This window comes from Lactuca saligna, chromosome 4 (genome assembly GCF_052625555.1).
Source record: "Lactuca saligna cultivar CGN05327 chromosome 4, ASM5262555v1, whole genome shotgun sequence".
NCBI classification, from domain to species: Eukaryota; Viridiplantae; Streptophyta; class Magnoliopsida; order Asterales; family Asteraceae; genus Lactuca; species Lactuca saligna.
Window position 1 is genome coordinate 142585268 of NC_136420.1, and position 72089 is coordinate 142657356.

A 72089-nucleotide genomic window follows, 5' to 3' on the forward strand; every position below is an offset into this window, starting at 1 on the left:
GTATGTTCGCGAAGGTTTGACCTACATCCCTATGATGCAGTCCTAGTACGGAATGGGAGTATGTTCGTAGAATGGTCGCAAGACGTTTGTTGTTCGAGCTGAGGTATCATGGGTTGGTGAATAACAAGATCCAACCACGGAAAGAGACTTCGAAGTGTCTCCAGAGATAAATCGCTATAGTCCAATGACTTGACTAAAGCATGTTTCATATAGACTCCAATGAAAGTATGATAAGAGCACTTGAATGATGAATGACATAGAAGTTAGCCGGCTGTCAATATCTTTGACATTCACGATGTAAAGATTCTGGAAAATGACCTTGTAAAGGTCTTACATCATATCCACAGGAGATAGTTCCTGACAGCATAAAGACCTAACTAAAGTACTTACGGTACAAGATAATTTCATATAAAATGCCACATCAGGCATAGACAGAAAAATACGATTCCTCCTTATAAGGAAATAAAGTAAATCATCTACTACTGGCGACGGTCCTCCCTCTGGTGAATGCTTAGTTCAGCCAATTGACGTTCCACGTCACGTAGGTGTCTTTCGCACACCATCTGGCGTACTCGAGCCCTATGACTTCGGCTCGTGATTCAGTCAGTGCTTGCAGTAGGGTTTCATGGTTTCTCTCTGATCTCTCGTGAGCATCTTCTAGATGAATGGTGTGGAGGGTATGCATTCTAGCATAGGCGACTACTTCTACAATCTGATGTAGGGTTGTCCTGTCTTGAATCTCATTTCAGGACATTCTGCGGACCAAGATTGGCAAGACTCTATCTGCTGAGCCCCCATTGCTCAAGTCGGAAAAGCTTCGGTCGCCATCAAATAGCATAGATTGATCTTGTCCTTGGCTCCATATTTCCAAGCATTCCACTCACTCAGGGTCGGGCCATGAAAAAGCCGGACGAGGGTTAGGAATTGGAAAAGGAGCTGCTCGGGATAGGTTTTCAACTTCTGGTTCGGAGTTAGCATCATACGAAAAGTCTTCATCATGGTGATCATCCAAGGGGATAGGATGATCATTCACTGGTTCTTCTTCAAACCAACCAGCTATCACTTCATTCGGAAGATACTGGTTGCTGAGGGGATGGAGTCCAGCTATGATTTCTAAGCGAGAATTTAGGGTAAGAGGATAATTATTTGATGAACTATCTAGATAATTATTTAGAAAACCTTCATTAGTTACATCGCTATTTGTGAAGTGCATACCAGCTATGTGTAATCTAAACAGGATAGACCTTCGAATAAGTGACCTTAATTCCAAATTCACACAGAATAGGGGCAAGGCAAAATTATCACAGATTCTAAGTCTATAACATCCTAATTACATATAGCCTCAGTGTATCCACTTAGCAACTATCAACTTAATAATGAAGATCACGTTTTAGTTCTCAAGTATAAAGTACTTATAGTAACACCAAATACTCTTATAGTATTTTAAATTTTTAATGTTATGTTCTATTGTTCTCATTGTGGTAGGGTTGGTAAGATTTTAGCATTGTTGCAACCACAAAATTAAACTTAGGCACATGCTAGTCAACCCTCGGATAATATAGGTGATCAGGCTATACCTTCCCAGTTTTGACCATATGTCTCTAAGCCCACTTGTGTTGCCCGACAATCGTAATTCTTTTGTACTATCCTAGTGACACTGATTTTAGTATGAATGCAGGCACGTATACTTACTTAAATATTTTATTATTTAAAGTATAAACTCTAAATCAGAGTATTTTTAATCCCATTGTATTTACAGTTAGTATATCTTTTATGGGTTCATATACTCAGTTCACTATAAACAATGCTCTGATACCAATCTGTCACACCCCAAAACCCAGAACGACGGAAACGTTCTGGAGCGGAGGACGTCATGTATAATATCAACAACAATGTAAAGTAGTAAACAAGAAACAACATCATCCATTGCATTAATAAAATAATTATTATACAATTGTATTCTGTCAAATTTTGATAAACACTAAAGCATAAATCAAAATGAAAGATAAGTCTTGAACAAGCTCCGTCTTCCTTTCTCCTTGCATCGGTACCTGTCTATGCTGACCTGAGGATACAAGTAATTTTGAAAGCGAGTATCAGCTTTGAAGCTGGTGAGATCATAAGTATTTAGTGTCTTAATTTGTATGTAAGAATTTGTAAGTCTATGTATTGTACGAATTTGAAAAAGTTTGAATCTCTCAAAAAAAACCTATATTTTCTATTAAAGTAGCCTTCTACCAAGGCTTAACTGTTTTGTATGCTCGGTTGATGTAAAAGTGTGTAATTTCCCAAGTGTAACTATCTTTTAACAAAATATAGTTTGTACATTAAAGTTTAAGTGAGGTTATCGCTAAAAATGTAATGGGTAAATCATTGTAGTACTGTAGTTTTGTATTATAGGAACTACTGCTGTACTAACTACCGTGAACCGGGTTTATATTAAGGTATCATGTGATAAATTGCACCATACTATCGACTGGTAACAACGACAACGTATAGTCGAAAAATAAGGTATGACGTTTGGCACCCGCAGACCTGTCGGTCCCGCTGTAGCTAGCAGCGAGGTGTAGGATAGTCAATCCAGTATAGATCTATACGCAAACTCACGCTCTCCCTCCAAGAGACTCTGGCTACAACTCGGGTCATGACAATTAAGACATGCTCCCATAAAGTGGATCACAATTGTTAACGTATTAATGTAAGGGTAATGTTTCTCGTTCTAGTATAGTTGTATATGTTCTCTCCCTAGTATAGTTGTATATGTTCTCGTCCTAGTATAGTTGTATATGTTCTCGTCCTAGTATAGTTGTATATGTTCTCGTCCTAGTATAGTTGTATATGTGATGTTCTAGAAAGTATTGACTAATGAATGAACTGACTCATTGTATGATATCGCGTTCTAGTAACGGTTCTAGTATCTTCCTAAACTACCCATATGGTAGTTTACTAGCAGTCTAACTGGTACGTATGGTCATGGATGTATACCCTTACTAACTAAGGGCATGGGATGAACTAGAAAGACCTTTTATGACTATATATGTACACATGATATATAACTAATATTTAAACGACTTTCGGGCGAATACCCAATATCCCACCAGACCACATCTCAAGGTGCGAAAAGGAAATAGGGTGGATAGCCTTCCTAAGTCTTTTAAACATTTCTTATATAACTATACATATAGAGGCATGCAATTTATAATATAAAAGCATAAATAAATTTTGTAAGACATTTGAAACATAAATATTATTTTAAGAAAAGATCAACTTGATGTCGATCTATAAAACAATTTGAAGGCATAAGTATGATAAAACAGTTTTGAGTATAAGGAAACATTTGATTGAAACACAGTTGTAAATAAGTTTGAAAGGTAATGTACCGAGTAAGATGTACAGTGTATTAAGTAGTTTAAAACATATAAAATGTTTATAAAAATCATTTGAAGGAAACTGTTTGGTAAAACGGCTAATGAGTAGCCAAATCTTTTGAATGCTGTATATTAATCACATGTGATTGATGTAATAACTAGCGTAATTCTACTTATTAATCGCATGTGATTGATATAATACTAGCATGATTCTACTTGTATTCCCTCCCCCCATTAAACATTTAAAAGTAGTTTAAAACATTAGTTAAGGGGTATGAACTCACTTGATTGAAGTGGTTGATTTGAAGTAGTCGAGAGAGGAATCGAGGAGAACTTCGACAGGAAAAGTTGAAAACGCGGGAAATCTCAGGATTCTCGGGAATCTCAGGAATCTCGGGAACACAAAACCTTCCTTCGGGACTTGAAGGTGAAAACCGGGGCTTTGGGAGGGTCTCGGGGGCTTAAACGCAGAGTTTCGGCGCGAGAAAGAAGGGAATTGAGCAATGGAACTCGGAGCCCTTGAAATCTATTTATAGGGGCATTTCTGGGGTGTGCCACATCGTGGCAAGGTATGGCCACATCGTGGGAAGTCAAACTTACCCTCTTCCATTGATTGGATGCCCTCAGTCACTTGTCGGGTCGCAGCAAGCTTGTGCCACGTCGTGGGGGCCTGACAGCCTCGGATTTTGGACCCCGAACTTGTAAAATCCATAACATTCGCGTACGACCTCCGTTTTCGATGTTCTTTATATGAACGCGTAGCTAAAAACATGATCTACAACTCTAGTTTAGACTTCATTGGCTAATTTTGATTTTATTTTTAATTATTTATTTTTAACGGGCCGGGACACGAAAATTCCGTTAAAAATCTATAACTTCTTCATCCGATATCCGTTTTCGTCAGACTTTTCGCCGTTGCGCTACTAATGTTGAGACCTTAGATTCTCATTTAGGTTGTTTTGGTCAAAAGTATCTCGAGCTCTATTTCGAGTTTTTAGCTGTCTACTGCTATACCCGAATCTTGGAAAAATCATAACTTTCTCATACGAAGTCAGATTTGGATGTTCTTTTTATGTACGCTCACGGTTTGAGGTTATCTATAACTTTCATTTAGATACTTAAGGCTAAAAACTATTGTATTGAAACTTCACGTTTTTCGTTTAATCGGTGTTGTCGGTTTTGCCGAGAATCTTCGGTTGGTCATAACTTCTTCGTTATAACTCGGATTTTAGGGTTCTTTATATGTACGAAAACATTGATACGATTCCTACTACTTTATTTAACCCAAATAAGATTTTAGGAAAGTTATATTTTGACCTAAATTTGATTGGTTTTACATTACATTGTCTCGAAATATCGGGTTGTCACACCATGAGACATTAGTGATCTACGGCGACAAATCAAGTACAAACCTTCGCATCATTTCGTGCATCCAAGCTCGAAAGTGTTTGCGGAAGGATTATCAGGAATTTCTTGCTCACATCGTCGATACAAGTCGGGAGGTAAAGGATATAAACAGCATCCCAAAGGTACGGGATTTCCCCGATATCTTCCCAGAAGAACTACCGGGATTACCACCACAACGCCAAGTCGAGTTCAGAATCGACTTAATTTCAGGGGCTACCCCTGTAGCAAAATCGCCTTATCATCTGGCACCAGCAGAGATGCAAGAACTTTCCACTCAGCTTAACGAACTTCACCAAAAAGGATTCATCAGACCAAGTTTCTCACCTTGGGGAGCACCGGTCTTGTTTGTAAAGAAGAAAGACGGATCGTTCCGGATGTGCATCGACTACCGAGAGCTGGACAAACTCACCGTCAAGAATCGTTACCCTCTACACCGCATTGACAACCTATTTGATCAACTTGAAGGAGCGAGCTACTTCTCAAAGATAGATCTACGATCCGGATATCACCAATTACGAGTGCTAGAGGAAGACGTTCCCAAGACAGCCTTCTGAACCCGTTATGGACACTACGAATTTGTAGTGATGTCGTTCGGATTAACCAACGCACCAGTAGTATTCATCGACCTAATGAACAGAGTGTGCCGTCCTTACTTGGTTCAATTCGTCATCGTATTCATCGATGATATACTTATCTACTCCGGAAGTAAGGAAGAACATAGTCAACACCAACGGAGGGTCTTAGAAACACTACGATTAGAGAAGCGCTATGCGAAGTTCTCTAAATGTGAATTTTGGATTCGAAGAGTCGAATTTTTGGGCCACGTTGTTAGCGAAAAAGGGATACACGTGGACCCCTCCAAAATTAAGGCCATTAAGAACTGGTCGGCACCAAAGACACCTACTGAGATTCGTCAATTTCTAGGTCTAGCTGGCTACTATCGCAAATTCATAAAGAACTTCTCTAGCATCGCGAAACCTCTTACTACATTAACCCAGAAAGGCTTGGTTTTTGACTGGGAAGCAAAACAAGAGAAGGCGTTCCAAACTTTGAAACAATCCTTATGCAACGCACCAATACTATCCCTCCCCAAAGGGATAGAAGATTTTATAGTGTATTGCGATGCATCGAATCAAGGGCTTGGTTGTGTTCTTATGCAACGAGGGAAGGTTATTGCTTATGCCTCCTGTCAGCTTAAGACACACGAAGTAAACTATATGATGCACGATCTCGAGTTGGGAGCAGTGGTATTTGCTTTAAAGATCTGGAGACACTACCTGTACAGAACAAAGAGTACTATTTACACCGACCACAAGAGCCTTCAACACATTTTCGATCAGAAGGAGATCAACATGCGACAACGACGATGGGTCGAATTACTCAATGATTACGAATGCGAGATTCGTTATCATCATGGCAAGGCCAATGTGGTAGCTGATGCCCTCAGTCCAAAAGAATACATTGGTCGGAGATTCAAATCTCTGAATATGACCATCCATTCCCACTTATCCACACAAATTAAAGAGGCTCAACTGGAAGCTTTACGACCCGAGCATGTCACGGGTGAATCCCTAAGAGGAATGGAAAAGAATCTAGAAATCAAGGGTAGTGGAGCCTATTATCTCATGGACCGTATCTAGACACCTAGACATGGTGGTTTCAGAGATGTGGTCATGACGGAAGCGCACAACAATAGGTATTCCATTCACCCAGGTTCAGCTAAAATGTATTTGGCTCTTAAGAAACTGTACTGGTGGCCTAACATGAAAAAAGAGATTGCTACCTTTGTAAGTAAATGTCTTACTTGCCCTAAGGTTAAGGTTGATGTCACACCCCGAAAATCGAAGGCGGAAACATTTCCGGGGTTGACTCCACATTGAGTATCAAATCCAATGCACATAGTAAGTAAAGTAAAACAACCAATACATTACATAAAGAAAAGCTTTACAATTGTTTCAAAAGTAAAGTTTGTACAGTTGTGTTGCATAGCATATATATATGAACAAAATGAAATGGGTCTTCTGAGATCTCTATCTTCTAACAAAAAGGATCTTCGGGTACCTGTTCTAACGCTGACCTGAGAACACAAGCGGTTTGAAAATCAGCATAACGCTGGTGAGTTCATAAGTAGTTTTTGTTTGTGAAATGTTCAAGTTTCCTTTCTATTTCTTAAATGTTACGCACACCAAGAAAATCCCATATTTACTTAAAAAGGTTGGTTATCGTTTGTCAACATGTAAAGTAAAGTTGTACACTGAAAAACATGTTTTCTCTTGCAAAGATGTATAGTTAGGTTATCTGGAGTGACATACTGTTCTGGTTATGTACCAATGTATTCCCAGGAATGTCCCATACTTTCCTGATTGTTTTACCAATTGTGAAAGATGTAAAGTAAGGTTATCTGGTTTGTTACTCTTTCCGGTTATGTAAATGTTTCCCTAGGAAAGTCCCATACTTTCCTGAATGTTGGTTACATTATGTAAAAGATGTATTCATGTTAGACCTGTTTATGTACTAGGTTTCCCAGGAACGTCCCATACTTTCCTAATTGTTGGTTACCGATGTGAAAGATGTATACCGAATCCTGGTTATCTTTGTGAATTGTATGAACTTGTTTATTATTACCATAAGTAAATCTCTGTTATCCTAATTACGAGTTCCACAACCATACGATGGACTAAACCTATGGCAATAAGTAGTCCACATACTTATGACTTTCGTCACCCTTGAACCATTTCGGTTCGGCTGTAGCTAGCAGCCAGGTGTAGGGTAGTCAGCCCCGTATAGATCTATACACTCAAGTCACGCTCTCTAAATCCCAGAGATTCTAGTTACGGGTGTAGTCCTCCACTCGCGTATCTCTGTGGAGTGTTCGTCGAGAACGTGTCTCCAATCATACAGGATTAACAAATTTACTAGTAATAATATGATAGTCCTCCACTCGCATATATATGTGGAGTGTTACCGAGGACAAAACAGTGTACAGGTATTATGTTCAAATGGTCTAATGTCATGCTTTTAACTAATAAAATGTGGAAATCCATTTGTGAAATATATGTAAAACATAACAGTTTAAAACCCATTTCACAAATATATGTTTACGTAATCTGCATGTTCAAACGGTTATCAGTTGTAGTAATCAGTGTTAAAAGCATATAAAATGTGAAACACACATTTGAAAACATGTTTTGAGTACAAGTAATCCCTTGTACTTTGCTTGTGTTACCCCCCTAAAAACAGTGAAAACAGTGAAAAAGGGTAGGGGTATGAACTCACCGGACCCGGAAATGCGACGGTTTCGGACACTAGACGTTGGTTCGAGGCTTGATTACTCACGATGTCCCTATGTAAAATGTAATAATGCCCATATATATCTAATTAGATTTATAATAACTAATTATATGGAACATTACACTCCAACGAGGTTAAACACCTCAAAATGAGCGTTTGGAGTGACCCGGGTGACATCTTCGGACGTGTAATGGCACTAGGGACTTGGGATTTGAGTTTACTCCCCAAGAGTAAACATTTAAGGGAGTTTACAGCCACAAAACACACACATACATGAGTTTACGGCCGTAAACTCATGTTGGTGTGATTTTGAGTGTTTAATGGCTTGTTTGGACATGGGGATTGTTGGAATGGATTTCTAAAATGCCTTGGAATTGATTAAATGAATTTATACCACTTAGAAGGGAGTTTACGGCCCTAAACTTGGAGTTTACAGCCGTAAACTCTACTATGGTCAAGAATAATTGATTTGAGGTATAAGGGACAATCACATGTGATGCTAGTTAATTTTCCAAGCCTTGTTGTGAATTTAGGGCACCATTTAACACACTTATAGGAGTTTACGGCCCAGGAGATGTTCTATGGCCATAAACTCTCATATGTAGGGTATTTTATGTGTTTAAGGTCCCCAAACAATTTTTAGATGGTTCTAGGATTTACCACAAGGCTATTGGTTAAGTTTCAAGGCATTCTAACATGTAAAAATGAGTTTATCCCCCATGTTTGAGGAGTTTATGGCCCAAGCACATGCCTTGGCCGTAAACTATTGTTTGTCCCTCAAAATGCATGTTTAAGGTGTTCCAAGTCCAGGTTTGCAAGCCTCAAGGTCGTATCTATGTCCCAACTATGATTTGGAAGGGTTAAATGGCTCAAAAACCCCATTATTGTGTGTTTACGGCCCAAGATTATTCCTTGGCCGTAAACACATGTTCCAGGTCCTAAATCTCATTTTGAACTCGGATTTGAAGGCCTAAGAGGTTGAATTACAAGCTAGGAAGGTTACCTCTATGATTTGGAGCCATAAATCTTTGATTTTGGACCTTAATTTAGAGTGAGGGGAGAGGTTAGAGAAAGAGTAGTGAGATGAAGCTAAAAGCTTCAAATGAAGGCTTAGAACACTTTATATAATGTCTAAGTTTTGGACACGGTGAAATTCTACCCGATACTGGCGTTAGGCGAGGCTTTTGGTCGTACCCGACTAAGTTGTCGTAACCCGGTATGGTCGATTTTAGAAATATTCCGATCACTAATATGGGGTGTTAAAATGATTTCTAAATGTATTAAGACATCTATTAAGTCATTTTAGATACATACAAGTTAATGACTTAATTAAACAAGAAAATCGGAATCGAATTTGGAAACGACGATTGGTTGCTTGAATTGAACTACGAAAGAGTTACAAGAAGTGCTACGGAAATTTCGGGTTGTTACATTATCCCCCCGTTAGAGGGAATTTCGTCCCGAAATTCAAAGTTAAAACACAAGACAAGATACAAATCATGGATCTGGAAAGAGTTGTGGATACTTCTGTTTCATTGAGTCTTCCCGCTCCCAAGTGAATTCCGGTCCCCGCTTGGCATTCCAGCGAACCTTCACTAATGGGATGCGACTTTGCTTTGTACGTTTGACTTCTTGATCCATGATTTTGATCGGTTCCTCCACAAAATTGAGGTTTTCATTGATCTCGATCTCGTCTATAGGAATCGTTAGGGTTTCATCGGATAGGCACTTTTTGAGATTTGAAACATGGAAGACAGGATGAATGTTACTGAGTTCGTGAAGTAAACAAAGTTTATAGGCAACCGGACCGATCCTGGAGAGGATCTTGAAGGGTCCAATGTATCTAGGGTTAAGTTTTCCATGTTTACCAAAACGTACAGTGCCTTTCCAGTGCGAGACTTTCAACAGGACATGGTCTCCAACCTGGAATTCTAGAGGTTTTGCGACGGTTATCAGCGTAACTCTTTTGGCGATCTCGTGAAGCTTTCAATCAGTCTCGGATTTGAATGATCTTTTCGGTGGTTTCGCGGATGATTTCAGGACCAGTGAGAGCACTGTTGGTGACTCGACTCCTGGCTAACTGTGTATCCCCCACCTCGGCCCAGCACAGAGGGGATTTGCACTTACGACCGTATAGGGCTTCAAACGGAGCAGCCCTAATGCTGGTGTGGTAACTGTTGTTGTATGAGAATTCGATCAAGGATAGATGTGTGTCCCACGACTTTCCAAAGTCAATGACACATGCCCTAAGCATGTCCTCCAGGGTTTGGATTGTTCTCTCACTTTGTCCATCGGTCTGAGGATGATATGTCGTGCTCATATCTAGTTTGGTTCCAAGGGCTTTCTGAAGGGACTGCCAGAATCTGGAGGTAAACCTGCTATCTCGATCAGATATAATGGATACAGGTACACCGTGTAGTCGAACTACCTTCTGGATGTAGATTCGCGCGAGTCTTTCCATCTTGTATGATTCTTTGATTGGAATGAAGTGAGCAGATTTTGTTAAACGATCGACAATTACCCAAATGGCATCGTACCCACTAGGACACTTGGGTAGTTTGGTGATGAAATCCATGGTAATCATCTCCCATTTCCATTCGGGGATCTCGGGCTGTTGTAGCAGACCCGAGGGTTTCTGGTGCTCAACTTTAACCTTGGCGCAAGTTAGACACTTGCCCACGAATGTAGCTATCTCAGCTTTCATGTTTGGCCACCAGTATTGTTTCTTGAGATCCAGGTACATCTTGTCAGAACCCGAGTGAACAGAGTATTTGGTTTTGTGTGCTTCCCCCATGACAATTTCCCTGAATCCTACGGACGTTGGAATCCAGATCCGATCCATGAAACAATAGACTCCGTCACCTCTGATCTCAAGTTTCTTTTCCATTCCTCTCAAGGTTTCGATCAACACGTTCTCGGGTTTGAAGGCTTCTAACTGGGCTTCTCGGATTTGCATGGGTAAGTTGGAATGGATAGTCATCCTCTGGTTCTTCACTTTGTGGCCTGCACTTTCCTTTCGGCTAGGGGCATCTGCTACCACATTGTCCTTGTCGGGGTGGTAACGGATTTCACACTCATAATCACTGAGTAGTTCTACCCATCGTCGTTGCGTCATGTTCAAGTCTTTCTGATCAAAGATGTGCTGCAGGCTCTTGTGATCAGTGAAGATTGTTCACCTGGTTCCGTAGAGATAATGTCTCCAAATTTTCAATGCAAAGACTACGGCTCCTAGTTCCAAGTCATGTGTGGTATAGTTGACCTCGTGTGCTTTCAGCTGTCTTGAGGCATAAGCAATCACCTTTCCTCTTTGCATATGCACACAGCATAAACCTTGATTAGACGCATCGCAATAGACAGCAAAGTCCTCTGTCCCTTTGGGCAGAGACAGAACAGGCGCGCTGCATAAGGCTCTCTTCAACGTTTGGAACACAGTTTCGTGTTTATCACTCCAACAAAAGGGTACACCTTTCCGTATTAGAGTGGTTAAGGGTTTGGCGATTTTGGAAAAAGTCTGGATGAACCTCCGATAATAGCCGGCGAGACCCAAGAATTGACGAATTTCTGTGGGTATTTTTTGTGTCGACCAATTCTCTATCGCTTTAATCTTGGAAGGATCCACGTGAATACCCTCCTCGCTTACCACGTGACCGAGGAAAGTTACCTTCCGTATCCAGAATTCACACTTGGAGAATTTCGCGTATAGCTTCTCGGATCTAAGGGTCTCCAACACTAACCTTAAGTGTTGCTTGTGATCTTCTTCGCTCCTGGAGTAGACGAGGATGTCGTCAATGAACACGATGATGAAATTGTATAAGAAGGGACGGCACACCCGGTTCATCGGGTCCATGAACACAGCCGGTGTGTTGGTTAGACCGAAGGGCATCACTATGAACTCGTAGTGTCCATATCAAGTTCTAAAAGCTGTTTTGGAAACATCACTCTCCTGAACTCATAACTGATGGTACCCTGACCGAAGGTCTATCTTTGAGAAATAGTTGGCTCCCTGGAGTTGATCGAAGAGGTCATCTATTCGCGAAAGAAGATATCGGTTCTTAACGGTCAACTTGTTCAGCTCACGGTAGTCGATACACATCTGAAAGGATCCATCTTTCTTCTTGACAAACAATATCGGAGCTCCCCAAGGTGAGGAACTCGGTCTAATGAATCCTTTACTGAGCAACTCATTGAGTTGACTGGATAACTCCTACATTTCTGCTGGAGCTAAGCGATACGGAGACTTCGCTACGGGGGTAGCTCCAGGAATTAGGTCGATATGCAACTCGATCTGACGCTCGGGAGGAATTCCTGGAAGCTCTTCGGGAAACAGATCAGGAAAGTTACAGACTTCGGGGATGCTCACGAGGTCTTTAACTTCCTGTTTTTCGTTGATCACATGGGCTAAGAATGCAATGCACTCCTTTCGTAGGAGCTTTCGAGCTTTGATGCAGGAAATGATACGAAGATTGGAACTGGGTTTATCGCCATAGATCACGAGAGTCTGTTCCGAAGGAAGATTGAGACGGATGGCTTTTTCGTAACAAAGGATATCAGCATGATTGGGACTCAACCAATCCATGCCAATGATAACATCAAAGCTCTTAATGGAAACTGGCATGAGATCTATAGGAAATGAATGGTCATTCAGGGTAAGCCTACAACCTATGAATACATCGTTAGCGCTTTCTTTCCCACCGTTAGCCATCTCGACAGTAAACGTGTCAGTTAGTGGTTGAGGATTATGTTTTAGGTTATGTTTGAATGCATGACTAACAAAACTCCTTTCTGCACCCGAATCGAAAAGAATACTAGCATATGAGTTGTCGAGAAGGAACGTACCCGAAACAACAGTGGGATCGGCGACTGTCACACCCCGCTAAAGCGGAAACACGAGGCGTGGCAGTACAAAGGGTTTCATAGCAAAAGTTTAAAGACAACACCAACCATAGTATTAAAAACCATTACAAATTTACAATGGGTTTGAACAACTTTTAAAAGAAATTACAATGAGAATAGAAATACAACACATGCGAATGCTCCTAAAATTGAAGTGTCCCTAAGTGCCACTTACTCGATGATTCCTGAAAAAGCATGTAAAACGAGCGTCAACTATAAAAATAGTTGGTGAATACTCACTAGTTTAACAAAATAATATTGGTTCATGAGTTGAAATCAAAGTTTTGATAAAAGTTTCCAATAATAAAAGTATATTGCTAGGAGTAAATAAGTTTGTAAACACAGTTCGTTGTTATCATGAGAAATAAAGTATATTGCCCGAATAAGATGCAACATTCATATTTTCATGGAAGATAAAGTTCGTTACTCAAACGAGTAAACAAGTTTCATTGCTAAAATGAGCTGTCAATTTCGTTGCTACAAGGAGCAAACAATTTCATTGCTAAAACATGTATATAAGTTTCCAGTAGTAAAAGTTCGTTGTTGTAGTGAGAAATAGAGTCCATTGCTATAATGAGAAGCAAAGTTCATTGCTATAATGAGAAACAAAGTTTATTGCTATAATGAGAAACAAGTTTCGTTGCTAAAATAAGTATTCAAGTTTCATTGCTAAAATAAGTATACAAGTGTCGTTGCTAACATGGGAATACAAGTTTCGTATGTGTATAAAGAATAGTACGTGCATCAAGTTTCCATTCATGAGTTCACAACCCAAGCCTAATGACCGAATCGTGCCCTATTGACTATTATGTGTATCGCAAACATAGTGTATAAAATGGTAAAATCCACTCAAGCGAATCGTGCGAGTGAGGAGTTGTCTACCTCCTGATAGCGCTATCCATAATAACCATAGGCTCAAAAGAGTTAATGAGTTGTGTCTAGAGATTCCAGGGACTTAACCGCGATACAGTCCTCATGAATTAAAGTAACATACACATACATACGAAATATAGCAACCAAGTTTCATACAAGTCAAAATAAATACAACAAACATAAAAATAGTTTAGGACATGCTTTTCCACCCCAAAACATTTAAAAACATAAAATAGGGGACTGCGTGAATACTCACAATGTGCATTGAGATGATGCAAATGGTGCCTTGACTATGCTCCACTCGTATCACTATCGATTCCTACAATAATGGTATTCGCTAGTGAGTCTCTAATCGAAATCTAACACTAGTATACATGGTACTACAATAGAATTATGCCAATATTGTGTCAAAATTTAATATCGATAAGTTACAAACATTTTCTGTGGAAATTAAGTTTCAAAGAATCAATTCTTATATAACAATGTAAGTGGAAAATTTCCATTATTGAAATGTTAATGTTTAACATTTTAGAGGTGTTCCAATGATTAAATATTCAAAACTAAATCAATTTAATTCTAAAATATCCCAAACTTTGCATTTCATTTTTAATTGAAGTCAAAGACCTCAAGATAAATTTTCTTGAATTTTTGATTTGTCTAACTATTTTTCACCATTTTAGTTTCTTGAATAACCATAAATTCATGAAAAATAGCAATGAGTTAAGAAAATTCCCCAAACTTTTTATATTATTGTTATTAAACATTACTAAGCTGGGAAAAATATAAAAATGGATTTCCAAACTGTTTAATTATATTTTATGATTTTTGAGCATTTATTCCAATAAAAATTGAAATAAATAGAAAATAGTTTCCAAAATTACCCAAACTTTTTATTTAACTGTTATTATACATAATTAGGCTGGGAAAAATTTAAAAGATATTTTTCAGTGGGTATTTCTATTTTTCCTTGTTTTATTCCTTTAATTAATCATTAATTGAAGAAATAATATTAAACAGTTAAAATAAATTACCAAAAATTTTTGTAACATCATTCACAGTATAGATAACCTGGGAAAAATATCAAAAGTGGTTTTCATAATGTATAATCTGGTTTTAGGTATTTATGTGTATTTAAGTGTATTTAAGTGTAATTAACTTTATAAAATAAGAGAAAAATAGTTTACAGTGGAGAAAAATCCTCAAAATTTTTATGTAACCTCCTAATGTACAATATGATGTTCTGGTAAATGTTCATGAATTTTGGATAATCAGAACTATTTTTCCTATTTTTAGACCATTATAATTACCAAAAATTGAGAAAAATAGTAAGACATGATGAAAAATCTTGAAATTATTTTCTTGAGTCACCCATCACAGGTAAGGTATGCGAAAATTGTTAGATATAATTTTCACACTCTCTAAAGTGGTTTTGTGATTTATTATACCCTAACAAAAGAAAAATCGGAAATCATATCAAACAGCAACAAAAATTGATGAAATTTGGTGAGGGGTCATTATTCAGCCTAAGGATCATCCATGAATTTATTCCGGATTTATTGACCTCTAGAAGTATTTTATGTGATTTATGCCCATCGTTTTAGCAATAATTTTAATAAATCAAAGAAACAATAAAAGCTCTTGAAATTTTCCAGATTATCACATGCGTGTGAGGGCTTTCAAAAGGAAAAATGTTCAAAATTTATTCAGAAGGGAAATGGGGGTACTGAATCCAAACAAGTTAAGAAATGTTGCATGCAATGGTGCATGAGATGTAAATGTGGCTGAAGTTCATGAATTTGTGTAGCCCATTCAGTGAGGTTTTACGCCACGAAATTTTCAGCCATCATTTACTAGATATGTTAAGTTTCTAAAGTATTTTTCCTCAGATTTATGGTTGGGTTTAAGGCCATTGATCATGCAAGGAAAAAATGGTGATCACAGAAAAAGAGCTGTTTGTGCAACCATTTTGTAAAAATTGCCAAAACTCGGATATTTAATATTTTACAGTGAGACCATTCGTGCTTCAAATTTAACTCAAAATATTATATTTCAGAACAAGAATCACGAAATTCTGTTAAGAAATGAGTGAGATATGGCAGTTTAAAGTCAAGTAAAGAAATCTGGCAGATTGCATGCATGATGATTGGTTAGAAAAGTGAGTTTTCATCATTTCCTTGAGTAAATCTTTTGAAATATTTTAAAAGATATCATGATAAACTTATATTCTAGTTATTTTTCCAGAGATCAAAAGATTAAAACTTATCAAAATGTATACATTCATTTATGAACAAAAATTTGTTTCTCAAAAACTCTTAACTTGAGTTTGATGTTTTAATCCTTAAAATCGATTTTTGCACTAAGATCATGAACATGCAACCTTGTTTATCATACATGCATGGTGTTAAAACACATCCATGATGTTCTAAAAACCATTTTAACACAAAGAAAACAAGTTTGAAGAAGATGAAGAAGGAGAAAGTGTAAGAAAAAGAGCAAAATTTGAAGGAAAAGTGAAGTAGAAATCGATTTTACCTTCAAGAATACCACAAGATGATGAAGATTTCGAGTTTGAGGAGTGTTCTTGGGCATGTTTTCTGGAAAATTTCTTGGTTCTTAGAGGGAGGAAGAGAGAATGGAGTGGTGTTTGGAGAGAAAAAGTAGAGAGAAGGTAGAGAGAGTTTTCTAGAGAGAGAAAGGAGAGAGATGTGTGTGTGTGTTGGAGAATGAGAGTGTGAGAGAGAGATATGGGGAGGGGGGATCCGATTTTAAGGGAGGAGAGGCTCCCTCTCTCTTGTTTATTTTATAAAAATTCAAATCGTTTATAAAAATATCCAACTTTTTATAAAATGTGCACCTTAACCTAGTTTTTATGCATAAAACTCTTGATTTTTGACTTATAAATCAAGGGTAAATGAAAATAAATAAATCTTTATTTTTCATTGAATTGTATTTCATAATAATTATTATGATAAGATAATATTATAAGGTTCATAATTATTTTTATAGGACTTTTAAGGTTAAAGTTTATAAATATGAGTTTTTAGGACTTTTAGGGTTTTGGAGTTTAATAAACTTTGAATATCAAAATAAATTGAATATTTGAGACTTCAAATTATCTTATGGTTTATAACTCTTTTATAGTTATAAATAATGTTTATAATTTATTTTTATCGGTTTATTGGCATTCTATGTAGTGATTCTGAGATTCAAGCGAAATTGAGGAATCAAGTATACTAGTCCTAGTCTTCAACTTTGACTTAAGTTTCTATGAGACTTTGAACTCACTTCTACTTCTAGGTCAAGTGCATGATGTGTGTATATGATTCATGAAATGTTGTTTGAGTCAAAGAGTAACCCGAATATGGATAGTCACTACAGTTAAGTAGTCGTAGAATTCACATACCAATGTGAAATCCAAGCACATTATCCATTATCTCTTATCTGTTTCCAAGATTCCACTAGGTTATAACTTAGCTTCTAGTTACTAAGTCTAATATGTGCAGTACCTATATGTGTAACTAAGTTTATTCAAATCTAGAACTAACTCGAATTTTGACAGTTGTCACAGCGACTGCTTCCTCCCGTCCCATGGTTAGAACGCTTCCAGTGTTATCAGCAGTTGACTTCTTGGGACAGTTCCTTTTAAAGTGCCCAACCTCTCCACAGTTGTATCAAGCTTTACTAACGCCTGTTCCAGATGATTGGTTGGCTGATTGGGTTGGAGTTTTGCAGAATCGAACTGTGTGCCCTTTCTTACCACAGTTGGTACAAGATAGTTCTCGGCAGGGGCCAGGATTGTGATGGTATTTGCACTTGTCACACAAAGGAAGATTACCAGCATATTTACTGGTAGGAGTTGGAGTTGTGGATCCCACAACAGAAGCAGCAGCAACGGGGGTAGTAGCAGCATGGATCGCTACAGTCTGTTGTTTCTTGGAAGATCCTTCGGAAGATTGACCCTTCTTCTTCTTCCAGAATTTTCTCTTTTCACCACTCCTTTGAGTCGGCTCAGAAGTGGTAGTGATTTCCTTAACATCATCGCTATGATCAATCAGGGTTTGGGCTAAAGTCTTGGCACTATCATAGGTATCCAGACGGGTAGCCAAGACATGACTCTTTGTCGGTTGGGATAACCCCCAAATGAACCTTTCGATCTTTTTGCTTTCAGGAGTGACTAATCCCGGGCAGAGAAGTACGAGATCATCGAATCGGGAAGTGTATGCAGTAATGTCGGAACCTTTCATCTTCAGGTTCCAGAGCTCGTGCTAGAGTTTCTGCATTTCACCACGGGGACAGTACTCGGCTATGAGGAGTTCTTTCATGACTTCCCAGCCCATGGCATTGGCTACAGGTAGGGTCAGAGATTTGACTCGGCCATTCCACCAAGTCAAGGCTTTATCAACGAAGGTACAGGCTGCGAATTTGACTTTATCAGACTCCGCACAGGCACAGATTTCAAAAATGGATTCGATTTTCTCAAACCATCGGGACAAGGAAATGATACCTCTAGCGCCATTGAAGGATGTTAGTTTCGCATTCATGAAATCCTTATAGGAACCCTCCTTTCGGTGCCCCTGACTATCTTTGGGGTTCTGGGACTGGGGACCACCTCCTGAACCACCAGGGTTCATTTGTGACATGGCTGCCACCATTGCAGCAGTCAGGACTGTCTGGAGTTAAGCAAGGTCAAATTGAGGAGGAGGTGGTGGTGAAGAAGGATTGTTGTTGTTCTTTGAGCTGGGTCTCTTTTTGGGAGGCATCTTGATCTAATAAGATCAAGAAAGGGAGAGGATGGTAAGTCCTCTACATTGAATCGATAGATATGACAGTTATATGTTCCGAATAAGCGATAAAGCAGGAAAGAGTTATCAAAACAGATAATTTATCGCTAAGAATGATCACAAAATGCCACGCGAATGAGGATTTCTACAGAGGATTGGGTCGAGAAATACTCCCATAGTATTTCATGATTAAATTTCGACAGTTGTGTTGCATACCATATATATATGAACAAAATGAAACGGGTCTTCTGAGATCTCCGTCTTCTAACAAAAAGGATCTTCGGGTACTTGTTGTAACGCTGACCTGAGAACACAAGCGGTTTGAAAATCAGCATAACGCTGGTGAGTTCATAAGTAGTTTTTGTTTGTGAAATGTTCAAGTTTCCTTTCTGTTTCTTAAATGTTACGCACACCAAGAAAATCCCATATTTTCTTAAAAAGGTTGGTTATCGTTTGTCAACATGTAAAGTAAAGTTGTACACCGAAAAACATGTTTTGTCTTGCAAAGATGTATAGTTAGGTTATCTGGATTAACATATTGTTTTGGTTATGTACCAATGTATTCCCAGGAAAGTCCCATACTTTCCTGATTGTTTTACCAATTGTGAAAGATGTAAAGTAAGGTTATCTGGTTTGTTACTCTTTCTGGTTATGTAAATGTTTCCCCAGGAAAGTCCCATACTTTCCTGAATGTTGGTTACATTATGTAAAAGATGTATTCATGTTAGACCTGTTTATGTACTAGGTTTCCCAGGAACGTCCCATACTTTCCTAATTGTTGGTTACCGATGTGAAAGATGTATACCGAATCCTGGTTATCTTTGTGAATTGTATGAACTTGTTTATTATTACCATAAGTAAATCTCTGTTATCCTAATTACGAGTTCCACAACCATACGATGGACTAAACCTATGCCAATAAGTAGTCCACATACTTATGACTTTCGTCACCCTTGAACCATTTCGGTTCGGCTGTAGCTAGCAGCCAGGTGTAGGGTAGTCAGCCCCGTATAGATCTATACACTCAAGTCACGCTCTCTAAATCCCAGAGATTCTAGTTACGGGTGTAGTCCTCCACTCGCGTATCTCTGTGGAGTGTTCGTCGAGGACGTGTCTCCAATCATACAGGATTAACAAATTTACTAGTAATAATATGATAGTCCTCCACTCGCGTATATATGTGGAGTGTTACCGAGGACAAAACAGTGTGCAGGTATTATGTTCAAATGTTCTAATGTTATGCTTTTAACTGATAAAATGTGGAAATCCATTTGTGAAATATATGTAAAACATAACAGTTTAAAACTCATTTCACAAATATATGTTTACGTAATCTGCATGTTCAAACGGTTATCAGTTGTAGTAATCAGTGTTAAAAGCATATAAAATGTGAAACACACATTTGAAAACATGTTTTGAGTACAAGTAATCCCTTGTACTTTGCTTGTGTTACCCCCCTGAAAACAGTGAAAACAGTGAAAAAGGGTAGGGGTATGAACTCACCGGACCCGGAAATGCGACGGTTTCGGACACTAGACGTTGGTTCGAGGCTTGATTACTCACGATGTCCCTATGTAAAATGTAATAATGCCCATATATATCTAATTAGATTTATAATAACTAATTATATGGAACATTACACTCCAACGAGGTTAAACACCTCAAAATGAGCGTTTGGAGTGACCCGGGTGACATCTTCGGACGTGTAATGGCACTAGGGACTTGGGATTTGAGTTTACTCCCCAAGAGTAAACATTTAAGGGAGTTTACAGCCACAAAACACACACATACATGAGTTTACGGCCGTAAACTCATGTTGGTGTGATTTTGAGTGTTTAATGGCTTGTTTGGACATGGGGATTGTTGGAATGGATTTCTAAAATGCCTTGGAATTGATTAAATGAATTTATACCACTTAGAAGGGAGTTTACGGCCCTAAACTTGGAGTTTACATCCGTAAACTCTACTATGGTCAAGAATAATTGATTTGAGGTATAAGGGACAATCACATGTGATGCTAGTTAATTTTCCAAGCCTTGTTGTGAATTTAGGGCACCATTTAACACACTTATAGGAGTTTACGGCCCAGGAGATGTTCTATGGCCATAAACTCTCATTTGTAGGGTATTTGATGTGTTTAAGGTCCCCAAACAATTTTTAGATGGTTCTAGGATTTACCACAAGGCTATTGGTTAAGTTTCAAGGCATTCTAACATGTAAAAATGAGTTTATCCCCCATGTTTGAGGAGTTTATGGCCCAAGCACATGCCTTGGCCGTAAACTATTGTTTGTCCCTCAAAATGCATGTTTAAGGTGTTCCAAGTCCAGGTTTGCAAGCCTCAAGGTCGTATCTAAGTCCCAACTATGATTTGGAAGGGTTAAATGGCTCAAAAACCCCATTATTGTGTGTTTACGGCCCAAGCTTATTCCTTGGCCGTAAACACATGTTCCAGGTCGTAAATCTCATTTTGAACTCGGATTTGAAGGCCTAAGAGGTTGAATTACAAGCTAGGAAGGTTACCTTTATGATTTGGAGCCTTAAATCTTTGATTTTGGACCTTAATTTAGAGTGAGGAGAGAGGTTAGAGAGAGAGTAGTGAGATGAAGCCAAAAGCTTCAAATGAAGGCTTAGAACACTTTATATAGTGTCTAAGTTTTGGACACGGTGAAATTCTACCCGATACCGGCGTTAGGCGAGGCTTTTGGTCGTACCCGACTAAGTTGTCGTAACCCGGTATGGTCGATTTTAGAAATATTCCGATCACTAATATGGGGTGTTAAAATTATTTCTAAATGTATTAAGACACCCATTAAGTCATTTTAGATACATACAAGTTAATGACTTAATTAAACAAGAAAATCAGAATCGAATTTGGAAACGACGATTGGTTGCTTGAATTTAACTACGAAAGAGTTACAAGAAGTGGTACGGAAATTTCGGGTTGTTACAGTCGAGTACCAGAAACCTTCAAGATTACTACAACAACCAGAGATACCGGAATGGAAATGGAAACGGATCACTATGGATTTCATAACCAAGTTGCCCAAGACAACGGGTGGACTTGATACCATATGGGTCATCGTCGACAGATTAACCAAATTCGCGCATTTTCTACCAATCAAGGAGACTGACAAGATGGAAAGGCTTACAAGAACTTACATAAGGGAAATAGTACGGTTGCATGGGGTTCCGATGTCCATTATCTCCGATAGAGATAGTAGATTTACATCAAGGTTCTGGCAGTCACTACAAAGTTCCCTAGGGACTAGATTAGACATGAGTACAGCCTACCATCCACAAACATACGGGCAAAGTGAGAGAAGGATACAAACTTTGGAGGATATGCTGAGAGCCTGTGTGATTGACTTTGGAAAGGCATGGGATATCCACTTACCTCTTGTCGAATTTTCATACAACAATAGTTATCATACGAGCATACAAGCTGCTCCATTCGAAGCCCTCTATGGCCGCAAGTGCAGATCCCCTCTGTGCTGGACCGAAGTTGGCGACACACAACTAGCTAAAGGACGAGATACTAAAAGCACTCTCACCGGTCCGGAAATCATACAAGAAACGACAGAGAAGATTGTTCAGATTCGTGAACGGTTGAAAGCATCCAGAGACCGACAGAAAAGCTACGCTGACCAACGGAGAAAACCTTTGGAATTCCAAGTAGGAGACCGTGTTCTATTGAAAGTCTTGCCATGAAAAGGCTTAATACACTTTGGAAAGCATGGAAAGCTAAATCCAAGGTACATAGTGCCTTTCAAGATTTTCGCCAAAATCGGCCACTTAATCTACCACGTGAACTTAGTAACATACACCCAACCTTCCACGTATCGAATTTGAAAAAGTGTATGTCCGATGAGACTCTTGTTATCCCACTCGACGAGATCGAGATCAATGAGAGCCTCAACTTCATAGAAGAACCAGTAGAAGTCATGGACCGAGAGGTCAAACAAACGAAACAAAGTCGCATACCCATCGTGAAAGTCCGCTGGAACGCCAAGCGAGGACCTGAATTCACATGGGAACGCGAAGATCAGATGAAACAAAAGTACCTGCATCTTTTTCTCTTATTCACTTGTATCTTTCTTGCTTTAAATTTTTAGACGAAATTCCCTCTAACGGGGGGATGATGTGACAACCCGATATTTTACCTACATGTAAACGACCTAAAAAGCCAAGTATTGTAATCACGTTAGTTGTAATAAAATTAACTTCGAAAATAAAATATCCAAAAATCACTAATTAAGTTACCTATTATGTTAGATGTCATTAAACCGTGATCATACGTAAAAAGAACGCCTAAATCCGACATCAAATTTTCAAGTTCGTCTTAACGGTAGACGGCTAAAAACTCGAATCAGAGATCGAGCGAATTTTGACCAAAATTACCTAAACGAGAATCGAAGGTCTCAATAATGGTATTCCAGCGGTAAAAAGTATGGCAAAAACCGACGTCAGATAAAGAAGTTATGAATTTCTAAAGAAATTTTCTTACCGCGACCTTTTAAAAATAAATAATAAAAATAATTTCGGAATTTGCCGACGGGATCTAAACGAAAGATGTAGAGTATGGTCTCACCTTCACGTGGATATAAAGAACGTCGAACACGGAGTTCGTATGAAGAAGATATGAATTTTTGAAGTTTATTAAATAATTTATATATAAATTTAAATATAAACTCTTGGTATTATCCGAAGGGGAGTCACCAGATAGAGCCGAGTTACGCCCAACGTAACCCCCGTACGCCCAGCGTACGCGAGGCCTTGGCCTCGGATCGTCCACATCGCGCCTGTGCGAGGCTATGCCCCGTCCCATCCGAGCTCCGAGGCAGTCGAGGACTCGGTCACGCATGACGCACGCGTACGCCCCGTGTACACGCGTACGCCCATCGTACGAGGTCGGTTCCCAGCCCCTATAAAGGGATGCGAGGGTTCCGGGAAAATCACGCCATTTCTCTCATTTCTCTTACGTTCTTGCCTCGTTTTCCGTGCCCGTGCTACCCCGAAGCCCCGATCACTTTGCTCGAGTCCCAAAGGTTGTTTGTGCTCCCGATATTCCCGAGAATCCCGAGGAAATCCACTTTCTCGAGCCGAAATTCTGTCCCGTTTTCATCCCGCAACCTTCGATCTTACAAGTGAGTTTATACCCCTATAATTCACACTTTTAAAGGTTTTATGAGTACTTTTACATGTTTTTTTTTTTTTTTTTTTGGGGGGGGGGGGGGGGGGGGGATACAAGTAAAACACTCGATTATTATCGTGTGTTATATAAACTTTCACTATACGCGTTTTATCAAAGGAATCATATGTGATTTAAAACTATTATACGGAAACTTTCATATGCAAATTATACCACGATAACATTTTATCTTTTGAAATGAGAAACGATTTATGCATTTATATAAATCAGATACTTTGCTTATACTACATTTCTATGTGTCGGTTTGGCACTACAAAAACTACACCTTTCATAACAAGTGAACATTTTCACTGAGAGTTTATTTTAAAAACGAAACACACTTTTACGAAACTATAATAGGTATAGTTTTATGAGAATACTACGAAATTTTACATACATGGAAATACTATTTCAAGAAGCTACTTTTATATACAATAACAAACGAACATTTTTACACGTAAATCTGTTTTATACTAAGTTTTGTGAGACATTAACTTCAAGTACGTTCGAGTACACATTTCAAGTCCTGTATTATATACCAGAATCCCTTGGAGGCGGATCATGGTGTTTGTGTATAGATCTATACGGGCTTGACAACCTGCACCCTGACTGTTAGCTACAGTCCACCATTTGGGGTGACAAACGTCAGAACATTCCAAGGCCTGAAGAACGTTGTGTATAGGCATTCCTTGTCAATAGTATGGTTATAAAACTCACATAGAGTATTACAAACACAATGATTTACAGGGTTTTTCAGACGTATTGGAAATTTTATACGTACATACATTTACTAGAAACAAACATTTGTCTTGAAAGAAGGCTACATTTATACTAGTAGAAAATATAGGATTTTCTAGGAACAAGCAAACAAAGAACAAAAACATTTCATTTCATACAAACATTTCCATTAAATACTTATGAAACTCACCAGCTTAAATGCTGACCTACTCTTTCAAAACTACTTGTATGTCCTAGGGATTTAGTAATTACAGGTAACAAACAGGTATTGGAGAAGGGACGCTGCGGCGCCAGTTTAATTTCATATTTTGACATCATATTTGAAATTGGTTTTGAACGTGTACTCTTTTAAACAATGTAAACTTTCAATTATATATATGATGGTTGTATTGCTTTCTTTACTATGTATTCATTTGTTACATTACCACATGAAGTCATCCGCCCCCGAACGTTTCCGCCATTCCGGTTTGGGGGTGTGACACAGTCCTTTTGGTATATAGAGTTTAGTGTTTGGAAGTCTCACTTTAAACACCTCACTAAATCCAGCCTAGACATCATCCCATAAGTAAATGAATTAATATAATAACTTGGAATTATTGATAAATCTTATTTATAGGTCCGTAATAACGATTATGACTATAGATATAAGTTACATTGAAAGCAATATAATTGCAACTTAACTTACATATATTTTCCTGAAAAAAGTCCGAAAATTATGTTGGCAAAACTTGACCTGAAAGCTACTAGATGTCGGGCTCTTAGGGAGCTCAGGAATTTGCCAAATACTTAAAACTAAGGGAAAATGGGGGTTAAGATTGAGAGAAACTCGAGTGAGGATGTTTGGGTTGGTGTGGAAATCAAATGAGAGGGATGAAGTATTTATAGGCTGGTTTTTCGCTGTGTGTGTCACGCCCTGGCCTGGTCGGCCCTCTCAGACGCTGCTACATGGCATACGATGGTTGGAACAGCGTGGCAGGCGGTAGCTATGAGTTGGAACTTGAAAAATTCATATAACGGCCATACGAACCCTATTTTCAACATTATATGTATCCACGCATAAGTATTTTCGAATATTACAACTTTCATTTAGACTCTGTCGGCTAATTCTCAGTCGGTCTTAAATCTAATAGTCTAGAAAGATTACATTGTTAACGATCGTGTAAAATTCATAAATTTTACATACGGACTCCGTTTTTTGGGATATCTTTATATCGTTGGATTCTTTATTAAGAGATCTTAAATTCTTGTTTAGATTAATTCGACTAAAAAACGATCGATCCAAAATTCGATTTATTTGTTAACACAGCTGTGTTGAAACATCGAAAATCATAACTTCCTCATATGAAGTCAAATTTGGGCGTTCTCTATATGCACACTCTAGGTTTTATGATTAGTACGACTTTCATTTAGATCACTTAGGCTAAAAAGTAATTTTTCAAAATTTCACTTTTTATGATACACAGAGCCATGTCAGTTTAATAGTGAAACATCGAAGAAGCATAACTTCTTCATATAAAGTCAGATTTCAGAATTCTTTATATGTATGGAATCCTTTTTCATATATACTATAACTTTAGTTAAGATTATTTATCCTAAATAATCTTCTATTAAAAAGTCATTTTATCGCTTATTTGTCTAGCCCGAATCTGCGGGCATTATAGCATAGTAACGAACGATCAGAAGAGGGTGTGATAGGTCATCCCATTGAAGGAGATTATTTGAAAAAAAAAATATTGATGAAGATTACCCTGACTTTTTGAGTGAACCTTGAAACGTACGCCTAGGTATTACAGTTGATGTGGTGCTCACCACATACAATCTACCACCATGGCTTTGTATAAAAGAGTCATCATTCATGTTGGCCTTGTTGATTCACGACCCTAAATCACCTAAAAAGGACATGGATTTTTTCCTTAGGATGTTAGTAGAATATATTAAGTTTTGTGGCATTCTGGCGTACGTATTAAAGACAAAAACAACAAACACATTCTTCACGATGAAAGTTATGTTGTAATGAACAATAAACGACTTTCCAACTTGTAGTAGTTTATCGGGTTGGAGTCGGTAAGGGTACAAAGGATTCCCAACATGCAATGAAGAAACATCCTCATACCATGTAACAAATAAAATCATTTATGTCAGTCATCATCAGTTCTTAGATGCCAACGATCCATTAAGGATGAGTTTGGAATTTAACGAGCAACACAATACAAGACCCACTCCGATACACTTTACTAATGAAGACATATGAGAGAAACTAGGTCGTCTACTACTTCATCCATCAGGTAAACATCCTAGAATTGTCAGTGAAACGATGGGCCAAAAAGGATTCGAGTTGAACTAGTCGAAATGTAGCATATTTTTCGAACTAGAGTGTTGGTCCTCTCTATAGATGAAGCACAACATAGATGTGATGTATGTCGAGAAAAATGTAGGTGAGAGTGTTTTGGGTACCTCTATGATGAATGATAAGAGTAAAGCCACATCAAATACACAAGATTACTTGAGAAAATTGAATATCCGGTGTAATGATTAGTTGCAAAAAAGGTGTAACAAGTTAATAATCCACCGACAAGATACTCATTCAAGAAACCTGACCGCGAAATCTTTTGTCAATTTATAAGAGACGTTAAACTGCCATATGGGTTTGGATCTAACATCAGTAAGAAAATGGTAGATAATGATACTAACTTTATTGGGTTGAAATCTCATGACTATCACATTCTTATGCGGTGTGTGATACCGATTGGAGTTAAAGTGTTATTGGACAAAGATACTTCATCTTTGTATATTTTTCAAGTAAATTTGCTGCAGAACACTAAAGGTGGAAGATATAAGGAAAGAAAATGAAGACATAATTAGAATCTTGTGCATGTTAGACTTGATTTATCCTCCAACATTTTTTGACATTATGATTCATTTAGTTTTGCATTTACCTGATGAAGCGATTGTCGGAGGCATGGTATGTATGAGATGGATGTATCTGTTCGAAAGGTATATGAAAATTTTTTAAAATATATCATAAATAAGGTGAGGTCGGATGGTTGTATATCTGAAGCTAATGTTGTTGAATAAGCTTTATCATTTTTTCGACGTACCTTTGATATGTGCAGACTTAATCCAATCGCCTTGAAAGAAACGAGGATGTTGTCGTTGAAAAAACAAAGTTTTGGATGTTTGAGTCTAAGTGTCAACCGCCTAATGCAACGCAAATCAAACATCTTGATCTAAGGGAAAAACATAATACAAAATGGTTTATAGTGAATAGTTGTGAAGAAGTCAAACAATACATCAAGTAAGTGTTATTATCTCTATCTTTCATTATCTAATGTTACTTTTTTCATTTATTAATTATATATATATATATATATATATATATATATATATATATATATATATATATATATATATTGTCATAAACATAGAAAATTCAAATTTGAACATCTTGAAAGTGATGAAAAGACCGAATTTCCTAACTGGTTTCTTCAAAAAGGTAATACTAATTAACAAACAAATATGATTGATCAATATAACAAATCATGAATACATAACACGTTAATTTATATTTAATAACTTTTTTAGATGGAAACAGATAACTCTCCAAAATTCCACAAAGAGTTGTCAGCCCTTTCAATGGGTTCAAAAATGAATGATTATAATTACACCGTGATCATAGTCAACGGTGTTAGGTTTATGGTACTTAGTCGTGATTCACAATGCACAATACAAAATTTTAGGCTTCTAGTGGTGGGTAAGAATGGAGAGAAATATTATGGATAGTTAAAAGAGATTCTAGATGTGCAATATCCGTATGATTATTAGAATATAATATTTCAGTGCAAGTGGTTTGACACAGGAGATATTCCTGATGACAATTTCACCAGTATCAACATAGAACACAAAGTGTACCAAGATGATCAACTCATATATGCTTCGCAACACAAACAAGTGTTCTACATCTGCAAGCCTTCTCGAAGAAACCAAAACAATGTGTCGTCGAGCATGTTAATCATCAATGTATATGGGATCAACCATCCAACAATGCTCATGTCCAAATTGCTTATAGTGACTCTCCAAAATATCGGAAATGTGGAGGTCGGAAATGTTGACAATGTGGATGTAGTTCAAAACAACTCTTCATCCAGTGCTAGACTTTTTGTCAAATTCTCACAATACATTCAAGACATTGTTGATGTAACTCAAAACACTGTTGATTATGATGATAAGGACGAGACTGAAATACCTCCACTAACAGGTAGAGTCGCTAATGTTTTAGAGGAAGAGACTAATTATTATGGTGACGATTCTGATTATAATACAGAAGAAGACATTGAAGTATATGAGGAAGAGTCTGATTAAACGAATCCTATGTAACAAAAAACTTTATATGTGTATGTTTTTTTTTGTTGTAGAACTTTATTTAAATTCCAAATTCAAATTTTAACTTTTATTTATATTGTGTTTCTATATTGTACATCTTATAATTTTGCAGGTTATATATAGGTTTAAGTTGGGTGATACTTTTTACATGATGGACGATGTGATGGGCTTAGTACATGGAGGTGATGGAGTCGGGGATCCACCACCTCTAATAGGCTTTGGTTGTGAACAGCACGAAGAGGATGGTAAGTCTTATTATGATATATTTGTTAGATATTTTTATTCAATTATTACAAACTGTAATGACTAATATTTTTTATTATTTTTCAACTAAGCTACCAAAAAAAAAAGAATAGGGTTATCCATAAACATCAAACTCTCAAAGTTGTTACAAAAAAACAAGGGAAAACCTGTGGATTTGGATTTCAACAAAGAGCTCACATTTTCCCCTATCGAGACACTTGGCGATATGTTTACCCATGAGATTGGGTAATATATGTGGAAAAACATCCCTTTTAACGTATCTATTCATTTATTACAAACTATCATGATTAATTTTTAATTATATTTTTCAATTAGCTAACAAAAAAAGAATAGGATTATCCAAAAACATCCAACTCTCAAAGTTGTTACGAAAAAATAAGGGAAAGCACATGGATTTGGATTTCGACAAAGAGCTCACATTTTCCCCTATTGGTACGTGTGGCGATATGTTTACCCATTAGATTGGGCAATATCATGGTTGCAAAAATCAATCTAGGCGGCCGATTAATTAGCATCTAAACGCTTGGTGGCCTCCAACCACCTATAATAGATGTTAGAGGGTTAGGCTAGGCAGCCTTGGTCAATATCAGTCAAAACTGCCCCAACTCAGACCAAATCGGACTAAAGGGCCCACCAGCTCAAAGGAGACAGGTTGCCTATAACATAAGTGCATTTGGTTTGATATTGATCCCCTTTTATAAAGTATCGTTTCCGTGATAGAATGTTCCCAGCTTCGATGTGGGATGTTCAAAGTTTTACTCTTCCATATATCTCCTTTGCTTTATGTTCTTCCCCCATTAACTCCCCTCTTGCTATTGTTAGCCATCGAAGAAAGATGAGGTCGAATCGAAGGTATTTGCTTGGCAAATGTGATGACGCGATCGGCGGTGAAGGAGAAAGATCAGAGAAGTTTTTCTAGATTGAAGTGTCGAAACCCCTGAATTGAAAATATTTATTCTTCCATTCATTTCCCATTATCCTTCCATTGCTGCTCCATTGTCGCATAGTTCTTCAATCGTGCTCAACCATCATTCCTACATCATCGTTTTCCTTCCACTACTGCTCCATTGTCGATTCAACCATCGTTCTCCATTGCAGGCTAGTTCTTCAATCTCGATGCTTGTTCTTCAATTTGTATGTTTGTTCCGCAAATCCTTAGGCATTGTAATGTGGTAGTGTAATTGAATCGATGTTTGTGTTGTGATTGAATTCATCACAACAGGTGCACACTAGCTGTTTGATATTTTGTCTCAGTGAAATTTGATTCTCCGTTTTTCCTTATTTAATTGATTGATTAGTGATTATAGAGACAATTAGAATGAACAATCAGCGACTTGTTTAATTCTCTACTTTTGCTTGTTTAATTTTGCAATTTTGAGTTATCCTCTGACCACTTCTCCTTGTTTAACTAACTATTAAGTTTTTTTATATAATTTGAGTTGTCCTCACTGTTTAACAGGTTAACTGTTAAGCACATATGCATAAGTTGTTAACTGTTAAAAATATGTTAAACATTTGTAAGTTAGGTTGACTGATGTTTTTTATTCAAGCATAACATGTTAACTGTTAAGTTGAGTGATTACAAAACTCACTGCTCAAATATGCTCATGTTAACTGTTAATTTGATTGAATGACCATTAAAATCAAGAATTTGAATTACATACCATGTGCTCGTGTACGTTGAATGCATCTTATTTATATTTTTAATGAAAATGCATTCTAGTTCATCGAAGTCTTGAAAGTTAAAGCAAAAAGGAATGGAGAAACAAATATTGAAACGAATCAACCAAAAAAGCCAAGAGGGAGACAAAGAAAGAAAGCTTTTGAAACGGTTCCTATTTCCTCAAGATTCAAAATATAGTAGTTGGTTATTTAGATATGATGTATTAAGGATCAAAGCGGTTTTTTGTAATCATAGTTTCATGTTATAATGTTATATTTATTAATTTTTAATAATTTTTTTTTATTTATAATGTTATATTTATTAATGTTATATTCTTAGGATTAATGTTATATTTATTAATTTTTTAATAATTAATAGTTTCTGATTAATCCCCACCTAGTCGATTAATCCATTGACGTCAGTCCACCGCCGAGCCTACGTTGAGCGATTTCTGTAACCTTGGGCAATCTATGTGGCAAAACATCCCTTTTAGCGTATCTGGTTCGGATAATGTTTCCTTCGCTTTAAGGAATGTAAAAGTCGTGCATCTCAAAGTAAATTATTTATATGATAATATTTTAAGTTTATTTTTTGATTAATATTTAATTAACTAAATTTTTTGTATTTGTAGAGAAATTTTGATTTGGATAGGGTTAACTTAGATCCCCAACGTGCTCAGTTGTCACGGAGCATTGATGCGTCTCTACAAAAACATCATAGACACCATAAAATAAAGTGCATAGTTATTTTGAGAGTGTCTGAGGGCTTGCATGTATCCCATGGGCATTAGCCCACCCCGAGGGTATATCATGTGAAAACTAGGCGCAAGCAGTTGAACATTTCCAAACGCCGAAATTTATAAAGCATTCGACAACAAACAAAGGAGTCCGTGCACAACAAAATATTGTTAGTTTGGTAATAGTTCATATGTTGGTAATTTTTAGTTTGGTAATAGTTTTATATGTTGGTAATTGTTAGTTTGGTAATAGTTTCAAATGTTCGTAATTGTTAGTTTCGTAATAGTTCATATGTTTGTAATTGTTAGTTTGATTATAGTTTGATATATTGGTATTTCGTAGTTTAGTTATAGTTTGATATGTTGGTATTTTGTAGTTTGGTAATTGTTAGTCTAGTATATTACAATGCTATGATGGAACATGAAAAAAAAAAAAAGTATAATACTATAACGTATAAATATGTGTAAAATGTATGTTTAAGTGTATTTGGAAAATACATTGCTATAATGGAAAAATGAAAGAAATAAATAAATAAAAAGTAAGATGCTATAATCATCATGACCTTAATTTGTAAAGTATAATGCTATAATGATATGTTAGTAATATATTTTGTACTTTTCTTATATATTCATATGTTTAGTTATAGTACAATGTTAGAATGAAATAATGAAAAAAAGTACAATGTTATAATGTAAATCCAATATGTGTAGGATATATGTTTAAGTGTATTTGGAAAGTATAATGTTATATTGAAAAAAAAAAAAGGTAGAATGATGTAATCATCATGATTTTAATTTTTAAAGTAGAATGTTATAATGATATATTGTAATATACTTTGTATTGTGCTTATATTTTCGCAAGTTGTTGGTTTAACTTAAAAGACTATGATCTTTTCTTTATAGTTGGTCATTCTTCAAACAATGCTAAAAGACCCGAAAAGTAGTACGATACTTGAAGAATGGTTTCGATTGTTGCCACCATGAAATGAAACCGAAGGAAACAATGGAAGTGATGATGAAGAGTAGCTACTTTTATGATTTGAGTATTTTGTTTGGGTTAGTAGTTTAGCCTAGTACTTTGGATCTCTTCCACTATGTTTAGACAGGTATTTTGGAACAGATGTTATATAGCATTTTTTATACTTTCTATACTGTTTCTTTTTCTAATTTAATGTTAAATACTAAAAATAATAGAAAATACAATTACTGACGACGCCTTTAGTGACAATGCTAACAATCCTTTAGCGGTAGTGACGATAGAGAACAATAGTGGAGACAACTACAATTGTCGCCACTAATACATATTATTCTTATTCTTGTAGTGTTTAACGTTGGATAAAGCACAAGCCAACACGTAAACATTTGGCATAATGTGTTTTTTTCCGAAAAATTGTTGTCACGTGATCAAAAACTTATTCCCAACCAATGAGCCTTTACAACAACTCTTCAAGCATGTTTAAACTAAATGTTATATTTTTTTAATTTAACGAGAAACTATATTATGTTAATTAATGTTTATTTTTTTATTTTACTTAAGTTATTGGTTTTAAATTAGGAAAAAAAAAAAAAAAAAAAAAGAGTTCGTAGGCAAGGACAATATCAAGTCTCACTAACAGACAAAATATGACAAACATAACAAAAGCTTATGGCCCGCTTATATGGCACCAAACACAACAGTTTGGTAGTCAAGAAACATCATTGACACCTTTTAGCGTAAGAGAAAACATGCAAACACAAAACACTTATTGAAAACAAACGAGTGCTAATACTCTTGATTTATATGGATGTTTTCTTTGATCTTAATCACTTTTTCAAAAGTACACTTGAGAAATGAAAAATGAAAAGTGTTTTTCTTAGATGTTTTGTTTTTTTAGAAACGTAAGTGTCTTGTGTGCTTGAAAAGGTCCACCAATTTGTGTTGTCAGTTCTTAAATATGATATATCTTTGTGAGTGCAAAGATTTGACTATAAATAATCAAGTGATACACAACTTCAACAAGCATTCAACATTTAACACAGATATCTGGCATCGAACATCTTTAAAAACAAAGTCAAAACACATTCCAATATTTCATCGCATAATCTTGGAACGTTCTACAAATAAAAACTACAGAGTTCATGGTAAGACCATGTATCCATCACTTCATCGAACGGAATAGCTACCTCCTCAACGTGAACTTCAGCGCAAAAACCTGGATCTTTCTTGGCTAAGGAATACAACGACTCTAAGGTCTCATCATTCATAATAGGCTGAGTCTTATGTTTCCCACGTTGTTCAAAATGCATGGTGATTTTCAACGTACATGTCCGGCTGTCAATCTCAGAGTGTTTGTAAATCAGTTCAACAAATTCTTTATACTGTATTTTATGGAATCCTGGAATCGTAAAACTAGAAGTTGAATCGTCACCCTTCACTGCTCCATTCACAAATTCAATTTTATCTCCATGATAAAAACTCATCAGAAACGGATTGCGTAGAGCCATGCCTTCCAAGAAACTTTGTTAGTATCTGCAAACTCAATATAATAATGCATGTATCAATCTTTAAATAAAAAGACCTTTGGTTCCCCCAGAAAATCTTATCTTAAATATATCCGTTAATAAAAAGACCTTTGGTTCCCCCAGAAAATCTTATCTTAAATATATCCGTTGGAAAGGGAAATCTATCGTCGATAACACACAAATACTCATGGCTATATGAATACTACAATTAGGCTATAGGAATGGTCCATTACATCCTTATTCACAAAATACGCGGGTATATCATTATTTTTTATTTTTATTTTTATTTTTACTTTTTTTTTCTTAGTAATATGAATTCAATACATATGGACTGGAATGACAAAACTTATTCTTTTGAAAACAATATTTGTGGATCATTATTAATCTTACCAAATACCATTACAAGGGTATATCATTATTAATGTTACCATATACCATTACTACCTTATTAAGTTAACTATTTATAATCAACTCTTTTGGAAAGCAATACAATTTAAACCAATAAAAATATTTCAAAATTAAATTAAAGTATCTATATGGTAACATTGGGTGTCTTTTTAGCCAAACTCATTATTAATCTTACCAAATACCATTACTTCAAAAATGGTCTCTGTGGTTTCCGGAAATCTGAAGTTTAGTCCCTAATCTTAAAAAACCTCACAGAATGTCCCTATGGTTTCAAAACTTTTAACAATTTTTTTTTTTTGCTAACTTCGTTAGCTTTTTGGCCGTTAAGTGAATGAAAATTCTGTCATTTCACTACCAGAGAGACCATTTATGAAGTTTTGTCTTATTAAAAAAAATATTTTATATTAAACCCCTCTCTCTCTCACACATACACACACTTGACCTATTTACCCCATTCCATTTTATCTTCATAGAAACAGGTCACGACCTTATTTGCTTCTTCAATGGTTACTTGATTTTCGGGTTCGCGACTGCAAGAGACCCTGAAGGTCTCCTATGGTTGCCTTTTCCTTGTAATTCATGAATCAATTGTAACATCTTGTTTCAGATTGTTCGTGATTGGTGTTGGTGGGTCACAAGTCGGGTGCAAGAAGGTTTCAGTTTGAGGCGAGTTGCTTGAAAGGTAAGGGATCTCATTACTTTTCGATATGTAGGAGAATGGTGGAAACAAAGTTTTATCTTGGAAGCTATGAAAGTTTGGAGGGTTGACAAGTTAATCCCTTAAATTCAGGAAGTTGGCAACCAAGTACGCTGGGCGTACATAATGCGTACGCTTAGCGTACATGCGCGCGTTTTTCTTAAGTTGAGCCACCTAGTACGCTGGGCGTACCAGGGGGTACGCTGGGCGTACTAGGCACAAAGGAAAACCCTAATTAAATGAAGTCCCTATATAAAGAAAGAAATGGTCTCATTTTTGGCCACCTTCCTCAGTGGTTAGACCCTCTCAAACCCTAATATCCGTCCTTGAAGTTTGTGGTGGCCATGAATGAGCTTGTTGTGTTCTTGTGGACTTTGGAGAGTCAAGAAGAAGCATGAAAGGGTGTGAAGTCGAAGAACAACTTGTGGATCTGAGCTTCCTTGGGGCTTGAGCACCATTTGAAGGTATAAAGCTCCAAACTTTCCCTCTCTTTCTGTTTTGTGCATTTTAGGGCCCATTTTAAGGTTTTTGGTCCCAAGCTCGAGACTTTATGAGTTGATGCACTCCAAAGCTTAATAGCCATCCTTTTAAGTGTATTTAATGATGAAAGACCATAAAAATGAGATCTTGATCGTGTGAATCTACCCATGCATGAGTTATGAGCATTTTGGGTTATGAAAGTAAGAGTTTTTATGTGTTGTGACCTCACCAGCCATGCAAAGGCTTAAAGTCGATAACTTTATGGAGTAAGAGACGTTAGGAAGTCCAGATCCAAGAGTTAAGTCAAGGTCTTAACGGGTTAAGAACCAGAAATGTATTGAAGCAAAACTGAGAGTACGCCCAGCGTAATCCTAGTACGCCCCGCGTACTAGGCTAAGGTTCCCGATCAGATTTATGCATGTTTGAGTACGCTGAGCGTACCAAGAGAGGTACGCCCCGCGTAACCCCTCTGTGGGCTTTTGGACTAGGTGATCTTTTGGGCTTTAAGTGATGGGCCGGAATCCTTGGGCCTGCTTAGTGGAGCCTGTGATCTGAGAATTAAATTGATGTCTTGGGCCTCATGTTGGGCTGGTCTTGTAGGATGAGGTTGGGCCTTGGGGAAAACTCAATTATTATTGGGCCTTGGTGGGCCCAATGGGTTAGGACCGTAATGGACTGGTAGATGGTCTATCTTTAGACCTGGTGATTGAGAAATTGGACTTAGTTCTTGATTGGGTCAATTGTCGGATTTGACACACAGTTAGAAGTCGGTGTTTGGCAAGCAGCATGATTGGAGGTTGATTCTTAGTGCCAGGTGAGTTTTCTCACTATACTGTACCCGGAAGGGTTTTTATTGTGTGACCGGAAGGTCGGATATGTTATGAGTTATATGCATTGTAAATGATAAGTTAATCGTTATTATGTGCTATGTATGATATGTTTGATATGGGTCGGAAGGCATTATGTTATGGGTCGGAAGGCATATATGTTATGGGCCGCAAGGCGTTGTGATGTGGACCGTAAGGTTGATGCAGGTAGGACCAGAAGGTTTACCGAGTCGGGACGGAAGTCCCCTGAGACACATGGACCGGAAGGTCAGGTCCTGGAAAGGCGTATGTGCGTAAGTAGTATCTTGGGGAACTCACTAAGCATTTATGCTTACAGTTGTTGTGTTATGTATTTCAGGTATCAGTGATGTTCGTGGGAAAGCGCCAGCTTGATCAGTACACACACGAGATTTTTTTTATGCTATGAGATCTTGGGATTTGTATATGTTTTGAAATGAGTTCAAACAATGATGTTTTTATGAATAATGAATGAATTATGTTCCTTATAAAATGCGAAAATTATTTTGAAAATTACGGTGTTACAAGTTGGTATCAGAGCCTTGGTTTGAGGGATTCGGATGCACCTTCGGGCGTATTTGAACTGAAACCGAGGAATTTCAGAAATTTTCAAATAAAACTAAAATTTTCTAAAAAGAAAAAGAGGTTTTGGAAGCAAACAGAGTGGAAGGTGTGTACAGTCAGCCAGCGCCCGAACGGTGAATCCCCAAAATACTCTTACATTATGTGTTATGAGTTTTGATATGATATAAGATGTATGATAGAGTAGGCTAGGTAATCATATTAGGACTAGAGTGGCCTGATTTGTGATGCCTTAGCCTATGAGATTGCTGCTGCTATGAGATACTTGAGAGTGAGTAGGTAGCAGCGAGGAGCTTACGAAAGGTCTATGGGAGATTAGACTATACATAGCGAGATCAGAGTGCTTGTGATCTGGGATCCTAGGAGGAGGACTTAGGGTGAATACTGATGCAGTGTGAGCGGTAGTATAGGGCCCGTACTACTGAAGACACCGTATCAGTAAGCAGTCCAAGTAAGAATCCTTAGGGTACTAGGGAAACAAGTGGGGACGAGAGATCAAGGAGTAGTGTCATGGTTCGAATACCATGCGTCGAAGCAGATTAGGAATAGACGTCATGGTCTGGGTACAACGATTCGTAGTGAATGATGTTTGTGGTTCCCTGGTTATCCGGACATGGTTGAATATGCAGAGATTGCGCGCGATGAGGTTTAAAGCCTGAGGGCCATGATTGAGCCGGAAGAGGCATCCCTTGAGAGGGAGGCCGAGAGCATTTCAAATATTTTTGGTAAGATGTCAGATGTAGTCGCAAGACTCAAAGATGAGTAGAGATGGTTAGGGCTTGAGAGGAGAAATCAGCCGAGAGAAAGGGGACACTTTCTGTGACCTGAGTGGTGCTATTCTCACTTCCTGTGGGGAAGCATAAAAGGTATGGGATTTCGGTTTTTGAGGTTAGGAGTAAACCCTACGGGCTGTCATTGATGGCGATCTTCCTCCAGAATTTTTGGCAGCGTGTCTGCCATGAGAAATGGTATACATGAGCAGGTTGTTAGTGGGACGGAGATGGGCAGGGACCAGGATGCACCTTACTTGTGTATAGTAGGACGTATGCTAACTGCAACAATGGGTGACCCAGAAGAGTATATCGGGGCGATGACCCTTATGTCTATGTGAGGAATTGAGTATGGGAGTGGTGACCCTGCTCTTGTGATGATTCATGCGTTGGTTGGGAATGCGAGGATGAGGAGTATGATGATTCGGAATTTCCAGTTTGATAGTTTGGATTATTACTGGACAACTGAGATGTTCGGTAGTAGATGGTATGAGATTTTTGGAGGAACTAGCGGCAGTCGTGACGAGAAGTTCTTGGGGACTTCATCGGAGATTTATGGAATTTGGGGGTGCTTGATCCCTATGTAGGGAGATCATGGGGCGTCGTGTAGCGCCCTCCAAGAGTAGGTGCGATGTTCTGGTAGAAACTGTCTATGGGATAGTTGTTAGTGCATCAATTGGTGATGGTTCGAACCCTAAGTGGGGGAGAACCGGACTTTATGGAGGGTACCAGAGATTTGCTCAAGGGCGGTTAGAAATTTGGATATAGAGACCTGCGGTTCGGAATCATGAGACCAGGGTTATTATTGGACAAGGCGAAGTGCAGAGTGAGATTAGACATGAGGTACGTTATGAGTGTGGATGTGTATCTCCACGGTAGGTGGCCATTGGTCAGGAATCTGGTGGTGGTGAGGGATGTTAAAGGTGGTAAGCTCGTAGGGAGGGTATTGGCAACTGAGGACTTATGGTTCGGTGTATGGATTGTTATATGCCCTTTTAAGGCGTTTGGGAGATAATTGGGCGGCCAACTCCCGGGTTGGTATGTGTATTCTTGTATGGGTTTTGAGCAGCAAAGGAAAGGACTTCGGATGGTCATCAACGCATTCTGAAACGTTAGCGATTCCTTCGTGTTCTAATGGAGTGTTTGAATACACTAAGGTTGCGCGTTGGGTAAAATGAAGGATTATTTACGAGATTCAGAGAGAATGTATTGTTGTACCTGCGGGATGCTAAAAATCGAAATCCGTGGTTGAGGCAGGACTTTGGAATGTATTGTAATGGTGGTTCGAGGGATCTGAGTATAATGCCTTGTTTTCCCGAATTAATTTTAAGAAGTCTTGAGTTGTGACGGCAGGTGGTGTATCGAGTATCTATGACTCCAGGGAGAGCCTTCGGGTAGTGTCATCAAGAGGGATTATTTAGAAGAGGGGACGTTATGATGCTACGGGGAGCCGTAGTACTCATTATTCAGAGGAGGGTGTGGTGATGCTACGGGGGGCGTGGTACTCACTAGCCAAAGGATGTTGTGATGCTACGACGAGCCGTAGTATTCTCTAGTCAGCAAAAGGTGGTTATGAGGGAATACTCTTTTATTAGAGCACGATACATGAGGATCTTGGGCTTGAGTAACTCTAGTATTGAGTTTTCGGGAGTTTGGTGGTTGAAACAGGGGCGAGACTGGGGTCTCCGCCCTTGACGGGAACCACTATATTTGAGTTGAGTGGTGATTGTCGCATCATAAGGGAATTGGAAAGGTGGTATCTGCGCAGGGTGCAAGTTGAGTCATGGGATAAACGTTTCATTGGGACATGAGGTTCCAACGTTGGTACGAATCAAACTCTTGAGTTGAGTTGGTATTAATGGTGCACACGAAGTGAGATTCTAGAATTATGAGACGAGTCCCGTGCTAAGAGGAAGGATTATCGCTATCACCCGATATCTTAGACCTGGGTAGGGTCGGTCCGCAGATACAGGAAATGCCATGGGGAACATGATATGATTCTTTCGGGAGTATAATATCCGGTTGGAGTAAAGTTGACCTTGTGTATTATATATCACTGGGCAAAGAGAGCTAATACGAGAGTGAAGTTAGGGAGAGTTTTCTGCTGAGGCTAGCGGAATTGTTCGAGAGAGAGGTAGTATCGTGGCATGGAGTGTCTGATCTGATTGCTTCAGATCGAGATGTGTGCTTCTCTTCCAGGTTCTGGAAGAGATTTCATGAGGAGTTGGGACATGTTTTTGCACTTGACTGAGTTCTCGTACAACAACAACCATCACTCGAGCATCGGTATGCCACCCTTTGAGCTGTTGTGCAGAAGGAAGTGTCGGACCACCCCCCCTTTTTCTTTGGGGAGTGGTAGGGTAGCGATTGATGGGTAGTACAGAGATAGTGCTTCAGACATCAGAGCATATTCAGCAGGTCAGACAGAGGTTGTTGATCATTCATAGTCGCCAGAAGAGTTATGCGGATAGGAGACGATCTGAGCTCGAATTCCAGTCCGGTGATTTTGCACTCCTAAAGGTATCTCCTTGGAAAGGAGTGATTCGATTCAGGAAGAGGGGCAAGTAGGGGCCCGATATATCGGGTTGTTTAGAGTAATCGCGAGGGTAGGCAGGGTAGCATATCGTTTGGAGCTACCTGCGGAGTTGGATCTGATGCATGATACCTTCCACGTGTTATCTGAGGAAGGGTATAGCCAATGATTCGGCAATGGTTCCACTGGAGGATATCCAAGTGGATGCGAGTCTGAATTGTGTCGAAGGACCAATCGCAATGGTGGATCAGAGGAGCAGTGAGTTATCGCGGTGTGGCATTTGAGGGCGGATATCATGGTGATCGTTTGAGTGGGCGGTCTGGCGGCAGTTCAGGCCACTAGCGTTTCCAGATTTTGGGTTTGAGCGTGTCAGCGTCAGAATGGTTGGATTAGTTTTGATTTTTGGGGGTTCTGTGTGGGTTCAATTGTCCATGGAAGAAGATTTCGGTATGGTATGAGATTCTTTCGGTGGTACCGTTCCGAGGCAGTATAAATTTATATATGGATACGGGGCGATTTCGAGGGCGAAATCTAATTCAAGTGGGGGATAATTGTAACATCCTGTTTCAGATTGTTCGTGATTGGTGTTGGTGGGTCATGAGTCGGGCGCGAGAAGGTTTCAGTTTGAGGCGAGTTTCGTGAAAGGTAAGGGATCTCATTACTTTTCGATATGTAGGAGAATGGTGGAAACAAAGTTTTATCTTGGAAGCTTTGAAAGTTTGGAGGGTTGACAAGTTAAGCCCTTAAATTCAGGAAGTTGGCAACCAAGTACGCTGGGCGTACATAATGTGTACGCTTAGCGTACATGCGCGCGTTTTTCTTAAGTTGAGCCACCTAGTACGCTGGGCGTACCAGGGGGTACGCTGGGCGTACTAGGCACAAAGGAAAACCCTAATTAAATGAAGTGTCCCTATATAAAGAAAGAGATGGTCTCATTTTTGGCCACCTTCCTCAGTGGTTAGACCCTCTCAAACCCTAATATCCGTCCTTGAAGTTTGTGGTGGCCATGAATGAGCATGTTGTGTTCTTGTGGACTTTGGAGAGTCAAGAAGAAGCATGAAAGGGTGTGAAGTCGAAGAACAACTTGTGGATCTGAGCTTCATTGGGGCTTGAACACCATTTGAAGGTATAAAGCTCCAAACTTTCCCTCTCTTTCTGTTTTGTGCGTTTTAGGGCCCATTTTAGGGTTTTTGGTCCCAAGCTCGAGACTTTATGAGTTGATGCACTCCAAATCTTAATAGCCGTCCTTTTAAGTGTATCTAATGATGAAAGACCATAAAAATGAGATCTTGATCGTGTGAATCTACCCATGCATGAGTTATGAGCATTTTGGGTTATGAAAGTAAGAGTTTTTATGTGTTGTGACCTCACCATCCATGCAAAGGCTTAAAGTCGATAACTTTATGGAGTAAGAGATGTTAGGAAGTCCAGATCCAAGAGTTAAGTCAAGGTCTTAACGGGTTAAGAACCAGAAATGTATTGAAGCAAAACTGAGAGTACGCCCAGCGTAATCCTAGTACGCCCCGCGTACTAGGCTAAGGTCCCCGATCAGATTTATGCATGTTTGAGTACGTTGAGCGTACCAAGAGAGGTACGCCCCGCGTAACCCCTCTGTGGGCTTTTGGACTAGGTGATCTTTTGGGCTTTAAGTGATGGGCCAGAATCCTTGGGCCTGCTTAGTGGAGCCTGTGATCTGAGAATTAAATTGATGTCTTGGGCCTCATGTTGGGCTGGTCTTGTAGGATGAGGTTGGGCCTTGGGGAAAACTCAATTATTATTGGGCCTTGGTGGGCCCAATGGGTTAGGACCGTAATGGACTGGTAGATGGTCTATCTTTAGACATGGTGATTGAGAAATTGGACTTAGTTCCTGATTGGGTTAATTGTCGGATTTGACACAGAGTTAGAAGTCAGTGTTTGGCAAGCAGCATGATTGGAGGTTGATTCTTAGTGCCAGGTGAGTTTTCTCACTATACTGTACCCAGAAGGGTTTTTATAGTGTGACCTGAAGGTCGGATATGTTATCAGTTATATGCATTGTAAATGATAACTTAATTGTTATTATGTGCTATGTATGATATGTTTGATATGGGTCGGAAGGCATTATGTTATGGGCCGAAAGGCGTTGTGATGTGGACCGTAAGGTTGACGCAGGTAGGACCAGAAGGTTTACTGAGTCGGGACGGAAGTCCCCTGAGACACATGGACCGAAAGGTCAGGGCCTGGAAAGGCGTATGTGCGTAAGTAGTATCTTGGGGAACTCACTAAGCATTTATGCTTACAGTTGTTATGTTATGTGTTTCAGGTATCAGTGATGTTCGCGGGAAGGCGCCGGCTTGATCAGTACACACACGAGATTTTTTTTATGCTATGAGATCTTGGGATTTGTATATGTTTTGAAATGAGTTCAAACAATGATGTTTTTATGAATAATGAATGAATTATGTTCCTTATAGGTGGAATCTCCAAAGCGTTTTGGAATCAAGGTCTGTTTGAGTTCATCATCTTCTTCATTGTTGTTCTACTCATCTACAATCGGCAAGATTATCTTAGTATCGTCATCGAATTTTTTCTTCTTCATTCTTCTCAATGAAAATTTGATCTTCTTCCCATGTTCAACGGCACGAGGTGGGCTAAAACCGTAAAGCACAATTTGTCGAAAAATGCAATCGGATGCTCAAAATAGGTGACCTTATCAACCGGTTAATCAACTACTAAAATTGAAAGGATGGTGTTTGAAGTGACGAGAGGTGGTTCTTTCAGCATTTGCAGTTCACGAAGATATCAATCCCAGGTAGATCGAAGAGTTCTTTAGGGTTGTTCTTGGTGCGTTCGAATCTTTCTTGAAGCATAGAGAGATATGTGGATCTGGTAATTGGGCAGAGCTTCGGAAGTTGGTCAAGAAGCCATGATGATTTTTGAGAAGCCATGAAAGATTTGTGGTTCTAAACCTATAAATTGTTGAGGTATTTTGATGGAAGGGTCGACGATACTTGATTGATTTTATTTATACTAGGGTCGATCCATTAACAAGGTTTTCCAGTTTTTTAGTAGCAGACAGAGTTAATCCTTCAACAATTAGGCACTGATCTTCAATAATTAGGGTAAAATAAACACATGACATTGTTCTTAAAAAAATTCACATATTCCCCCGCCACACTAAAACTAGTATTTGATATTGTTTTCTAAGTTCAATTGAGGGGATTGTTGCAAAATTTAAGATGGTTTATGGTGAATTTTCGAACCCAGTAACGACTTCTTGTTCCTATGGTAGTTGCAGGTTTTAACTTTGGTTATTGAAGGTTTTACTAAAACCCAACGTTCATCCTTACTTTCTCTATCTAGAAACCCTTAAAGTACCTTGAAGGCGCTTATATTCTTCCTATTGTGAGTTGGTTTCGTTAAATTCGAATTAGAGGTTTGATGTGTAGATTTCTACACTTAGATGTCGCTTGCTAGAGAATTGGAGTAACTTTCGGATCTACCTAAAGCATTTTTACTTCATCGGCTCTTTAGAACAAGTGGTTTCTCTTAATAAAAGAGAAACATAAAGTCATTGTTGTGGCCTTCCAATCACATATATAACATATATAGAGGAAATGAGACGGGACGAATAATGGTAGGGATGATGGTGTTCGGTAAAAAATATAGAGATAAAGGAGATGAACGGAGAGAGAGAGAGAGAGAGAGAGAGAGAGAGAGAGAGAGAGAGAGAGAGAGAGAGAGAGAGAGAGAGAGAGAGGTTTAATATTAAATAATTTTTTTAATAAGGCAAAACCTCATAAATGGTTCCTCTAGTAGTGAAATGATAGAATTGTCCTTCACTTAATGGTCAAAAGCTAATGGAGTTAGCGAAGAGAACCATTTGATAAAAGTTTTGAAACCATGTGGACCATCTTTGAGGTTTTTTAAGATTAGTGACTAAACTTCAGATTTCCGGAAACCACAGGGACCTTTTTTGAATTTTTGTCTTCTATTTATTTTAAATACATAATTTTAATAAAAACACAATATTTCTAAAACAAAATAAAATTTTCTTTAAACCAAATAAAAATCATATTACTAAAACTAAAAATCAAAAGTAATCTACATAGGTATCCTTAAGCCAATTACATTATCCAATGCGGTGATTTTGGAATAGACATCGCTTTTCACTATCCTCGGCCCTTCTTCTATGGCGAGATCAAACGCCGACAGGGATGGAGTGATTTATCATATTCATGCTATTCATCTTGCTAGTCTCTTATCGTTTTTTCCAACGTCTGATCGCTAACAGGGTTTGCATCTTTCTTGCTCTCCAATACGATTTCTATGTCATGCCTCATTAGAATTCACAATGGCAATCTGGGGAGTGCTGGAACAAACATCAACAATATGAACAAAGCAGAACAATAATGGGTCTCAATCCAATGGGCTCAATAGGTTTCACTTCTTAACATGTCCGATATCAAATCTTTTTATGTAACGGATTTCCCAGATTCTGTTTTACCATTTGATATGTGGAAAATCTGTTCACGTTTTGGAAAAGTGGTTGATGTTTTTCTTTCTAAAATCACATTCGGGAAAAAATATTTGGGTTTGTCAGATGCTCGGGCATTTTTAACGTTGATTTTATGATCAAGAATTTATGTGATGTATGGTTTGGTTTCTATAAAATGTTTGCTTCAGTTCCATGGGTAAATAAAAAGCATACTTCCCAACATAAGATTCCATCATAGGTTGAAAAATAATAGGAAAAATCTCCTTGTTCTTATGAAAATGTGGTTAGATGCAATTCTGCAAATATGTTTAGAGGCAATTCTAAAGTTAACCAAAGTAAGGAATCGGTTGAAGTGGCTATTGTCATTGAATCGGGGGATTTTATTACTGAGAATAAAAAGTTACCATGTCCTTTGAATGCCACAGATTACGATACATTACTCAATCTCAGGATGTTGTGTAATGATGAAGGCTTTCAAAACTTTCAATTTTGATATGTGGGTGGTCTTTAGGTGATGTTGGAGTTTTAATAGAAAGAGGCATGCAAAAACTTCTTGGCAAGTGATGCGGTTAATCATTGGATCACTGAAAAAAGAAAATTAAAAAAGGAACTTTCTACTATCGGATCGTATCGTTTGGGTTGATATTTAAGACCTACCTTTATGTGTTTGGGGTAAAATGGATCTCAGGAAGATTATCGCAAAATGGGGATATATTGTTCATTTAAATGGCAATCTCGAAAAGAATGTGTATAAGAGTCGTGTGTGTATTGACATATCACTTGGATATCATTTCGGAGGTGGTTAAAATTAGTGTAGATGATACCTTTTTTCCTATTCGTGTTAAAGAAGCATCTAGATGGGATCCGTCTTTTTCTTGCGATTTCTCCAAGATGAAAGATGGTGAAGACGATGGTCACGTTCAAAATAAAGAAAGGAACAATGATTTTTTAAACGAGAAAGATGAAGATACAAATTACCCATTTTAAATATATGAGGCTTTACAAAAACTTGACAAAGAAGAGACGAAAAACAAAAAGAACTTTAAGGAAGTTAAAAAAACATCTCAGGGGTATTTTCGAGATAACTCGTATAACCATGATCACCAAAAAGGACCCATTGCAATGGCTTCTCCTGTTCCATCATGCATTCCAACAACTTCTTTATAGCAGTAGGAAGGTGCGACCTCTTTGCTACATGGCACATCTGTAATGTCCCAAAAATTATGACTAAAAAAATCTATTTTTAAATTAATAAAACTATCATCCAAAACATCATGTAACGACCCAATTTTTACATCCAAAAATTTTGTTTTTAAAACATTACTTTAGAAAACATTAATCATTAAAACATTGTTTCATTAAACCACATCACAATGTAGACCATGTCTAAAAGCCAAATCATACAACCAATCGAAATATCAGAGTATAAATCCCAGAGAAATCTAGTATGTGCGGAAACCAGTGTGTGTGTATGATGTGCCGCTACCGCGCCAGCTCCTTTCCCTTTGATGAAGAGGTACTTGAAACCAAAACTGTAAACTGTAAGCACAAAGCTTAGTGAGTTCCCCCATAATACCTCATAGCATGTAAGCATATAACAAAAAACATTCAACTAAGAGTTACGGGCCTCGCCCACACTCGGGAAGATACGAGCCCTACCCACACTTCACTAGCCGAGATATACGGGCCTCACCCACACTTGTGAAGATACGGGCCCTGCCCATACATCGCTATCTGGGAGATACGGGCCTAGCCCACACTCCACTCTCGGAGAGATACGGGCCTTGCCCACACTCAACTGCCAACTCATATTCTACAAGTATCACACAGACAACAAGTACAGACAACTCTATCTGTGACATCCCCAAAATCACGGCCAGAAAAGACCGATTTTGTTTATGCTTTATAAAATCAGAGTACTTCATTTTATAAAAAGGTTGCGGAATTTGTTCCCAGAAAAACACGATAAATACGTTATTAAAACATTTTCGAAGAAACATATTTTTATTCATCTTAAAACGTTTGGGATGTCATCGTTAATACAGAAACATAAGCATAAACAGAACTTACATTTATTTACACTACTGATCTACATCTCTTTAAATCTCTCAGTGTAAAGTGACTTCATATCAACACCTGTGATATACATAAACTGAGTGGGTCAGGTTGGGAAACCTAGTGAGTACATAGGGTTTTCAACCCACAATAATATAATTGTTATGTTTAATCATCAAACAATTAACCCCATTACCCATCCCCGTTATCTTCTTTACTCTTAAGGATTTAACCTAAGAGTCGTCTATCCTGTATTTGTTTATTCCGAAGTCCCTTACTTCCAGGGTTATAGGACTGGCACTAAATCCATAGCTGTCGATGTTAGTTCGTAAAGCACTAATTCCATAGCTGCTATATCCTACTCATCGGGTACTAAATCCATAGCTACCAACGTTCAACAGGTACTAAGTCCATAGCTACCAATTCCTACAGGTACTAAATCCATAGCTACCAGTGTCTAACTAATAGGTACTAAGTCCATAGCTACCAATTTCTAACAGGTACTAAATCCATAGCTACCAACGTTTGACATGTACTAAGTCCATAGCTACCGGTGTTTGTCCCATAGGCATTAAGTCTATAGCTGCCAATGTATACTCACGTCATCTTCTATCTCTCATCATCTATCTACCCATCATCATACCCCACATATTCGTATATATAAAATACGTATACAATTTAAATCCTTTAAAACATGTATAAAACGTTCATCCAACATAGACAGCAAGTATTCAGATAATATGCACACATAGCACGTAGTTTATATTAAATACTTCATATCTATGTGTAAGATGAAAGGGACTATGCACTCACTTGATTAGGTGGTGATTCCGAACTCAGACAGCACTTTGTTATCTCAAAACAATTTTCCTCGACAAAACCTAGTATCAATACCACTAGGGTTTAGTTTTTAACGTTAACCACGACTAATTAATAGTCTAGCTATTATTACTATTATATAAGCGTTAAATAACACTCAATATAACTCATAATAATAGCCCAAATAATTATTTTAAGGTCCTAATAATGTTACTATAATTAAATAAAATCTATATTAAATATAGTATAGGCGTAGCTCACTTACAGCGAGTTTTTATTAAAAATCGGGCTTCGCTGGATCAGCGTTTCCAAGCCGAAAGCTTTTCTTCTCGGAGCCGTCGGGCGCTCCGGGGCTTTCTTCTCGTGATAGGGAGGTTCCCTAGACTTGGGAAGGGTTTAGGGAGGCTAGAGAGAAGTTAGAGAGAGAAAGAGAGGCTTATGGTGTGAAGAAAATATGAGGAGTTCACCCTTGTATTTATAGGAGTTTTATAGTACAGTAGCCTCTAAGCTTTTTCCGTAACTTTTGCATACGAGCTCCGTTTTTGTCTGTCTTTTTACCGTTGAGATCCTATTAATGAGATCTTCAACTTTCGTTTAGACCTCGTTAGCTAATTCTCATTCTATCTCGGATTTACAAAATTGTATCGAATTCGCCGCGCTCGAAAAGTAGCGACTAAGCTTCGTCTATATCTATCTCATACTATCTCCGTTTTCGATGTTCTTTATATCCATGCGTAGGTAAAAATAATATCTACAACTTTCATTTTGGCTCCGTCGGCTAATTCTCGACCGATCATAAATTTAACAGTAGGAGGCGTTTAGACTGTTAAATGATCGCGAAGAATTCGTAACTCTTTCATACGAACTCCGTTTTCGTCCATCTTTTTACTGTTGAGTTCCTATTAATGAGATCTTTAACTCTCATTTAGGTCGCGTAAGCCAAAAAACGCTCGAACTAAAATTCGAGTTTCGGGCTGTACACTACTAAGCTGAAACTTTGAAAAATCATAACTTCCTCATACGAAGTCAGATTTGGGCGTTCTTTTTATCGATGCTCTTAGTTTAACATATTATACGACTTTCGTTTAGGTTGGTAAGGATAAATCTCGCTTTATCGTAAATTCACTATTTACGCTTCCCGGTGCCGTGCCGGTTTTGCTGTAAAACTTCGACGGGCCATAACTTCTTCGTTATAACTTGGATTTCGGCGTTCTTTATATGTACGGAAACCTTGTGACATATACTATAACTTGGTTAAAATTATTTATTCTAAATAATCTTTTGCTGAAAAGTCATTTTCGACCCATATTGCCTCTAAATTGACTAGCCCGGATCTACGGGCGTTACAATTATCTCCCCCTTAGGATGATTACGTCCCGGAATCATCAACGAAACAGGATTGTATAATGACTCCATACATTATCTCTTCACCCTAGGTAATAACTGTAACTTCTATGTTGCTTCGAACGAGTATCTAACTCTTGGACTCCTTGACTGCAGGCGGTGCTCGGTCTTGCACCTGCTCGTTAGACTTTCAATCATGACCTTCATGTCACAACCTCATTCTTTATCAGAGACTCCTTCTTCTTCTTAATAAACTTAGGATAAGTTAATTTGATTACTACAATTGACCGATATGTCATATTCTAATGACCTATCATCGTATGTAGCAATGCTTAGACTCAGGTCTCTTAGAGTCAAATTCCGGAATGGAATATGCCTTCCTTCATCGTCTAATGTGATATAATCATCTTTTAACATGTATCATTTCTAGCTACCAACTTATTTAACAACGATCGTGATACTTCTATTGATCGCTTTGATTTCAATCGTTTGGTTTAAGTCGGACGCTACATTAAACTTGGTTCTCTGAACCACGTAACCTACTCATTGTATTCGGACTCAATTTGATATGACCACTAGGGTCGGGATAACAACAATCTTCTTATTCATTAACGAAACAATGGTAACGACATACTTGAATAAAACAAAATCAATTACTAGTTTCTTGGTAACCTTGTGACTTTCCCTGATCCAAGTGTGAGTCCTGTGCTTCCGGTAGTATAGGCCTCTACTACCATTCACACCTACTCATACCCGTCCCAAGTATCGTCTCGCAGTTTCCCAAGTCACCATGCAGCAAATCACACAACAATTTCACACACCAGATAACAAAACGAAGATTTCATTATTTCTCGAAACTATTACATAGGTGTTCAAGTTCACCCTAGACTATGCCTTTACTAGGCTACATCGTACGAAACTATGGCTACTGCATAATCCGATCTTCGGGTAAGAAGTCCTCATTCTTGATTCCTTGCATGGTTCTCTGCCTCGTCAAGGATCATGTGAAATGCCCTCGGCCTTGGTGGCATTTCTGGTCTTGCTGCTTTATTTTTCCTTGGGCAGTCTCTGGACATGTGCCCCTTGCCTCCACATCCGTAACATACTTTGTCATTATGCGTGCAGTCTTTGGAATAGTGACCAGTCCTCCCACACTTGTAACAAGTCACTTCTTCGTTGCACTTTCCACCATGCTTCTTCTTGCATCTATCACACCATCTTGCTTCACCTCCATCTGCTCCTCCAAGCTTTGAGAATTTTCTTTCCTTGTTCGGCCTCGAAGATCCTTCAAACTTCCGCTTCTCTCCTACCTTATCTTTTTCTAGACCTTTTTCTCTTATCTGGGCCTCTACGTTCTTAGCTGCCCTAACAGCTGCTTTCAAAGTAGTTGCCATTTTGACCATTAGGCCAAACTCAATGGGCAGTCTATTAGCAAACCTATCAATCTTGGAGAGTTCAGTAGGCACCAAGTAGGGGAATAGCTTCATCCTTTCGGTGAATGCGGTGGCATACTCGTCAATACTCATCTTCCCTTTCTTCAGGTTCCGAAACTCGTTGTTTAGGTCTATTAGATCTACCTCCGAGCAGTACTGCATTTTCAACTGCTCCAAAAACTCTTCCCACGACATCCTTAAGGCTTATCCTCGTGGCATCGTATCTGCCAATAGCTTCCACCAGCTCAAGACTCCAGCTTTCAGTTGTCTTACTGCGAAGACAGTCTTCTGTTTCTCATTACAGCTGCAGCTCTCAAACACCATCTCCATCTCAGAGATCCAATCCATAATCTCAACTGGCTTCGGGCTTCCTGAGAGGCTTGGTGGTTTCGCACCCAAGAAATTCTTGTACATTCGCCCATCCTTGTTGTTTCTCCCTTCTGGGCCATCCCTTTGCTCACCTTGAGTCCCTACTTGACTCACTTGGCGGCTGTAGTTCCCTTCCTCAGATTGCTCGGGAACTGGCTCCGTCGGTTCAACACGTACGGTAGGTTCGTCCCTATTCAACATCTGTCTCATTTCTTCCCTTTGTTTAGCTAACATAGCCTGAATCATGGCTTGAACTCCAGCCATGGTGACTGGCTCAGGCGCAACTTCTTCAGCAATAGGTATTTGCTAAACCACTGGGGGTTGGTTTTGGTTCCCATTCGCATTTACGTTTCCGCTACGGGTTCTTGCCATCTTGATCTCTACACCGAATATGGTGATTCTAGATCTTTACTTAGGATTGACGTTTAAATCATCCTTATCACTCCGAAACGTTTATATGCTAGTTCTAATATCGTATTCGTATGTTTAGAATCCTAAACACATAAGGTTTCCAGATCCGGTCGGCAACAGACCATAGATCCGATCAAACTATAGCATAACAAATCATTTAGCACATAAAAGCAATTTACGCATCATTCCTAAATTAAGCTAGTGCTCACACCTCACAATCATCGCTTAGCATTCTAAGTTTAAGTCTAGAAATAAATCCATATTCCTAGTTCGCTTAAACTAATGCTCTGATACCAACTGTGACATCCCCAAAATCACGGCCAGAAAAGACCGATTTTGTTTATGCTTTATAAAATCAGAGTACTTCATTTTATAAAAAGGTTGCGGAATTTGTTCCCAGAAAAACACGATAAATACGTTATTAAAACATTTTCGAAGAAACATATTTTTATTCATCTTAAAACGTTTGGGATGTCATCGTTAATACAGAAACATAAGCATAAACAGAACTTACATTTATTTACACTACTGATCTACATCTCTTTAAATCTCTCAGTGTAAAGTGACTTCATATCAACACCTGTGATATACATAAACTGAGTGGGTCAGGTTGGGAAACCTAGTGAGTACATAGGGTTTTCAACCCACAATAATATAATTGTTATGTTTAATCATCAAACAATTAACCCCATTACCCATCCCCGTTATCTTCTTTACTCTTAAGGATTTAACCTAAGAGTCGTCTATCCTGTATTTGTTTATTCCGAAGTCCCTTACTTCCAGGGTTATAGGACTGGCACTAAATCCATAGCTGTCGATGTTAGTTCGTAAAGCACTAATTCCATAGCTGCTATATCCTACTCATCGGGTACTAAATCCATAGCTACCAGCGTTCAACAGGTACTAAGTCCATAGCTACCAATTCCTACAGGTACTAAATCCATAGCTACCAGTGTCTAACTAATAGGTACTAAGTCCATAGCTACCAATTTCTAACAGGTACTAAATCCATAGCTACCAACGTTTGACATGTACTAAGTCCATAGCTACCGGTGTTTGTCCCATAGGCATTAAGTCTATAGCTGCCAATGTATACTCACGTCATCTTCTATCTCTCATCATCTATCTACCCATCATCATACCCCACATATTCGTATATATAAAATACGTATACAATTTAAATCCTTTAAAACATGTATAAAACGTTCATCCAACATAGACATCAAGTATTCAGATAATATGCACACATAGCACGTAGTTTATATTAAATACTTCATATCTATGTGTAAGATGAAAGGGACTATGCACTCACTTGATTAGGTGGTGATTCCGAACTCAGACAGCACTTTACCCCTGATCATGTCATAAGACAAGGTCAGAGTCAACTTTACCCCTGATCAATCACTACTAATTGTCCTTTGGATAAAATGACCATTTTACCCCTGATCATGTCATAAGACAAGGTCAGAGTCAACTTTCAGTTGACCTGACTCACCGAGTTGGCTCGCCAACTCGCCGAGTCCCTATTCAATCGACTACCCTGGATCCCGTCCCTACTCATCGAGTTAAACGTTGACTCGACGAGTTTTCCTTCTAAACTGAGGTTCAAGTCATTCATCCTACTCGCCGAGTTGTATGAACAGCTCGGCGAGTTCATCTTCATCCGATGAACACTTATGCTGAGACTCGCCGAGTTGTATGAACAACTCGCCGAGTCTGATCTTGATCTAAGGAGATTTCCTTGAACTCGCCGAGTCAGGGCAATGACTCACCGAGTCCCTTTATGGATGAGTTCAGCTTCCAACTCACTGAGTCACACCCCGTGACCCGCTACTCTACTCGACACAATGAAAAGGGGACAAACTCGGAGACTCGCGAGCAGACTCACCGAGTCAGATGAACGACTCGCCGAGTCGTTACCATGCACTCACTATAACGCAATGTTTCTCGATTCTAGTCCATGCCATTCACAGATCTGGGTTCCTAGATCATGAATAACACGTAAAGTTTCCAACTTTACGTGTAAATATTCCTCAATGAGAGTTTTAGGGTTCAAAATGCACCAAAAGAGTAGATCTAGGGTGTACAAGCAACATGGGTCCATAAAGGCAGTGGATCCAAGCTCCTAGAGCTCAATTCCACCTAGATCTAGAGGCTAATCAGCCTAAAACGAACCCTCCACATACACAAGCTTGGAAAATGGGTCAAGAAGGACTTTAATGGGGACATAGGCATGAAAACATGGGGGAAAACGAGCCATACCTTAGTGAACACTCTAAGATAGCTCAAGGATGCTTGACCTCCTCTTCTTCTTCTTGATCTCCTTTCCTACTCACTCCAAGCTTCAAGAGGACACACCAACGGCTTCAAATCCACAAAAACGAGGCTTAGAACGAGGTGTAGGGCTTTGAGGGTGAATGGGGGCTGGCTTGGGGCGGAAAGAGTGATTAAATAGGGTGCAAACCCCTTAAACTTAGGGTTTCATCCAACAGCGGTGACTCGCCGAGTCCAGGATATGGACTCACCGAGTCTCCAACTTAAACGTGTCTCGGGTCCCATCTCTACTCGGCGAGTCGGACCTATGACTCGCCGAGTCCAAGGCTAAAATGGAAAATACTAAAATAAGATTTACGTACTAGGAACCAGGTGCTACACATCATTATAGAAAACATGGTGAATTAAAGTGTATCAATAACATCCTAATACATTAGAGTAATTTTAAATGCGAAACGAGATGGTGTGTGCACTGCAATCATCCCAGTCTCTTCCCTTTCGAACCAGAAGTACCTGAAAACATAAACTGAAAACCATAAGCACAAAGCTTAGTCAACGGCCCAAACTACCACATACCATACTTAATAAATATATAATGGGCCCCACCCATCATCGAGCCATGCTCGATATACAGATCTATCAGTCATCGGGTCCCGCCCAATATGCATATAAACATATAACAGATAAACTCATAACAAATGCAATAATCACAAAGATAAATAGCATATAAAATGGTCATCGGGCCCCTCCTGGTACACATACAAACACATACATATATAAGAATCACGTGGACACCTAGCATCCTATACACAACAAGCCTTGGGCCAACATTGGTGCCTTCGACCCGGTAAACACAGTGATGAAACTCACCTCTAGCTGGTGAAACACTCAAATGAATTTAGGTCTATTGGTCCGGAAAATCCACACGCTGACATCATCAAAATAATATCCAATTAATAATTGGATCTCAACCCATAACCAGGACTCTAAGCTACTTATCCCATAACCAGGGTAAAAAACCATTTTACCCTTTTTCTTACTTGGCCCAAACCTACGGCCCAACCCAACTACTCCAAAAGGCACAAATCCTAAATGGCAACCCAAAGCCCAATATGGCCCAATCTTCCAAATTGGGCCCAAAACCCATCATGGTCCTAAATCCAAGGAAGCCCAAAATGCTAGCAAAAGCCCAAAATCAGAAGTCTAATGGCCTAACAAGGCTCAATCTTAAAAGTCCCAAGTATAGCCCAACCCTGAGTATCGCCGAGCCCAATGATCCATCTGCTGAGTACGCGGGGCGTACTCAACTCGTATGCTTAGCGCACTCCGTCCAAGGTCAGTATGTGCAGCGTACCAGCTGGGTACACCCAACGTATATCCCAGACTACCAACCCATTTCACTAAGCAATTAAATAGTTAAGACCTTTTGCCAACCTCCCAGACCTGGTCCCTAAGGGTGACTTAATATGTAAAGTAGGTGACTTTACACCCATGCATGGCTTAATGGGACCCAACACTCAACAAGAAGCTTAATAAAGCTCTTAACACTTACATGGGCCAATATATTTCATAAAGTTTGCATTTTTAAGAACAAAGGACCTCCATGGAGCTAAGATCTAACATCCATTGATTCTAGAGTAGATCAAAAGCTCAACTTTAACTCAAAAGACTCAAAAGTGCATAAATAATACCATAAATAGATCGAGCAAAAATGACCATCAAGTTGAGAGCTTTTTACATCAAAAGGCTTGCAAATGTGAAGGTAACACTTGATCAACAAGCTCAAAATATTCCTCCGAGTGTTCCTCCTACTCTTCTTCTTCACCACAAAACATCAACAAACTCACTTTCAAGCTCAAATCTCACCAAATGCACTTTGGGTTTCGTTTTCAGGGTATAGGGAGATGGAGGTTGGTTAATAAATGTCCAATGGGTGCTTTAAGTTGTTTAAATAGGGTGAAATCCCTAAAAATTAGGGATTGCCCATGCACCACGTACGTCATGCGTACTCCATGTATGCTCCGCGTATGTAGGTGAAACCTGCGATCAGCTAAGATGTAGTATGCTAAGCGTACTCATAGAGTACGCCCCGCGTACTAGCCAGAGACCAAAATGTTAACAATTTTGCTTAAAAGGCTAAAAGGAAATTTACCATATTCCGAGTGTTACAATTGTCCCTCACTTTAATCAAACTTCGTCCTCAAAGTCTGCTACCCCAAACAACTCTGGGTAATGCTCCCTCGTATCGTCCTCCAACTCCCATATCCATTCCAAATCCTTGTGATGCTACCACTAGACTTTCACCTAGTCAACAACCTTGTTCCTCAAGGTTTTCATCTTCCGGTCAAGATTTGCCACCAGTCTCTCGATATAATTCAGGTGATCAACCTCACCCCCAACAAATCGGGGTCATGCACTTCCTCCCATTGAGCAAAGGAGGTTGATCAATGTTGGCATGATAACTATTGGTATACGATAAATTCTTCTAACAGAAAATACCTATTTAACTCCCACCAAAATCCGAAACATATGCCGAAGCATATCCTCTAAGTTCTGAATAGTATGCTCGCTCTTACCATTAGTATGTGGGTGGAAAGTCGTACTGAAATAGAGACGAGTGCCCAACTTGTCGTGGAACCTCTTCCAAAATCTAGAAGTAAACCAGACATCTCTATCTGAAACCACCAAAACCGACACCCCAATCAACTTCTCCATAGAGATACTCTCCTGAATCGGGATAAAATGCATGCTTTTGGTCAATCGATCCACGAGGACCAAAATTGAATCCACTCCGCACGCAGTCCGAGACAACTTCGTAATGAAATCCATGGTAATCTCCTCCCATTACCAAATGGGAATATTTAACAGTTGCATATTGTCATGAGGTCGTTGATGCCCGACCTTAACTTTCCTGCAAGTCAAGCACCTCTATAAACACCAAGCTACATCCCTCTTCATGCAGGGCCACTAATAATCAGGACGAAGATCTCTATACATCTTTGTTGCCTCGGGATGAAACGAGAATCTCGATTTGTGTGCCTGTTCCAAAAGAACCTGACGCACACCACCCCATTACAAAACCCACACTCTCTGATGGAGAGTCAATAACCCTTGGATATCATAATCAAAGTAAGCCACTTGACCCACTATGCCCTCACTTTTCTGGTGCTCTTACTTCATAGCCTTGATCTGGGCCTCCTGAATCCGCTCCAAAAGCAGAGTGATCGTGGTCATCCTCAAACAAATATCCCATATTGGAGCCACGACCGCCTTGTAGATAAGAGCATACACCACTACACTGGCTTTCCTCGGATGGTAAACGATCTCACAATCATAATCCTTCACCACATCCAACCACCGACGCTTCCTCATGTTCAGATTAGTCTAATCAATCAGATACCTCAGGCTCTTGTAATTCCTGTAAATAGTATAGTGGACCCCATAGAGGTAATGTCTCCAAATCTTGAGGGTGAAAACCATAACTCCCAACTCTAAATCATAAGTCAGATAATTCGCCTCATGAGGCTTCAGCTGTCTTGAAGTGTAACCGATCACACGACCCCTCTTCATCATAACTGCACCCAAACTTGTGACTGAAGCATAACAATAAACCATGAAATCCTCAACACCCTCCGGCAGGGTCAAAATAGACGCCTCACGCAATGTCTGCCTCAGGGTCTCAAAAGTTGCCTACCACTCAGTCCCCCAGCAAAAAAATGACGGTCTTCTTGGTCAACCGAGTAAGATGAACCGCTATCTTGGAAAAATCCTGAATAAATCTCCGATATTAAGGTGCTAAACCAAGGAAACTCTAAATGTTATATGGAGAGCTCGGAACCTCCCATCTCATCACTGCATCGACCTTGGCCAGATCGATCAAAATATTGTTCCCGTTGACAACGTGCCCCAGAAACTACACCTGGCAAAACCAGAACTCACACTTGTCTATATTGTTTTATTATTCCCCACATGTGTGTCTGGTATTATAATATTACATATTAATATTTCTACATGGTATTGTAATAGACTTATGTATGCATGTTTAATTCAATGAAAGTTAATATGATAAACTATATACATGGAAATTCAATCAAACTTAATAGGATAAATTTGATGTTCGTATTAGCAAAACTTAACAGCCTAATGAAGTAGGAAAATAAGTTAATATCATACAAATCACCAAAATAAAGTTGACCTTATTGGCTAACCAACATTAAAGTTTACAAAAATGTGCATCCATAATTGTCATACAAATATATTCAAAGCTCTACTCCAAATTATTTGGTTCGGCTTATGAATCTCCTTTCCATTTTTACCAATAACTTTTTACTACGTTTGTTCTTCACAACCCTTTCTAACTTCCTCAACCTCTTTAAGATGCTTCCGAGTTTATTAGGTGGTCTTGTACTTGGTCCTGAATCAATTGGTCTTATCTCACTTGAATTATCTCACTTAGGATCGATTAATTTCCTTCATGTTCATTAACTTTTTGGTCCTATACAGGCAACTACACTTCCCCGTTAATCTTAATAACAACAAATTATATCATTAATAAAATAACGTCATACCTCTTCTCTTTTAACTTCTATCTTATTTTTGGTTTGTTCCACTTTCTTACGTGTTGCTTTGTTATGACCAACTTCATTACACACACTACACAATATTTTCTTCCTCTTCTTTGACACTTGTAGCTCCCATTCATTTTGATGCATTCTTTTTCCTATTAATTGTTGGTTTGTCATGAATCTTTTTATTTTTTTGTGGTAATAGTGGGATGTAAGAGGTTTATTGCCACATATGACTCTCATTAATGCCAAAAATCTTGTATTTATAACTTTTCATGTACATTGTAGGACTAAACATAGGTTCAAAAATGACTTAGCATCATTGTTTATATAATAAACTACAACAACTGAATGTACACACCTGTATCCATTAAGTTGCCATAATCTACATGTACATATTTTCCTTTCAAGGTCAACTTTAAATGATTTGCGGGTACACCTTGTTTCAAATTGATTAAAGTCACATGGAAATATATTTCCAATGCATATAATCTTATCCCAAATCAAACTTTCATATTTATCCTATACAACCTTTCCATCACACAAATCTTTAATTCCTCTAACATTGTTATAACTGGCCTTTTCCTGACATCTATAATAAAAATATTAAAACTCTCTAAATTTCCATTTTCTACTGAATTACAACATCTAATTGTTTGAAAAAAAACTAATAACCATGTTTTGGGATTACACTCACCTTAATTCTAAACTTTTTCATAATCTCTATCCTTAACTTCCGAATTCTTAATTTTTGTCCACTCAAAATCTTGTTTGAGTAGTGACTTCCAATCCAGGAATATGTAATAGTTGAACCCTACTTGAATTTCCTTACACAATTGTGATTAATGTTCAAAGATTTAATATGAGTGTTTATCACTCATCCATGAACCCCAAAGCCTGAAAATGATTTCCCCTTGAAAACAATTAAGTAGGAGTCTTATACTATTTTTAGTTTGTAGGACAATTGGTATCAATCAACAATTGCATAATTACACAACATATGATTAATTTTTTTGGGTTCTCAAATCTCATCTATAGTATAGGTGTCTGCTTTTTCCAATGCAAGACTTATCAAATCTTGCACATGATTGACTTCTATGATCAGATTCATCAACAATTCCATCCTCAATAACAAGGTTTGGTTCCCCACTAACATTTTTTTTGTTCAACATATAGCTTACTCAAAACAAATCTTCTTTAATCTTATCCATGGAAATTACGTCATCCAAATCAAGACCATATTAAACGGTTATTGATAAGATATATTCATCCTTTTTCTTTATCCCCTTTTACATGTATCCCTGAATTATTTTCTTCCACACTCTCTATTTCAGACTTGTCCTCATCAAACCATTCCTTTAATTCATCACCAAAATGGTCAACATACATGGAAATTTTCTCTCCCTTAGTGTATGTAATTTCCAAGAAGATTGCATATTCCAATTCAATTTAAATATATCTAAGACCTAAATAAAGAGATTCATTAAGAAACAATAGTATAATTTCTCATAATCTTTTTGCATGAACCTTTGAAGAAAATTGATTCATTCATGCAGATCCATCCCAACAAAGTCAACATTGGTGAATAGAAACTTCCCACATTCTGAATATGATAATGGATACATTTAGATGAGTTTGAATCATCGACATTACAAATATAAAATTACAGTAAAATCAAATAAATTTACACACTACATAATGCTTCTAACAATGGATATTATGTAAAAAAGTTATGGTATATACACATTTGGTAAACCAACATAAACCCTATTTCTTTGATGAAGTTTGTTTGCCTTTCTTTGATACAATTTTTTTTCCTCTCTTTAATGGAAATTGACATATACATTCAAATTTCATGACATACATAACATGTGAAAATACTTAAAATTCATAACAAGAAAAATATTACACAGTGAACTTGACAACTCAACTTTTTTTACCGGATCCCCCATCACTTTTATCAAATTGACTATATTGACATAATTTTTTAAACATCAGACACTTGTGGTGTAAAAAAGTTAAATGAGGGACCATCTAAGACCAAAGATGATACATTGTTACATTCTAATGATATTATCAAATAATTTTATATTCGTTAAGCATTTATTGCTCCTATAAATGTGAGCTTTTGAGCTCTAGTTTTTATTTGAAAAAAGATAGGATGATCATAAATTTTTTGTGAAAGGACATGCATGACATCTGTTTTGGCAACTATTTATCACTTTTCCCTTGCCAATGATGATGTCACCCTATTTTCTTTGTTTCTTCTGATATGGCGTTGAAAGGTGACTTCTGGCAGCTCCTCGTTATCATCATCATCGAGGTCAAATCCAAAACCCACGTCTGACTCTGAAGTTCTCCCTTGTTTATTGGAGTCAATTAATTATGATTGACTAAGCAAACTCAGATCAACGACCCACTTTGGACCATCTTTCATAATATGCCATGTTTATTGATAGCCAAAGGGTCTACCACCATGGGTGATCTTGTATTGTTGAAAAGCAATGCTTAAAATATCGAATTCATTAGAACCACTTTGACGTATGTTTGTGAGGTTGAGGTAGTAGTATATTCATTAAGTTGATTCGAAATATGGGTATTGGCGAGGTGTTGTTTTGATTACATATGGGCTGTTGGGTGAAGTGGGTGTGCTTGGGGTGCACGAAGTGTTTATGGTGTTTGGATTTTGATCGATTTTTGGATATTTGGTGAATAAGAAATAGTGTGTTTAGGAGATAAAGAATTAGTGATTGTAGTGTGAAAATGTATATGAAATAAGGTCTTATTTAGAGGTAAATAGTATATAGTTTTTCTTAAACAAAATAGGTTTTTTAATCCAAACATTAAAAAAAATAGTCACAAGAATGTTACTATTTCTTTCTCCCTTGTCATTAATCATAAGTCAAGCTACACAACAATATTTTTAGTTCCTTGTGGTATGGTGTTCAAGCGTAAGGTGGCTATGCCACCTTATCTTACGGCCTACTTTGTGGATGTACTTAGTAATAGTAACAAGTGTATTGCAATTACTAGGAGTTATTATAAAATTATTGATTTGTAGTGATATTCTTTTAAAATAATGGCTTAAATTATAAAACATAAAGTAAATTGGTTAGTATATCAACAATTATTCAACTGTCATAGTATCTCCAACGTAATAAATACGGAAAAGCCATCGGGAGATGTGGTGCAGTCCAGTTCGACCCTTCCCTTTGTAACTGGAAGTACCTGAAAATGTAAACCTTAGGGAGTTCCCCAAAATATTGCATACCATACATATCAACATGCCCATCCCATATAATGTGTCCAACCCCACATCTCCGAGCATACAAATGGGCCCATCCCAACATATCAATGGGTCCATCCTAACATACAAGTGGGCCTATTTGGACATTTCAATAGACCTAGTCTAACATGCAAATGGAAAAAATCAAACATGCATACCAATTGGCCCAACCAAAACACATAATGCAAGAGTTACAAAGACAACTAGCATCATACATAGTATAATGAGAAGACCCACTTGAGTCACGGAATTAGTTAAATGACAGCTCAATGCCCTGCAATAGATGCTACAACACTCCTATCAAAAAATACAAGGTCCATCCTTAGCCTATACCCTAAATCCAATAATCTTGATAAAAAGACAACAACCAACAATATCACCCATTAAACCTCACATCGTGACCATCCCATGGTCATGTTGTCAGAACACATTCAATCTAATTCCAACTTGATTCACGCCAACTCAGGCACGGACAACCCACTCTGCAGGCATCACGATGTGAACCCTCCCTGGTCAAGTCTTGAGCATGACATGACAAAATAATCGGGAAATCCTCCTCGGTCACGTCGCGACCACAGTCTGATACAAAAACTTAATGGTTTGAGCCTTTAATCCACTAAGTCTTCAATAGAAGCCCATACCCTCTTCTTTCTCTCACAAATAACTGGACTCTCTTTGAATCGATTCTCCTCTCACGTTTGGTTTTACCCGAGATTTTTAGCGAATCCCTAAGTTGTCAAAGGATAGAAGTTTTGAAATTCTCTCACTTGTAAATACAAAATCATTTTAATGATGATCCTTTTGTATTTCTATATGTTGGAAGAATTACAGATGTTATGCTTCAAATGGTGGCTGAGTCGATTTCTGTGTTAATAAACTATCAGAAGTCTTTGAATCTTGTACCTCCTATTTCGACTCCTAAGAAGGTGAAGTTTCAACCAAAATAGGTAACCACTCAAGAACCATCTGTGATTGATGTAATAAAGAAAGCTAAATTGAAGCCAAAGGTCGTTGTGATTACAGAGGTTCCTAAGGATGATGTTGTAGTAACTAAGAAGACAAAGTAAAATTATAAAGGTGTTGTGATTAAAGAGATTATTGCTTATGAACAAAAAAATGAGAGGAAGGCTACCTCTACAAATACACAGAATCACATTCTTAATGAAGAAGAAGTCAATGTTGACACAGATGATGAAAACAAAATATTAAGGATCTTGCATTAACTCATCCTTTGACATATCATCCTCCAACTAATAAGGATGATGTAGATCAAATGATGCATAAGAATTGGCTTGTTTCACCACGAAAGAATGCTTCTGTCAAATCGAATGTCGAGGAGACAAGAAACTCGAATGTCATTGTACACACATCTAATATGGATACAAACATCATAAATCGTGAAATGCCTTCGACTTCAGTTCTTGAGTCAAAAAAAGTTATTACACCCCAAGGTCCTACTACCAAGTCTAATGTGGAGGAGGGTAGATATTCAATCATCATTGAGAACTTATCTAATAAGGTCTCAAATGTTAACACGGGTGAGAATCCTTCAGCTTTTGTTCCTGATTCTTCGATTGTTCTACCACGGCCATCTTCATCACTACCATCTTCGAGTGTTTAAACTACATCAGTACCTCTTAATTCACCAAGATTCAAAGGTATTATCAATCAACCTATTTGTATATTATTCTATTTTCAATCTATAGGGGTGAGATTCCTTTAACTTTTGTTCCTCATTCTTCGATTGTTCTACCACCACCATCTTCACCACTACCATGTTCGAGTGTTTAAACTACATCAATACCTCTTAATTCACCAACATTCAAAGTATTATCAATCAACATATCACTATCTTATTCTCTTCTCAATCTACAGATCAGGATATGACAAATATTGAGGAAGAAGAAAGGATTGAGTATGTTGAGCTTGAATTTGATCTTGAGGAAGAAGTTATCAAGGATCATGCCATTATGTTCATGAAGCAATACAAGATTCTTAACTCAAATCTTGAAATGATTCTATAGTTCCTAAATGATTCTTATACATTCACAACTTCATCTATGAGTAGAGAAGATGTTGAGTTTCTCCTGAAATCTCAAGAATCAAATATGAAGTCTCTAATCAACAATGCAGTTACACATTTGGAGATTCATCTTACAGTTAACATGACTTCTTACAAGTTTGATATTATGGAAGTTCAAAATGTTTCTCAAGATTGACATGAGCTATTTGAGAAGATTATGACCACTTTGAAGGATTCTATTGTCAAAAAGATTCAAGATTTTGTTGATTTGGTTACAAAGGAAGTCAAGAAGCTTGATAAGTTTTGCCTTGGAATTAAACATAATGTTGATGTTATTCTTACTGCTTCAAGAACATTGATCGAAGTCATTCGTGCTTTCCATAAGGATTATGAGGAAGAGCTGAAGCTGAAGAAAGAATCTATTGAGAATACATTCAGAGGCAACGAGAATACAGTTACTTATTTTCATGATCAATAATCGAACTTTAATGTTCAAACAAGAACTTCGACCTCTGAAGAACAAATTGATACTATTGTTTCTTCGATAGACTCCTGCTTCAAAACACATCTTACTCCAATCTTGGAATTAGTTCTTTGATTACGCACAAATGCTCCACGCCCATCAATGCTTGTGTCACAAGGGGGATAAGGTTTGTTCATCGAAAGATGGATATGAATAAAAAGGTCTTCACAACACAAATCCTAATTCTAATTCCTTCAAAACATGTCCAAACAACAACAATAACTCCTAATGTCAAAGTTGATATTTTGAAGCTTCAATCGAAGAAGGGATTTAATGTCAATGAAATAGGTTCAAGATCTTCGATAGTTAAATTTGTTGCAACCTTAGAAACAAATGTAAAAGGTAAAAGTTTTCATGTTGAACCTTCTGGAGAGGAGAAAAAGAGATTGCAAGAACTTGAATTGGAAAATATGAAGCAACTCAACAACATCATGAGACAAAGAGAAAAAGACCCACCTGCTCTTGATAAGGAGGATCTAAACAAATTATGGTGCTATGAAACCATCGAGACAATAGTTATTGCTGATGTTGATGCATTCTAAAAAAAACAACAAAGAGAAGTTATGCCATGTAAGACTCAATGTTCAATCAATTGAACTTCCTATTCACTCCTTCAATGTTCACTTTTGCTCAGTTTAAGCTTGTTGGAAATTATCAAGACATTGAGGAGTATCAGAGTATGAAGATAAGATTCCATTTCATGCTTGGAAAGAAAGAAGAAGAAATTTGGTCCTTCGTGAAAATTATCAAACTTGTATCGATAACTCCTAATGTCATATTCTAAGGAGTTATTCAAAACTATCCATACAAAGTTGTCATAGCTAATAGCTCAGTTTGTGAGTTCACTATCGCAGACTTTACATTGATGAACTTGAATGATCTTATTACCTTATCGAAGATTATGGGAGATATGGGTAATGATAAAGTTCAAGACAAAACAACATACATAATTGGGTATAGTCACATGAAAAGGTTCATAGACTGTTACTTCGCTCATTTGGGGCTAACAGACTTCGAGTTCGCTACTGCCTTCAAAAAAACCAAAAGTTACAAAAAGGATTTGAATATCAAAGACTATGAAAATGGATAAATTATAATGAAACCAAAAGGCGTGGTGATTCAAGGAAAGAATATGAAGAAGTAAAAAAGAAATACTTCTTCTACATAGACGTTAAAGAAATGTATTCCAAACAGAATCTTTCTAGCATCCTTATCCAGATCAATAAATGTAAGAAGAACTCAAATGAATATAGAGCAGAGACTAGGAAGATTGTATGTTGGTATATGGAGATTCGAAGAGTATTGATGATGGTGATAAAGACACTACCTAAAGTTTGAAGATTTACTATTCATCATAAAGGGGGCGATTGTAGAGTAGAAGATGTTGTGATATATCGAAGTCTAAGTAGTAGTCAAAGTCTTTATTGTTTTCTGTATCGAATGTATCATTATTTCGATATCAATATGTATTTTATCATGCACATTTGTTATTCCCCCTTTAAGAGTCGAAGACGTGATATTTTTTTGTATCTGTCGAGGGCACTATATATAGTGCTGTTGCTTAAGTCATTTGTAACTTTTGAACTCTATTACTCTCACATATGTAGTTTTGCAACCTCCAAATAATATGAATTGAAACAAGATTATATATACATCATTGTGTTCGTATACATCTAGATTACATATTTGATTGATATCATAACTCTTCACAAAGGATTTGTAGTTAATTCACTTCTTTTTCCTTTGCTTCGGAAGACTCTACCATTGTGGAATGTCACTTTTTGGTTTTGACTATTGCATGAAATATACTTTCCGTTTATGTGTCACACCCTCGGTCGGCAGTGGAAACACCTGGTGGTGTGAACGTGTGTGTGTGTATCTCTCTCTCTCTCTCTCTCTCTCTCTCTATATATATATATATATATATATATATATATATATATATATATATATATATATATAACATAACACAAATGTATACCACAAATATTACTTTTATTTATTATAAATTATTCTGGAATTACATTGTTTGAAAGACAAGCACACAAGTTAACATCACTGGAAACGACAAACAGACGAAACTAAACTCCGGCAAGCTTCCTTGAAGACCTCCTCATCCTCGGCACAACAATCTTCCACACTCAACTCCCTGAGAATACATGTATTTTTTACAACATCAATGTAATGTTGGTGAGTGCACATGTTTTTATAGTTTGCGGCTTTTATTTGGTTGTATTAATTTAAGAATCATTTTTCTTTTAGAAAAATCTTTCCTAACATATTTTATTAACCCTAGCTTATTATCCTTTTAGGATATCTAACGATCCTATTGTATTATATTCTTAAGATATATTTACTAATCTTAATTTACTATCTTTTTAGTATATCCAATGACCCTAACATATTTTATCTAACACTCTAAGCTGTCTCTAATGGTAGACGGATCTCTAAGGTTTTTGTTATGTATTACCATGAGCCTCCACAATCGACGTTGTTTGAATAATAATTTACCCTGCCACGACACTTCATCGGACGTCGAATAGTAAATAATAAGAAAGTTATCCTTTCGGGATTGTAGCTAGCAATCGCAGGTAGGGTTGTCAAACCTTGTATAGATATATACATATCTTCCTAGCTCTCGTAATACTAACGATTATAGGTACCAGGGAATGCCAAATTTAATCAAGGCCTTTAATATTAATAGCTCACTAACGCATTAACCTTAGGTATTTATCTTTTATCTTTTATCTTTTATCCTTCCTAGGGATTTCCTATAACTAACATAATATAAATAGTTTATCTTATATTTGATAATTATAACTTTTGATCTCATATTTTGTGTCTCTCTCTCTCTCTCTCTCTATATATATATATATATATATATATATATATATATATATATATATATATATATATATATATATATATATATATATATATATATATATATATATATATATATATATGGAAAAGTTTAATAGAGAACCATTATTAATCAAGGAACCAAAGAATAAATCCAAAGCATCAGAATTTAAAGCGATCAACGGCAAAATGAAGGGTTGTAAACTTTTATAATGGACGCACATGCACCGGATTATAACAAAACTCACTTCATTTTAATCATTTAAATTTTTTTAGACAAAGTTTTTTATCGAAAAAAAAAAACCTAATATACCGTTGTTCATGATTTTTCGTCCTCTTTCCATAGAGATCCACGATAATATATAAAAAACGATTTTTTTTCCGAAAAAAAACTCACTTAATTTTCTTAGTTTTTTCAATATTTAAATTTATTTGTATCAAAAAAATTAATTATACAAAATATATTAATTTTTTGTACTCTATTAATAAACATCAACACCGATTTATTAAAAAAAAAAAAAACACGAATAATGTAGATTTCACACTGTGAATCTAAACTATAAATATTTTAATTTTTAACATTCATAATATGAAAAATCTGGAACAGTTCATATTCACATTATGAATTTGAATTACTATTATGCACATTGTGAATCTCAGAAGGTTCACAAAAAAAAAAAATTGTAAATATTTCAAATATTTCAAATTTTAACATTCACAATGTAAATATTTCAAATTTTAACATTCACAATGTGAAATAACTCTGTTCAGTTCAGATTCATACAGTAAATATGAGGAGGTTTACAATGTGAATCTGAACAGATTTACAATATGAATTTGAACATGTTCACAATGTGAATCTAAACTGAAATATTGTTTTTTTAACATGAATATGAATCTATGTTTAAAAAGTACAAAAAATATGAATTTTGATATATTTATTAATTTTTTTCTATAAAAAAATAAACCTTAACTTTTTTCATCAAATAAAATGAAGTGAGTTTTTTTCGAAAAAAAAAATCCGTTTTTTATGTATCATCATAGATTTCTATGGAAAGAGGATGAAAAATCGTAAACAACAGTATATTCGGTTTTTTTCGATAAGTAACATGGCCTAAAAAAAATTTAACGAAGAAAAGTGGTGGGTTTTTTTGTAAAGGGTGAATTTTTGATATAATCCGGTGCGTGTGCGTCCAATGTAAAAGTGTACATCTATATATATATATATATATATATATATATATATATATATATATGTATATATAGATGTGGGTTCAATTGAGAAAATAAAAAAGGTTGAGAATGGGGGAATCATTCTCAGCCACTCATTTAATCTAAGCATAAAAGACACAATGACAAACTTGTAAATATCGTAATAACCTTCAATCTCAAATACGTAACTATAGAGAATTCGATAACTGTTCGTTCATCATCAAAATTTTTCCTCCAACCTTCAATAATCATCCAGATTTCTTAAACTAAACCGGAATTTCTTCGTTATTCATCAAATTGGAATCGGAGTTCTGGACTCGCAATCACAATTGACATTGAGGGACTTAGAATCGGTACTCACAGGTTCCCAATCGGATTTTCGGAAATCAAAATCAAATTGAGAAATCGATCAGAGATAAGATGTCGCATCTGAAGTCGAAATCGGAAGTATATGATGATTTGGAATTGATAACTTGATGTTTTTAACATTTTTAAAATAGTTAACTTGTTTGCACTCCAACTGTTTGATGAAATGCATAAACTAAATTAGCACGTTATATTCACATATGAATATGTTTTCTCACCTGAATCAGTATATGATTATTAAAAACACAAAACAAATATGCAAGTTTGTATGTTATTCATATGTGAATAACATATAAAAATTATATATATTTGTCAAAATACCTTCAATATTCATAAGTGAATATACCTTGTAATATTCATATGTAAATATACTATGTAATATTCATAAGTGAATATATCATCTAATATTCACAAGTGAATATACTCTGTAATATTCACATGTGATATAGCATGTAATACTATGTAATATTCACATATGAAATATCATTTAATACTCATAAGTGAATATATCATCTAATATTCACAAGTAAATATACTATGTTAATATTCACAAGTGAATTCATCGTCCAATATTAAGATATGAATATACTATGTTTATTATATGTTATATTCATATATGAATGATACTTAAATTGTAAAAAAAAAAATCATACTTTTTATTAATAAGTGAATAACGAATGTACTTTAATAAAACTTGATGCATTGTTATTCATTTATGAATAACGATAGCTGAAAATATAAAAAAAATTTATTTTATCTTAAAACTATATCAATATGGATGTCTATTTGTACAGAATAAAAAATCATGAATTTTGGTATATTTAAAATCATTTTTTGATAAAAATAGCTTATAAAAATAAAAAAAAACGAAAAAAACTATGTTTTTGTATATATTAAGGTAATGATTAGCATAGTTTAAGGAAATATGTTATGTTGGAAAACAAATGTGCATTCGTTTCCCATTTCTGCCGGTACGTTGGAACATTTTGCGGCAAAAATAAATGATTGGCTGAGAATGATTCCCCCATTCTCAACCTTTTTTTTTTCCTCATCTGAACCCTCCCCTATATATATATATATATATATATATATATATATATATATATATATATATATATATATATATATATATATATATATATATATATATATATATATACATATATCCTAATTGTGGTTATTTGAAAACAAGATGTTGGGCAGAGTAATAAATGATTCCCCCATTCTCAACCTTTTTTTTTTCCTCATCTGAACCCTCCCCTATATATATATATATATATATATATATATATATATATATATATATATATATATATATATATATATATATATATATATATATATACATATATCCTAATTGTGGTTATTTGAAAACAAGATGTTGGGCAGAGTAACAATTAGGTACGATGCATATCCCTACATTTGACCATTATATATATATATATATATATATATATATATATATATATATATATATATATATATATATATCCTAATTGTGGTTATTTGAAAACAAGATATTGGGCAGAGTAACAATTAGGTACGATGCATATCCCTACATTTGACCATTATAACTTCTAGGTACTACGTTATCCTAGGGATTTAGTTATTAAAACATCTTTGTATTATCTCTTCCTAGACTATCGGGCATCATAACTCTTAGGCATATTATCATAGCTTACAACTTGGTATAATATCTATAGCTACATTATTCTAATGCTTTAAGCTTTATAAAATGATTTAATATTTATAAATATAAATATATTTTGATAAAACCATTTGATAAGCATGTATCCCCCCCCCCTCTCCATAAAACATTTTAAAAAATGAAATAGGGGTCATGAACTCACCTTAATCGCATGAAACCATTGATGTAACGTTGAATTGGGCTTGGGACTCCGAGGACCACTCTAAAGGACAACTACTTAGAGAAGAGAGTGAAAGAGAATTTTGAAAGGTGAGTTGGATGGAATGGCACAACCCATTATTTATAGTTAAGTTTTGGAGGTGCATGTCGGGCAAATATCTATGCGCGTCATGAATGATCATTGTGGCTCCACATGAAGTTGCCACGTGTCACTCCCCCACTCTGCCACGTCACTTGCAATCTACTCAAATTTGATGTCATGTGTACGGTGCGTAGAGACGCGCGCCTCGTGCGCACAGAAAGATTTTCTAAAAATCATAACTTCTTCATGTGAGCTCCGATCTAAGCCCTCTCTATATATATGTGATGATCTCAATGGGTACTACAACTCTCTTTAATGTTGTTTTGGCTAGTTTTTACTTTCAATTTCATGCCTAACGGGGGTAAAAATAAATGATTTTACAAAAATCATATGTCTTTCATACAGACCCCATTTTTGGCAAAACATTTCCTATAGTTTATATCTTGAGGAGTACTACGAAACTCCTTTTTGCACTTTTAGTCAAAACTCAACCAATCTCGTAGTACGTTTCACATAATTATACGATTGATTTCTATTTCTATAAAATTCATAACTCTTTCCTTTGGAGCCGGATTTTTACGAATCTTATATCCTTGAGATCATGTTAAGGACTATTATCCAAGTATGTTAACCAACATAAAAAATGGTACAACTTTTCGGACGCTAATTTTTTAGCCTAATGGACGTTTTAATAATTAAATGTAATGGCACATTTGATTTTTATTATCTAAAATATCAAATATTACAATACTAAGTTATTACGTCTATTTTCCTTCTCTTTCCTAATGGTGATCTGTAATAAAAACCTCTTAGTTATCACAGTCTCCCCTGTTTAGGAAATTTCATCACGAAATATTATATTGTCGTTGGGCTTCCTACGAACAAGTGAGGGTGCTTGTCCTTCATCTGGTCCTCTTGTTCTCATATACTTGTTCTCATATATACTCTGGTCCTCACTTAAAGTTCCATCATACCTTAACAATGGGAATCTAACTTTGCTTAAGTTATTTGACCTCTCTGCCCATTATTTCGACTAGCTCTTTGATGAAGTTCAGTTCAGGGCTAATTTGAATTTCATCAAGTGGAATGATAAGTGTGTCATTGGAAAGGAACTTCTTAAGATTAGACACATTGAAGACGTCATGCACGTTATTAAGATCTTGGGGTGACCTAATTCGATAGGCAACTGAACCTATCATGTCCAGGATTTTGAAGGGTGCTATGTACCTCAAATTTAGTTTACCCCTCTCTCCAAACCTTATAAATCCTTTCCAAGGAGATACTTTGAGCATCATCCTGTCTTCGACTTGGAACTTGAGGGGTTTACGCCTCATGTCGGTGTAGCTCTTCTGATGGTCACGTGTTGCATTCATGCGGTCTCGTATATGCACTATAATTTCAGTCGTCTTGTGGATAATCGTTGGGCCTATTCGTAGGGTATCCCCTGTGAATTTTTTGTCCAGTTGGGTATCACCAACTTCTATCCAACAAATCGGAGATCGACATTTTCAGCCATATATTGCTTCGAACGGTTCTGCTTTGATGTATGTGCGATAGTTGTTGTTGTATGAGAACTCAACCAGAGGAAGGTGAGTATCCCATGCATTTCTAAATGTATCACACATGATCTGAGCATGTCTTCCAGTGTTTAGATTATCCTTTCACTTTGGCCATCAATTTGTGTAAGATAGGCTATACTCATATCCAGGCACACACCAA